The sequence below is a fragment of the Ochotona curzoniae genome, unplaced genomic scaffold (assembly GCF_017591425.1).
Source record: "Ochotona curzoniae isolate NIBS_2020 unplaced genomic scaffold, NIBS_Ocur_1.0 contig_4877, whole genome shotgun sequence".
In the NCBI taxonomy this organism is placed as follows: domain Eukaryota; kingdom Metazoa; phylum Chordata; class Mammalia; order Lagomorpha; family Ochotonidae; genus Ochotona; species Ochotona curzoniae.
In genome coordinates, this window is record NW_024466409.1 from 1,374,750 (window position 1) to 1,446,838 (window position 72,089).

Below are 72,089 nucleotides of genomic sequence, written 5' to 3' on the forward strand. Positions count from 1 at the left end.
GACCCATGGACATAATTCCAAGAAGACAACCACACTTTTCCCACACTTCCTCATTATCCCTTCATACTTCTCTTTTCATCATTACTTGCCTTCATAATTTCCATTAACTCTATACTCACAAGCATAATTTTCCATTAATCATAATAGTAAGATCATTAATCATAACATTCAACAAGTAAAAAGAACACATATTCACTGGGTTATAAGAATCCCAACACAAAGTTATCATTTCTTTCCTACTCTTTATTGTGTGTCCCATATTAGCTGTCACAATCAGCAAAAAGATATAATTTATAACTCTCTGAGACTGGCATAATTTGCTAAGCATAATAGTTGTTAAATATGCATACTATATTTTGATTATTTTAATACAATTTGCATAACTTAGTCCTGATGGGGCTCTGAATGTCCCTGAAGAAAATATATTGCATATTGACAAGTTATTGAGACTCTTCAGTGAGGATAATTTAGTCCCCAATTTCTCCCCACATCATTTCTGAGCAACCGGGGCTGTCCCTTGTAAAGAGTGCATGCTGGACATGGACATTCCCAGATGCCTTTCTGCAACTCCATCGAGAATGAGTCATCCTTTCACCTGATTCCTTTGATTTTCTGGTTGTCTTTGTGTGAGAGAAAAGTGCCCTAGGATTCTGTTAGCTGTTCCTAGTTTACGTCAAATTACATCTCTTTATTTCTTACTTTGCTCTATTCAAATTCTTTTTCTTGCTGAGTTTCTTAATGCAAGACTATATTTTCCCCAAATTTTAGCTGCTGTCTTGAGTGGAAGTTGAAAATTATCATGTTGCTTTTTTCCTGTTTCCCAGAATAATCAACATAAATATGAATGGTTCTCAATGGCTGATCATAAGGATGGATCTTGAGACACCTGCTGAAATAAATCCACATGGTGTGAGCAAGAACTAATCACTCATATTTTCTGTGCTCTAATTCTATAGTTTGTTAAATGGGGAAAATTTAGTTATTACCTCAAAAGCTCTTTATCAGATGAAAATAAGACAATATCTGGTAAAGTCCCACTTTTATCTTCTACTCAAACAGATATGAACAGTTCCTCTTTCTCCAGTTATAATCTGCAAGAGCATCTTGTGTAATATTTTACACCCTGCATTTTAACTTTCTCTTTTCACAAAAGCATACATCAGCAAAGGAACCACTGCCAAAGATTTCCTGGGAGATAGAATAGAAGAGGTATGTATCCACAGCACACCATTTATTAGCCCTTTCATACTTCCAAAACCATACTTCCAAAAACTTTCCTCCTGTGTATTGCTGTGTCAAGGCTTGTATGTAAAGAATTGTCTGTAAGCAACTGCTTTGTTTTCAGAACTCTTTAGCTTTAATAGGTTATTTTATCTCTACAAGCATGTTTCCCTCCCCTGTAATGCCAAGAAAATAATTCTCACCTGTGAGGATGACCTTGAGAACCCATGATCATAAAGAACATAAGTCATGTTTGCATGAACACAACAGGTGAGTTTGTAAGCATGAATGCAACTTTCCAGTCTGAATAGGCCCTTGCTCCGACTTGTCACAAAAAGATGCTTCTCTTGTGCCTTCTTCCCACATCTTTGTCCTATTAGTGTTGTCGTAAGCTTGGCTGTGCTGTAGTTCCTGGATTTGTGCATTCAAAGGAATGTAATCTCTGTTTTCCTAGCCTGCTCTTGACCCAATTTCTATCCATTTGCAAGCACAGTGTCATTACCTACCTGATTTTATGTGTGAATTGATCTTTCACCATCTCCATCCCCAGCTTCTTTACCAGTAGGATGATATTTTCCTGAATCACAGATCTTAGCATGCTCATTGTCATTAGCACTGGAGCACTGCCTAGCCATCCTAGGATCTGTCTAATACCACTGTCATGACCACAGGCACGGGATTTTGTTCATGTGTGTACTGCTGTCAGTCCTATCATTATGGTGTGGAAAGAGCAATGAAGATTGTGATCTCTGCTTTTCTCACAATTAAAATTTCCATGCAGACTAAATCAGGATCAGTTAAATCATAAACCTCTTGTTATCAACAGAGACTCTTCAAGAGAGCAAGACTTCAGAAACATTTATAGTGCTTTAAGCACAATTTGAAAGAGCAGAATGACAGAGAACAACTGATCACAGGGTAGAGAAATCTACCAGAGGCTGAGTTGTAATACTGTCCTACTTGCCCAAGATGAAACAGAAAGCTGTAAGAGTGAGACGGGTAATTATCAAGTTTTCTACTCTCCAGATAAAACTCAAGTTTCCTTGCTATTTTCATGATGAGACCGGAAACTCAGGCAAATGAGATTGGAATTCTTGTCTTACTCAAGGCAACATTTGGGGAGAAAGCAGCATTTTGTACACTCTTAAGGAGACTCTCCCTTTTTATTTTCATTAGGGACCTGATTTGAGGGCCTACTAGCACTAGCCCACCTAACTCTTCATGTTTCCCCCATGAGAATCTTGAATAGGTGCCACTGTGGTTGGCTGCACAACACATTGGAGAATGGTTAGATGGTCAGACACTTAATTTCTTCCTCAGCAAAATCTGGAATTGTTATGTTTCTCACTGGATTCAGCTTTACTCCGCTGGTAGCATTTCTGTGTGTTTCTTACTGAATTCTACTCTCAGGTTGTATGTGACCACCCTGCTCAGAGTGCTGGTCTTTGTCATCCAGTCTGCCTTCAGACACTCACTAGTTTCTCTTTATCTGGAAGCATAATCATCTTGATGCATCCCTGTCCTGTGTAACCCTGTATCAACTTCAACATTTACTTCCTTATCAATTCATTTAGAACAAAGTAGGAGCAGGCAAACCACGCAGGGGATTCTCCAGAGGACTCTGCAGGCCACTCCTAGGAGGATGAGGGAGACAGCTTTGCTCAGGGTTCCCAGAGCATGTCAGGAAATGATGAAGCGCCTCTACCCTGGTCAGTCACACAGAATTATTAACACTGCCATGATGCACTTGCCGATCACTTGCTCTTCTATCATTGTACACAAATGGAACACCTCAGTGATGCCACAGTGCCTTAAAATAGATTTAGTGTAATCTGGATTTTTATGTTTTCATTGGAGAACACTTTGCTAATATGACTTACATCCTTCTTGACATCACCATAAATTTCTTATCTTTTTATTGAATGCTTTCACTGCACAACTTTAATGATAATTGAAACCATAAACTCTTTATTTTTAATTATTTTCTGCATGATGATATATAAAACTAATATTCCTTTTTTTCCCTCATATCATGCTGCTCTAGGATTTGCCTGTTTTTGTGTTAATGGCATTGCTGCAGACAGAAATCTGGATTGTGAATGAGGACATTTTTCTATCTTCAAATCAATCTAGTTCTTTTGTTCTGGGGAACAAAATGGCTTTTCATTTGAAAGAGTAACATGATTTTACCTCTAGATTTTAAAAGGACATGTAGCTCATCTGTTCTAGCTGGCCCATAGGTTTCTATTGAAAAACATTCCTTGTTATCTTACAGACCTATACAGTCATAAAAGGACTCTGAATTCTTTAAGATTATATACAGAATATTCTGAATGTAACTTTTAATTATAAAATATATTATAAATAACAAGAAATCTAATAACATTAGAAAATTTGACTTTTCCATCATTATGTCTGTTATATGGATAATAAGTTAAGAATCCTGATACCTATTATAGCATTAATGAACTTTGAGAATATTCTGCTAAAAATAAAGAACTAAACATACAAGAAGAATATTGTGTGCTTCTAGTTTCATGAGGTGTATACTATGCAGACGTTTATCATACCCAATGATAGTGTACAAAAAAAAGCATAATTATTGCTCAATGGGCACAGATTTTTCTTTGGGATATGAGAAGTTCTTGAAATGAATGATGGCAACATTTACATCTCATTGTGACAGTATTGCAGGGAAATGTTGAAAATGAAAGCTATGCTGTTTCTTGCCTAACAAGAAAGAAGACTTTCCATGCACAGAAATTAGTGAGCAAGCCAATCTTTACATATGATAGAGGCTATCTGCTGTTGAGGGAAGCTGAGGGCTTCCAAAAAAGGAAAGATCTTGGCTAGATACAATGACTATATAGTCTAATCCATCACCTTGCAAATACTGGGATCCCATGTGGATGATGATGTTTTTGTTGCAGCTACTCCACAACCCATCCAGCTCCCAGATTATGATCTAGGAAATGAGCTGAAAGTGGCACAAAGCCTTGGGACCTTGTACTTGTGTGGAAGACCCAAAATAAGCTCTAGCTCCTGACTTCAGATGGATTTAACTCTGGACATTGTGGCCATTTGGGAAATGAGCCAGTGCATGGAAAATCTTTTTTCTCTCCTTCTATCTGTAAATTTTCTTCCTAATAAAAATAAATATTCAAAAAAGAAAGACCTAAAAATCTCATGTAGGACAAGTCTTTTAAGCACAAAAATGGAAGAAAATAGAAGCACTAATAGAAAATTAGAGGATAGGGACATACCTTAACCAAGGACTAGTAATGTAATCCAGTCTAGCTTGCTCAGAACAAAAGCCACAGCAAGGATCTAATTAGTCACTTTTATTGAGGAATGGAATCAGCACTTTGTCTTTGCATTGGCAGCTTCTGGGGAGAAGCAAGCATCTTGTACACTTTCAAAGGGACTCTCCCCTTATTCCATCAGTAACCTAGCCCTAGTGACTCATCTAACAGTCATAGAAGTACTAAATGTCACCGGATTGCACACCGAATTTGGCTAAGATGTAATTTTTGTGCTATATAAATTTTATAACATTTAAAAGATATTTTAATGAAAAAATATGGTCACATAGGACAAATGTATCATAGATAAGAATTGTTAACAGTAGGACAAGCAGGGTGTGAGTATTCATGAATTACTAGAACTACTATTCCACAATCTTTGCTTTGTAAATTTAAACGATCTTCTGAAATAATTTTTAAGATTTTATTAATATAAAGTGAACAGATTTTATGTATGCATACAGGCAATTTTAAGAGCAAAATGATACAGCAACAGTTGCCATGCCATCTACAATGGCATATGTTCAATTTACTTTGTAACTATAATCTTAATAGACAAAAGCTATAAACAAAAGTCAAATGTCAAATACCAATTTGTCTCATATATATTGCATTTCTTCTACTCTTTATATTAGTTACCACTAATCACAGAAAGCATACAGTATTTGTCATTTTGGATACTCTCTTATTCCATTAAGTAAAATGGTCTCCAATCACATCCATTTTTATGTGAAAGCATTTTGTGCTTTTTTGTGGCTCTGTTATACGTACACCAAAATGTTTTTATCCAGCCCTCTGTTGATGGGTCATAAAGTAGATCTGTATTCAGATTTCTGAGAAATCTCTGCACCGTTTTACAGTTTTTTTGTTTGTTTGTTTTATTAATGATCACAACAGAGTTGGGAGTTGATTGTGCCAGTGCTTACTCTTTACAGAAACTGATCAAACGAAAGAAACCAAAATGGGAGACATTACACAAAACCAAACCTCAACAGCTTGCTAGTGGTGAGGATGTTCATGAGATTTATTCTCAGAAAGTAGTCTTACAAAACTGGAGCGACGAACAATTTGCTCAACTTCATGCAGAGTCAACAAGATCAACATAGTAGAATGAATCAAAAAGGCATCATCTTCTTCTCACACTCCACTCATGTTCAGCTCTACAGGTCACAAGTTACACATTAAAAAACAGCAAAATGGAACAAGAGCAAGTGTGGGAGAGAAAAGAATCAGAAGTGGTGTGATACGCTGCCTTCTCCAATAAATCATTTTTAATTGAATTATTTTGTTATTTTAAGATACAGTTCCATTTTTCTCTGGTATTTCCCTTCCCTCTTCCAAAGTCCTTCCCCTATTAATTTCCCCTATATTATCAGAACAATTTAGTCCTTCATAAACCGTCCAAAATCTATTATTCTACTATTTAATCTTATCCTGACATAGTAGGTATGGACAATGGCAGAGAGCCCAGGATCCTATTGTTAACATGGAATGTTATTAAAAAGTGAATGTTGACACTGATGAATGTGATTATCTATACAACTGATATTTGGATTTCATTAGCTTTTGCAAATCCAGGTTTTCTCTGGCAATGTGACATGCCTCTATGCATGATTCTATGGCAAAGTTATTTCTCTTGTGTATGCCAACTCATGATAGGAGATCACCACAAACATGCTTCTCTGGACTATCCAGTAATAGTCACTTTAGTGATTTGCCACCAATCTGATTTAGATTTCTGTAATCTAGTCATGTGAGAATATTACACAAATTAATCTTTGTTACCTAATGTTTTTGTTTAGTATTTTATTCATGCAAAATAATGCCTTCACAATCCACGTGAATTGTTACATCTATTAATATTTGACTGCTGATTTTTAAAAATTATTTATTTATTTGAAAGAGTTACAGAGAGAGCTTGAGAAAGAAAGATCTTCCATCTACTGCTTCACTTTCCAAATTATTGCACTGGCTATGGATGGACAGGCTAAGCCAGGAACCAGGGTTACCATCCATTGCTTTAACAGCCTCATTATTTGGAAGTGGGATTAGGAGTAGAGAAGCCAGGACTCAAAAATGCACCCATATGGGATACTGGCAACACAATAGAATGTGGCTTTCTTTACCTGCAACACAGCAATGTGTAAACTATGAGATAAATGGACTAAGAAAATGTAGCATGTGTACAAAATGGAATATAAATCAGCTCTAAAATATAATGAAATTTTATAAATTCAGAACAGTGGTTGGAACTGGCAGTTATCATGTTGACTGAAATACATAAAGTTAAATGTTGTACGTTCTCCCTTAAATGTTAAAGCTAATGTTTTTTAAAAAGAAATGCTTTGTTGATTTTCCTAAAATTACTATGTTTTGCCAAACTACATTATTTTTAGAAATATATAATAAAAAGTGAATATTTGAGGAATCAAGATGGAAAAACAAGGACACATTTAAACAACCAAAGAAATATTAGCTAGTATGAAGCAGAGAGGGCACATTTCAGGAAATAGGAGCGGATAGAACCAAAGCAGAGGGGTGCCTGGAGACTGACAGACACAGGAAAGCAATGAAAACAATGATGTGGTGTTGCAGTGACTGATGCCACAGTGGCATTCAACAAATGGCGATCTGAGCTCTACCAGCAGCCGGAACTCCACCAAATACAGGGTGGGAAGGGATGTTCACCAAGAGCTCAGGAGGTGAACCCAAAGAATTGATCGTCCTCCTGGTCTGTTTCATTTAATCAGGAGCAGATGCAGAGCAGAAGATCCCAGATGGGCAGTGCTGGAACAGGATGGATTTCACAGCCTAGTCCTCCTCATAGAGCCCTATGGAGTGTCATTTTCTTTAAGGAGACAAAGGCTATGGACAGTGCTGCACATGCACCGAGCTGGGAATGATCTCATTTCTGGCTCAGCAAACTGCGACAACATGACATCCTACAGGTTCTACTCAAGTTAGGTCTGGGTAGCCCTCAGACGTGATGGGCAGAAGATCAAGAACTCTAGTAGTGGCACATCAGGCGCCATTTGGTACAGTGTGGAAAAACTTTAAGACTGCAAGGACAACAGTGAACTGCGCATGCGCTAAGCTTGACAAGAACTCACTGAACTCAATGGTTTGCACTGGTCCCATTGGGAAAATAATACTGACTTTGGTACTGTACAGGTCAAAATAGCGGTGTGTGGCCCTCAGACCTAATGGCCAACAGGTTCCAGCAACATCACCACCACCAACAACCTAGCTATATAGGATACCTGGTGTCTCCCTAATCCTGGGACCTGCTTCAACCAGAAGTGGGAGAAAGTTTGTAGACAACAGTGCAGCCTCAGCATGGTAGCACAGGAAGTGGAAACTGGTGAGCCAAAAACTGGGGCTACGGAGACCATGGTGGAAATCTAACACAAGAACCCAGACCTGGAATTGCTGGAGGGAGTGGCACAACTAATGCAAACACAGAGCCATGTACCAACTGCAATAAGTAAAATCAAACTATAGACGTGTAGGTGACACAGCTTAGAAACCTACCCCAAGGAAAAGAATCTACCAACCAGAAGTACAATGACCACAAGCAAAAGAAGAAACAGAGGCACAGTGAATATTACTGAAGACTCCCCTTCAAAGGAGCAGAATCATTTGCTGACTTCAGAGGTCACTGAGGAAGACATCTTGAAAATGGGGGATACAGATTTCAAAACACTGGTTATAAATCTTCTTATCAACAATGAGAAGTACATAAAGCAGGCATTGAAGGAATTTGAGGAATATGTCACAGTGGAAATGAATCAAATGAAAGCTGATACATCAGAAATGAAGAATGCAGTGGAACAAATTAAAAGTACAGTAGAGAGTCTCCAATATAGAATGAAACAGGCAGAAGAAAGAATCTCAAAATTAGAAGATATTTCCTGTCGCCATGGGGAAACAAAAACCTTGAAGCAGAGCTGGATCAGGCCAAAAACAGTATTCAAGAATGGAAAGATACTTTTAAATGGTCAAATATAAGAGTTATGGGAGTCCCAGAAAGTGCAGAGAGAAGCTAGGTTTACAAATGTATTTAAGGAAATAATAAGGGAAGATTTTCCTAATCTGGAGAAAGACTTAGAAAACAACATCCAGGAGGGTCACAGTTCTCCCAAAAGGGTTGACCAAAAGCAATCTTCACCATGATACATGATCATCAAGCTCTCTTCAATTGAACATAAGGAAAAGATCCTTAACTGTACATGTGAAAAAAATCAACTGACATATAAAGGAATACCAATTAAACTCACAGGGGATCTCTCACAGGAAACTCTACAGGATAACATACCCAGCAAAACTTTACTTTGGGGACCCAGTGCAGTTGCATAGCAATTAAAGCCCTCTCTTTGAACAGGCCAGGATCCCATATGGGCACTGGTTCTAATCCCAGCAGCTCCACTTCACATCCAGCTCCCTGCTTGTGGCCTGTGAAAGCAGTCGAGGATGGCTCAAAACCTTGGGACCCTGCACCGTGTGGGAGACCTGGATCAAGTTCCCAGTTCCTGGCTTCAGATCGGTGCAGCAATGACTGTTCTGGTCACTTGGGGAGTGAATCAACAAATGGAAGATCTTCCTCTTTTGTCTTTGAAAATGAAATAAAATTCTTAACGATATAAGGGAACTCAGTGAGGGAGAAGGAATTGGGGAGGGGATAAGGTAAATCTCAGGGCCTATGCAACTGTATCTTAAAATGATAATAATAGAAGTAAAATTAAATATATTACATATCAATTAATTACATATTAATGAATATTATATAATCAATCAATATTATATTAACATTAATAACATATCAATCTTGATGATATAGAATTAATATCCTATTATCAATATTGATATGATTATATTATCAGATTATATTAATATAATAACAATTATATTTTAGTTAATATTAATATAACATTAATTATATATTAATATACACATAAAATAAGAAAGAAAATATTTCAGACGTTTCCAGGCAGCAACCACTTCCAAGAAAATAATCTATTTTTCTTTGTATCTTACCCACTTGTCTTTCCTCTGTTATTTTTCCCTTTAATTTTTACATTATCATGCCTTTGCTTTACTCCACAATCACAGACTTAGGGCAACACTAGCCGTAATTATTAACATGTAAAAGGTAGGATGTTCAACAGGAATATAGTCAAGGATCACAAGCAATAAATAAGCCACGACATGACAGTTGAGTTCTTATACTTCTTAATCCTGTATTAACTACCACATATCATAGAGAAGAAATATTTTGGTGGCAAGGGCGGGGTCAATTCACTAAGCTTAATGATTACCAACTGCATCAATTTTCATGCAAAAGACAAGATTTTATTCTTTTTATGCTTGAACAGCTCTCCATAACTATACATACCTCATTTTTTTATGCAGTTGATGGACAAACATGGAGTACAAATAACTCTTCATATGCTGATTTCATCTCCTTTGAACAAATTGCCAGATGTAAGTATCTGAGTCATAATTCTTGTGCTGGTTTAAATTCCCACAAACAATGTAGGGTAGCATGTTCTCCACATCCTTACTAGAATTTATGTATTTTTATTTTTGGATGCTAGCCATTTCAGTTGGGATCAGGTCAAACTTCAAAGTGGTTTTGCTTTGTATTACCATGATGGCCAGCAATCATGAGCATTTTGTTGTTGTGTCTGTTGGCCATTTGTATTTTATTCATTGAAGGGCTTGCTCATTTCCTTTGTTAATTCCTTAATTGGGATGTTTTTGTTATAGACTTTTGTAATCTCATTATATGCCCTGGATATTATATCCTTGTTAGATGAATAGTTTGAAAACAGTTTGTCTCATTTTATCAATCGATTCTTCATTTTGTTGAATGTTCCTTTGACAATTCATAAGCTTAGTGGTTTGATGCAAAACCATTTGTCTATCTTGCTTTTATTACTTGTGTTTCAGAGTCTATCTGAAAAATCTTTACTCTAGACAATATCTTGCACTATTCCTCCAGTGTTTTCCTCTACTAATCTGTTGATAGCAGGTAATCAGTTTAGATGTTGACTCAAGGTACAAAGTAGGGATTTTGCATCATATTTCGGCATGTGGAGATTCATTTTTTGAAGCACCATTTTTTAAAAGAGGTTGTTTTCTCTAAGGATTGATTTTAGCACATGTGTCAAAGATTATTTGTCAATGTGTGGATTAATTTCTGTGGCTTCTAATTTGCTCTGTTGATCTATATGTTTATTTCGGTATCAGTATCAGGTTGTTTTGATTATAGTATCCCAAGGTATGTCTTGAAATCCAGTACTGTTATTTCTTTGGTTTATGTGTGTTATTTAAAAGCATTTTAAGTATTTCCTTTCACTTGTGTTTCCATATGAATTTTAATATAGATTTTTCTGGATCCCAGAAGAGTGTCCTTGCAGGGCCCAGCACAGTCCATCACCCGGTCAGCTGGTAGTTGCAAGTGCTAGGTTGCTTCTGTTTTCAGCCCCGCCTTCTACTGGAACCAATGGGTGTTGCAGTCCAGCCTGGTTCTGCACAGCACATACTTGGTCTTCACCTAAACCAGTGGGAGCTGCATCCTGATGAGAGCGGCCCACAATAACCCCCACCAGGCCAACCCCCTACCCTGGTTTGCCAATATGTGTGGCAGACCAGTCCAATCTGACCCACATCCCCCTGGTTGTCGTACATGGCAAATGGCATTGAAGCTTGGATCCATCTACCCAGCTCAACAGTCCAGCCTTCACGGGTGTGGTTGGGTGCCTCTCTGTCTAGCTACCCCAGCCCCTGTCCTAGTTCTCGTGCCTTCCCGTGGCAGTGGTAACCCAAGAGGGGGGAACCCACTATTTCCCTCCCAGGTCTCTCACTCCCGGATTGTGCACTTTCCAGGTGGTTCTGCAGTTTAACTTGACAGGATTAGCCCTCAGTGCCAGTTTCTGCCAGCTGATGCTACGGCTATAACCAAACAGCCCTCTCCCATTCTAATTGTAGGTTGCACCCAAGGAACAATCAACCCATCCTGGCTTTTCCCTGGTCTAGTCCACATGAGGCGCACAGGTGTTGTAGCCCTGCTTAGTCTGGTCTGCCCCCATCCCAGTTCACGCTCTCCAGTGGGAGTAGCTGTCCAGCAGGGGAACCTCCCCTTATTCCCCCGCTGGCTCTGTCACCTCCCCTCCTGTTTCTCACATGTGCTGGATGGGCACTGCAGTCACATCCGGCACAGTCAACCTCCTCCTGGCATTCTGTAGTGTGGACTGGTTTTTATCGCAACCAAACCTGGCTTGACCCTTACTCTGTTCTGGTGCTCGGATTTGCCAGTGATGATGTTAACTGATTAGCCTGGTCTGCCCCCAATCCATGCCTAATGTTTGCCAGTGGGGAACTTCTTGTGGCCTGCTCTGGGCTGTTTCCATTCATGCTTCTTGCGCATACCAGTGGGGTCTGTGTCCTGCCAGAGGAGTTGCCCAGGCTCCTCCATCAGAACCTCTCCCAGTGCCGGCTTTTGCGCATGCCAGTGGGTCCATGAGCCAGCCCTAGCCAGGTTCATGACTAGCTTTTGACCCAAGCTGGTTCTTGTTGTTGGATATTTCAGCCCAGCCATGGCTCGTCCAGTCCATTCCCACATACGGCTCACACATGGTTCAGTAGGGGTTGCAACCTAGCATAATCCATCCCACTTCTATCCTGGTCCTCCAGGAGCACCAAACAGTACTGGGGTCTGGTCCAGCCTGGTGCATCCAATCCCAGTCCACACTTGTGCCAAGGGGGATTTCACTGTTACCGGATCAGAACACAGCCCCCATTCCAGCCCATGTGCTACTTGGCGGTAGCCATAATCCAGTTAGTGTGTCTACTGGACAAGACACATGCCAAAGCTTTAGCATGAACTGGTATTTGGTGGTCAGCATTGCTAAGTGGTACACTTTTGTTATTTTCAATGATATCACATTGAAACTTTAAATTCCTTTAAGTAATATGGATACTTAAAAATTCTTCTTATTTATTTATTTTTTTGTTTAAAATCAGGATTACAAGGTGAAGGAAAGTCAGAGTGGGGGGGGAGAGAGAGAGATTTTTCCACCTGTTGTTCACTCTCCAAATCACCACAATGGCCAGAGCTGAGATGATCCAATCCTCGAAGCCAGGAGCTTCCTCCAGGGCTCCCAGTGACTGCAGTGAACCAAGGACTCCAGCAAGCCTCTGCTGTTTCCACGGTCAACATCAGGGAGCTGCACTGGAATGGGAACAGCTGGGACGACAGTGATTCATTCATATGCTTAACCTGCTGTTGCACGGTGATAGTTCCAATATGGGCATTTTGTTCATATTAGTTATTGCAATTGATCAGCCTAGAAGACTGTTCTATGCTTTTATATGTTCATATGTCTTTATAAGTTCATATGTCCTTATACCTTTCCTTAATATTTTATAATGCTCATTATAGTATTTTTTCACATCCTTGGTTCAATTTATTCTAAAGTATCTGAATTTTTGTCCCTATAAAATGACACTGATCACAGAAGCTGTTTGGTCACTGTGGCATTGTACTGTATATGTGGGTACTGATTTTTGTGTTGTTTTATATCCCGTAACTCCACCAAACTCTTTCATGAGTTCCAATTGTCTCTTAGTGGAATCCCTTTATCCCCTGTTTTTTTGTATCATATCAAATGAAAACAGAGATAATTTAGCTTCATCCTTTCTAAATGTATTCCTGTGAGTTTGTTTTTGCTGCCCAATAGTTATGGCTAAAACTTCCAGAGCTATATTGAAGAGTTGAGAGTGAGCATCCCTAACTGGTTCAGAATCTTAGTGGACACGCTTTCAGCTTTTCCCCATTCAATATGTTGCTGTGTAAGTGTAATAAATGCATCTTCCTTTGCACCCCCTTTCATACATATACATTTACAGAGATTGTACAAAAATTACTATTCTACACTCTGGCCTCTTACCTAGAAAAACCATTAAAATACATGCACAAATATAATTTATGGTTTTAAGGCTTATATTGAATATAAGGAAATCACAGACATGCATAGGCCATGTTCCGGAACATATTAGGGTAGGAAGAGAGAAGACAGGGCTCGAAAGCTCATTCCAGTTTCTAGCTTTTTTATGTTGCAGGAAGCTTGAGAGAAAGAGCCTTTCCCAAGTTGTAGGCTCTTGTGAAAACTGAAATGAAAGTGGTTACATGCTACCTGCCATACTTAAAACAGGTACAGCACAGAGAAGGGATAATTTGACAGATAGGCAGATAGGATTGTATTGGGTAGGGCATGTGTGGCTTTCAGATTTGGGCCTTAGTCTAGTTGCCTGCCTTATCCTGAATTATCTATACCAATTTATTGTCCTAAAGAGATGTATGCAAGAACTGTGTTCTCCAAATATTTGTCAAAACTTATGCCAGTTTCTTAACTTATTATTTTTGCCAGTCTTAAAGGATACGTGAGTGTATCTTGTCTTATTTTGGTTTTTGGAAGGCAGAGTTAAGAGAAGGAAAGAGAGATTTTAGATTCGCAAGTTCATTCCTAGGTGACAACCAGGGCCAAGCTAAGCCAAAGCCAGGGGGCAGGAACTTCCCCCACGTCTCCTATGTGCTTAATAGGGGCCCAACCACATGGGACATCTCTTACTGCTTTACCAGGCGCATTGGCAGGGAGCTGGATCAGAAGTGGAGGAGCTTGGACTTGATCCTGCGCCAAAGGGAAGCTTTACCCACAGTACCAAAATGGTGTTAATTTTAAAATTATTTTCTCTGACAGTCAATGACACTTAAAATTATCATGTGTCATTTGATGACTATTCTTACTGATGAGAATGTGTTAATTCTTTTGTCCCAAAAGAATTCAGATCTCCATTCACTCCATGCAGAATGAAGTGTAGCTATAGCACACAAAAATTTTCAAATGTTTTACTATAATTTAAGGAGGTGGATCCCAGTGTCCCCCTATTATGAAGCACTATATATATTTCCATAATTAGCCTCTCTGTCACCAAGAGAAACATCTCATTCCTGCATCTCTCTTGACTTACTACCCTCACGTGATAGTTTACACCAAACCTACCAACCAGTATGCCCTAGAGTGGTTTCCTCTGCACTTCATTGCATTCATGGAAATGCAACTATCTGCTCCTCTCCTTAGCCATCATTTCTTCTGTGTGCTAGTCCCCATCACTTCTGCAACAGAAAAACCCTTTATAAGTTATGACCTGTCATATAACTTCAATGTTCCCTTGTCATTGGACCAAAGCAGTGCATGTGAACGAACTGTCCAATCTCCCAGCTTAAATTTTCACCCAAGAAGCTTATGTTGTGGTGAATCAGGTTAGGACACTGCTTGCAAGCACAATATCGCCTATCCAAGTGCTAGCTCAAGCCCTGGTTGGTCAGCTTCCTGTCCTGCTCCCTCTTGACTCACCTGAGAACATTGCAGATGACAATTCAAGTCATTGGGCCTGTCATACACATGGAAGACTCAGATGCAGTTCCTATTAGATCCTGACTTTGGCCTGTCTTGATCCTAACTGCTGTGGCCATTTAGGAAATGCACCAAGAGATGGAAGATTTCCCACTCCTACCCCTGTCGTGTGTGTGTGCATGTGTGTGTGTGTGTGTGTTGATCTCTTCTCTCTTTCAGAGGAGTGAATCATCTTTAAACCATCTCCGAATTATTCATTCCCATTTGTCCACATTCGAATTTGTCCTCTTCCTGCAAGAGTAAATAAATTGAACACAATTTTCTATACACATCATTCTAATTTCCTCAAGTTTACCACAATCTTTTTCCCTCAATCCCTTGTTGCTTCTACTCATATCTTCTAATTTTAGGTTCTGCTCTTAGCTATATCATTAACTTTATTTTCCTTTGGTTAAGGTTTATTTTTCAAACTTTGAGACATGATAAATTCAAAATGCGTCTGTAATATATTTTTATATATTGATATTTAGCATGCTTAATTCAAGTTTAATCATTTACAGGTGTTCTCTTTAAAATCAGAACATTGAAGAACTTCATTGAATATTTAAATCAGGTGCATGTAGCCCAACTTTACTATATCTTGAGATATAATAAGAAAATCAGGAAAAATAAACCCAAAATATTTAACTGTGTGACAAATAAAAACTAATAACAGCATGTAGGAAATAGGGGAAGGAAAAATAATACTGCATTTGAACTATGTACGTTTGGTAAGTAGGTTAAGTTACTGTACATGTTAATATTAACAACTTAAAAGCATGACTATAACTTTACTACTTAGCATAATAGAATAGGAACAAAAAGGTTATTGTCTCACTTGAAGCATGAGATTTCAGTCTTAAAATTTACATATACACTTCAGAAGCAATTTAAACTTGCATGCACTTCTCTGGCACTTGTAACAAAAAATATTATACACATTCATTGCTGCTTTGAAAAAAAAAAAGAAGAAGAAGAAGAAACGGAAAGAAATATGATAGTCATGACACAATGAACCTGGAATGGCCTTCCAGAATACTTCACTTTTTTCTACAAAGTACAATACAATGTTGTGCTATTTGACATCAGTAAATTTCAAAGCAAAAAATTACCTAAAGGGATTTTTTAAAGCAACTGAGGCAATTAAAGGTTCTCATGGTGTTATTACTCTTAGAGAGATTCACCAAATGGGTCAGAATGGGATGGGAGAGGCCAATATGTAAGCGGAAATGGAGCAGAGTCAGAAACACCATCTCCATGTGGGATTGTGTTCAAAGGGCTCTGGTCCCTTGAGTTTCCTGCAGCTTCTACAGAGGAAATAACAGGAGCCCTCCAGCATTTAGCTGAGTCTCCTGGAGCCATTTCCCAAATGAGAGGCCAGAGAATTATCTTGTGGAGTGGCTCATTCTCAGAAAGCTCTTTGTCAGCAGAATTTGTTTTTCTGCATTGCTGTGCTGCATCCAAGAGATGATGGAGCTATCCTCAGGAAAAGGAAGGAGATATGACATGTGAGAGCTGGAAGCCCTCTGATGCTGGATTTCTGATAGGCATCCACCTGACATTTCTCCCCTCTGATCTGTCTCCTCCTAGTTTCAAAAGTCTTTGACCTAATCATTTCAACCAGGTGTCATCAGGAGAATGCTTCCTTTTATATTTCTTTGGAAGCAGGATGATATGTAGGCATTGCTGCCCAGGGCCGGGTTTCTGAGAATCCGGATTTCCTTGTTCATTTGGTTTGAGCTTAATCCTATTTTATATGCCTGGCAATGTCACAGTGGGAAATTGTTGTCCCAAATCTTGAAACCTCGAGCATCACTATGTAATGCAACAATGTACCAGTATGTTCAACATTCCCACTCCTGGGTTTAACAGATTGTGAAGGTAACACTAAGAGTAGCACAGATACAAGCCAAACTTGTACATACAGAAAGCATGCTCAGATGGATGAAGAGACCCTATTCCTAATATTCACAGTTAAGACAAAATAACCCAGTGTGAGATTCGGGGAGTAGAAATTAGCATAAAAACTAAGAAATCCACTGGTCTCTTCCCCTTTAATAATATGTGGGGTCATTTATTTTACAAATAGGCCCGATGCCAAAATAAAAGTATTTAGAATTGAAGGATCTAGAAGTCACCTCTTGAGATATTAAATGATTAGAGAAAGATGAAATGCCAATTATTATGGCCAATGAGACTATGCACTATCATTTCACATACCCACACATCCCAGAATTTTTCTCTATGTATCATTAAATCTCTTCTCACCTTCATCAGTGTGTTCTTTCCGTGCTTGTAACTCGCTTGATTCTTGTCACTGTTTTTTGAAGAAAGATTTATTTTATTTTAATTGGGAAGTCAGATGGACATAGAAGAAGATATTTAGTCTGCTGAATCACTCTCCAAGTGGCCACAACAGCCAGCACCGTGCCAATCCGAAGCCAGGAGCCCAGAGCCTCTTCTGGGTCTCCCACGTGGGTGAAGGGCCACAAGGCTTTGGGTTGTCCTCAACTGCCTTCCAAGGCCACAGGCAGAGAACTGGATGGGAAGCAGGGCCATCGGGATTAGAACTGGCACCCATACAGGATTACAGTGCATTCAAGGCAAGGACTTTAGCTTTTAGCCTACTGCACCAGCCCTTTTCTTGTCACTTTTAAGAAGCAATAACCCACATTGAGCCAAAAGGTTTCAAAGCAGAACACAATTTTCAAAGGCAAGACCTATTCCTTTTGGTCACAATTTATTTCAATGCTCCAAATAAAGACCTGATAGAGCAATAACCTTAAGAACAGGTGTACTGGACGTAAAGTCCTGAGTGAAAAGTCAGCAGCCATCCACAACAGGAAACTACAGGCCTATAAGGTTTTACTGGTAATTATCCTAAATATTGAAAAAGGAAATGACACCTTTATCCACAGACTTTCCCAGAAATTATAGCAGCAGGAACACTTGTGATCCCATTTAATGTAGTCTGCATTACCCCAATGCTAGCACAAGGCAAAATGCTAGGAAAAAACTCAACTATCCACCAGTACATACAATAGTAATTATTTTGTGGTCATTATTTTTCCTGTACTCTGTGATGCTTTGGAATCTTGACATCTTGCTTATCTTACCTATAGCAACATAAATACCTATATACATGTGAACTGTGATACAAAAACAGGCTAGTGGAGCTCTCACATATCAAACAAATATCCCTTAAGCCCTATGTCCTCTACATGATAAAACAACTCTGGGAAACCTGTTTAAACTAAAAATTATGCCCTGAAAAAATGCACAATTTAAGAACAACAAATGAACAAAAGAAACTCAACAAACAAACAAACAAACAAAATCGTAAAAGTAGCCCATGGAATAGGAGAAAACACTTGCAAAATATATTAGATATGAAGCACTAGTGCTGACCACACACACACACACACACACACCAATAAAACTCAATAATAATTAAAAAAAAGAAGAAAGACCAGTTCCATTCCCAATGGATCCATTTTCTCCAAATAATCTTCAGCTAATTGATATTCAGATATCTATTACACAGAATAATAGACATAAAAACAGTTTTGAAAGCCAAACTAGGGCAGGCTCCCAATCCTGTAAGGCTAATCCACAGCTTGCAATGTAATGCCAGCATTGCATGCCGTGGATATGCCTGGGACATCGGTAGAGGACAGCACAAGTTCCTGGGCCCTATTCTCATAAGAGACACATGGAGTATTAAGACAGCAGATGGAATAATCTCTCTCTCTTTATCCCTGTGTTTCTGTTTCTCTTATTCACTCTGTATGCATGCCTCACAAATGGAAATAAACAATTTCTTTTTTAAAAACTAAACTGTGAGTGAGTGGAGAAACGGTCCCATGCTACTACACCAGGGTTCTCCCTGGCATCACCTGGGTTGCCTGAGGCAAGCTACTTTCACTGTTACCCGCCTCAGGAGTGTCCTGCAGAGCTCTCTGGAGAACCTGCTTGAAGGACTGTCCTCGTAGCTGCTGCCTAAAGGAGCCCACAAAGAAATAAATGATGGGGTTGGCACTGCTGTTAACACAGGACAAGGAGATTGTTATCACGTGATAATGGGGAATGTAACTGTTTGCAAGAAATTCATTTCCCAATACATATATCCATGTAATACCACAGGGCAGACCACAGAGCACAAAGACCAGCACTGTGAGGAGAATGGTCACATACAGCCGAGTCATGGGCAACCTCTGAGAGCTACGGACCCTGAGCAGCAGAGCGAGAGTGCATCCACAGAGAATCAAAAATAAAAGCACCAGCCATGCTGCAGCAAAGGAGTTAAATATCTGACACCAAGTATTTTCACTATAATCAACATTAGAGAGACAACTGGTTACTTCCAGTATGCCCAGGGGCAGGGACAGGGCCCAGATGAGGGCACACATGATAGCTGACAGGCGTTTGTGTCTATGGCAGCGATACCAGATGGGCCAAAGGACAGATATGCAGCGCTCAGCACTAATGGTGCTGAGGATGCTCAGGCTCACCATGTAGAGAAGGGCTTCTGCAGTAATTAAGAGGTTGTTATCAGGAGTGTTGATGGACAAAGGATGGAAGACTCTGGTTAGAACCAGAAGTGAATCAATAACTTGGCAACAGAGGAAGAGGAAGTCGGCCAGAGCCAGGTGGAGAATGTAGGTGTAGAAAGCATTTTTGTGCATGCGGAAGCCAAGAAACCAGAGCACAGTCCCATTTCCTGGTAGTCCAACCAGAGCAATGCCAAGTATCAGCCAGTACAGGATGAGGATCTCCTTTTGAAGTTTTGGTGCAGGAGTTGTGATGTTGTTGAGGCTGACTGGGATGCTTGAATTCATGCTCAGAAATCCACCAGTGGTGTCCCTGGGAACACAAATAATTATTGCATAGCTTTGATTCTCATTTCAGCAGACAATGTGAGGATTATTATTCTTTATCCACTGAGTAGGAAATATGAATTCAGAGAGTAAATAATTCACATGAAGAACAATGTCCAGGAGCGTGAATTTCAACATAGTTTTCAGTGACAGCCTATTCAGGTTTACTTTATGACACAGAGCTTCAAGTGCAATAGGAATATTCCACAGTGTGATAAAATATATTTTGTCATGTTTCTGGGCAGGAAAAAGACGGGAGAAACCTGGTGACCTTGAAGTTAATTTTCTTTTGTCCTTAATCTGAAACTTGATCGAAAGAGCAGACATTTGGAGGCCCAGGTATGATCATGGACACCACAGTAACTCACCAGGGAGCTCTCACCAGGGAGAGAGCAGACCATGATCTGAGGTCATGATGGAATGTGAAAACTTGCTAGGAAGGCAGTGAGAATGGCCAGACCTCTTGCTGAAACAAAACACTGATTGGTCAGCTTTGTGTGGACAAAGAGTGGTTTTCTACTATCCACTGTTTGTTTCTCTTTGGTCTATTCCACTTAGGAGAATACAGAAGATACTCGAGGAATCTGTAACCAAAATGAATGAATAAGAAGGTTATGTGTATTGGCCATGCAAAATGCCACACAATTTTGCTGGATATAGCTAGAACTAAGACACTTCTGCACTGTGAAGGAGACCCTCCACAAAATGAAGGGGCAACCAGCACACGAAAGAAAACTTTTGCAAGCCAAGCAACTGGTAAAGCATCAATATCCATCCTATAAATAATTCCTATAAGTTGACTACAACAAAAACACAATCCAGTCTAGAAATGAGCAAGGACATGAACAGGCTTTTTTTCTTTCAAAAAATAAAATTCAAATGGCTAAAAGACAGGTGAAGAAATGTTGAGGTTCACTAGCCTAGGGAAATGCAAATAAAAACCACTACAAGGTCTCACCAAAATGAATATCATCAAAAAAAAAAAAAGAAAAGAAAAGAAAGATAATGGAAAAGGAAAGAAGAAACAATAAGTGCTGGCAAGGATATGTATGAGTAGAGAACCTAATCAACTTTTGGTAGGAATATAACTAGTGCAATCAGATAGTATGTAGATTCCTCAGAAGTCAGATAAACCATATGATCCAGCCAATCCACTCCTGAGTGGGATTTACCCGAAAAAAAATGAAAATAGCCAAACTAGAGAATTTGAATCAACTAGATGTGCATTAACTGGCACCTGAATTTGTAAACAGTGGTATATGTACAGTAGGAAATTTTTGATTTGCTCCTGATTTCATAGTGTGCCTGTGAAGTCACCAAGGCTGCCCAAGTGTCCACAATTTCAATCATCATACGAGTGATTGATAAGTTAAACTGAAACTTACAACTTAAAATGTCAATAGAAATAAAATCTAGGGGAAGATACTTCAGAGACATAGGATCAGAGAAGCCTAACAAACCAGTTACAAAAGAGAGGCAGGCAATTAGAATCTACCTAGAAACAAAGCACTCCCCAGACACTTTGCCTCTCTCACAAAGGCAGCTGTGACTGTGGGATCCAGAAGACTCAACAGCAGAGGAGGCACCTGCTGGAAAGGGGATGCATCTCCTCAGCAGGCTCAGAGCAGCATCCAGGAGTCCATGTGTCCATCATCAGCTCCTTGAGAGAGACAGATGTCTCCAGTTGTGTGTGCCTGAAAAAGAAGAGAATGGAAAACCAGAGCTTCTGATGTGTCCAATAAAAGACACTTCAGTGTGTACCTCTCTTTCTAGTGTGTGAGGTATTTGTTTTCTTCATCAAAACGGAAGCTCTGTAAGGACTAAAGATTTCCACTTTTGTTTACCATCATGCCCCCAGTGCTTTTCTTGTTCTCTAGGTCACCCAGACCACACTAGAAAAATCTGCAGATAAAATAAAGGATCTTCCTGTGATCATGTCTCAAGAACATGACCACTAGAAGAGGGCATTCTGAGTTGGTCAGCTCTTTCAGCCCCCATTCTTTCTTTTTTATTTTTTAATTTCTGAGGAGATTCCAAATAATCTTCCTGTGACCACAGAACCTGAGAAACCAAAGAAGGCTACAAAAATTCCTGCTTGCTCCAATATATTCATTCCTTTCTGATTTCTGATGCTTCAGAGCTTCAAGCACAGTTTTCATTTACTTATTAGCATGATTGTTGGATTTCTATTAAGGCAGCCAAGTTTACCTTTGCACAATAATATAGTGTTTCTTCTTTTTAGTTGACTTCAATTATCAATGAATTTTATATTTACATGGATATTATAACTCCATAAACGTGGTATTTGATTAGGAAGATAGAGGCAAAGAATTCTGTAATATTCAAACAAAGAAAGGAGGAGCTTCAACATGTGAGGGGTAATCTCACTTGCAACAAAGACTTTCTTACATCTCTGCTATACTTTCTATCACAAGGTAGTGACTTCTATGGGGTTCTTTGTCTTTTGGTTTCTGTTTGAAATGAACCCTTTGGAGAGATACACCTGCATGAGGCTGGAGGCAAGAAGAAACAGTTGGGTTTTCAAGATTTCTTTGCTGTCGTCCAGTGAGGTGCAGATTGGCAATGGCAGTCCTTCTTTACCTGGTTGTTTGTCCTGCCCTGTTTCTCCAGCTCCAGAAATGCTGTTCTTTCCCTAGTAACTCTAGAACTGCTCTTTTAATAAACCTTATGGTTAAGGATGAGAATAATGTTTCACTCTGGCTAGCCTTAGTGTACCTGACAATACCACTCTCTTAATCTTCCCAGCTCTATCAATAGTCCTCTCATGAAGTGTTCCTCAGTTACCACAAATTGAATCATTTATTAACTTCAGGGACCTTGCAGGATGCACAAAGGAGGATAACAACTTTGAACAACAAGTTGAACATTGAATCCTGGGTTGATGGTAGCTCAGCTCTCAGACTCACTGCCTGCAAGGCATCTTTTCCAGAAATGAGTAGCAGAAATGGTCTTCTCTCCAAAACTGCAGATTTGGATAGTTGACATTTAAGGAAGAATCTGGGAAGATGGATCAGAATGGAGAAAAGTGGCCTTAACTTCAATTGAAGCTGCAATAATTGCACTTTCCAGCATTCACTTTTCAAAGTCAGGATTCTATCTTTTTGCATGAACCCTGTTTATAGCCCCTCAAAAAGGAAATCAGGGTTAGAAAGTTTGAGCAAAACGTTCACCTGGAAGTCAGACATTTTTCATAAGTAGTCTTACCTTTTTTTTTTTTTCGTTCTTCTCTTCTCAGGTGAAGAATTCCAGAGATGATGTCACAGGAATCTTCTCTGTTCTCTAAATCAGGAGATTCCCACAAGTACTGTCATTAAAAGCAGTAACCAAGTGAAGCTTTTTGAGCAGTGAAAATCTTCATTTCCTGTACAGCAACTGAGAGCAAATTAGAGACTCAATGAGACCACATTGAGTCTTCTCAACATCATCCTTTTTTCAACTCACATATAAACCTGGCCCCTCCCACTCCATTCCATTCCATTTGATACACTTACTGAGAATTAATTGCTGATCTCGGCCTTAACTGCCATCAAAGCCAGATATCAATTTCCAGAAAAATGAGTGCTGATTGCATTATGGGGAGCAATAAGCATGCAATGAGGTAGGCAAAAGAAGGGCTGTATAATGGCTCAGTTGATTAATCCTCCACTTTGAAGATCCAGTACTCATATGGGTACAGGTTCACCACCCAGCTGTTGCATTTCCCATCCAGTTCCATGCGTGTGGCCTGGAAAAGAAATGAGGATGGCCCACAGCCTTGGAACTCTATATCCACATTATCCACTTGGCAGATCTGTCAGAGGTTCTGGTCTGGCTTCGGATCAGTTCAGTGCTGTCTGTTACTGCTGTTTGGGAAGTGAACCAGCAGATGGGAGATCTTTCCATCCATTTCTTCTTCTCTCTGAAAATCTACTTTTCAAATAAATAAATCTGTTGAAAAAAAAAGAAAGAATTTCAAGACTTACCAAGAACTGACATCCCTTTTGGTTTTTGGTTTACCCGATCTTCCTTACAGTATAGAAATGCATTTCTGTGTAGACTTCCATTCCAAATGAGAAAGTTGTGTCTCTGGTGTGAAAGTCTCCATCAATCCCATTCTTCAGAAGCCACCACTTTTATCTTCCATTCTTTTATCTTTTGTTAGCTGAATGGAGATATAAACTTTACTGCATATAATCTAGGATACCTCCTCTCTACTCCAAATACTATACATATTGTTTCAATATTCAAAGCACAGAATCTTATGTTTCATGAATTGCCTTTATGTACCTCAGGATAAACTCATATTGGAATACTTTTTGTTTTGTAATAAATGTCATCTGAGCTGTAAATATTTAACTCTTTGAGCATCTGGTAAGGATGCTTTTCTGGACTAAATTGTCTTTCTGCCATAGCCACATATTCACCTAAAACCCATTATTCTAAAATTCGATGGTGGTTGGATATGGAGGTTTTAGAGAACAGTTAACTTGAAATGGGTTCAGGATGGTGGACTTTAATCCAATGTGACTTTTATCTGTATCAGAAGAGGAAATTAAACACACAGAGGAAAGATCAAATAAAGACACAAATAAGAAGACAGATGCCACAAATATCAATAAGAGGTTTAAACATAACTTCTCCAAGAATGGTGAGATAAAATTAATTCTCAGCTTAAATATTCATCAACAGTTGAACTTTCTTTTATTGACAGTTATAGAGAAAGATGACACCACTACTCTGGAAGGCATTGCATTTTCTGAAGAAGGTCAATATGCCGTTAGCCATAGCAGTTTACAAATCCATCCTGTCTTGGATCCAAGACGGCAGAAAATGATGTTCACCTCCAACTTCATACATTTTTTACATCTGCTTTATGTGTTTGGCTAGGTTGGAAACCAACAAAATGTGTTTTTCTTCTATTCCATGAAACAAATCTCAGCACTTCCCTGTGGAGGAATACTACCAGACAATGTAATAATAAACAAACAAACAAAAGAAAAGATTCCTACGCGCTTTGGTTTGGGTGGTTCTTGATTTAAGTTACTGAGTGAGGAGAGTCAAACTAAAATCTTTAAGGAGTAGCCCAATACAGTTTTTTTTTTTTTACAGTGAAGGAACAGTTCCATGTGTTTAAAAATGTCATGATTATATGAATCATGTTTATATAATAAAATAAGATTGAATTACCAACGCATACATATCACATTCTAAAATTGAATGCATAAAAATGTGGCAAAGTATTAGTATGATCTGCAGTGTAGGTCTTGTGTTCATTAATGTTGATCTCCTGATTATTTAACACATTACATTTACATGCTCTATCAAGGTAATGATGCTCAGTGAAGGACATGTTAAAACTCCATACTGCATTTCCAGTTTATTTCATTTTATTTGAAAGGCAGAAGAGCTTGTGTGTACACACATACACACACACACACATAATTTTTAGGGATTACTTCATGAAAAGCAGGCACAATGTTTGCCCCTGCTCTCCTTTAATCCACATGCTACCTCTTGTGCTGTGCAATATTGTTTGTTATCTCAAATGAACCCCCAATAAAGACGTATGTGAGCCAAGTATGTGAGAGACCACCAGGGATTGAAGATGCTGCTTTCAGCCCATCACCACTTGCCTTATGTTATATAACAGCACTGAGAAATTTATATTTAAAAAAATCCCAAATATTGCATGGTCCTGGAAGGCACAATATTTTGAGTATTGAATAATGACAATGGTGAAGTGATGTAATCAATACGAGGTGTTGAGAATATCAGAAATATAGCTGTCTCTTTTCTTCTTCACCTCATGCTGAAGAAGCGTGTGCATGGGCAATGTCATGGACACCAAGTTGGAGCAGATGGGTGAGGTCACATTTCTAGCAATTAGGAAGCATTAATATTTGCAGTTGTGGCTTTTAAAGCTTTAGAGCTTCCAGCCCAGGTCTTGCAAACCCTCTCCTGAAGGATATTGCACTATCAAGTCTCTATTTGGAACATTGAGATATAGTGTGACCAAAAGGAATGTATCTTGCCTCTTGATATTATGGTCTTCTTTGAAATCCTGTTGCTGAACATGGGTGATTGCTTCTTAAAAGTGGCAAGAGAAAAGCAATTTACAAGCAGGACAAAAACACTGATGAAGATGACAGGAGAAGTGATTCAATGATACTTGGAGAAAAATGCCAGGATATGTGGGGATGAAAGCAGATGGTGTAGTTAGTCTCACTTGCCATAATAATTGTCATTTCATCCTTTTCTAACCACTTAATATTTCAAGAGATGACATCTAGATCCTTCATTTGTAGAGTACATTTACTTTTGCTTCTGATCGACTAGGACGACAAATGCCCCACATGTTACTAAAAGGGAAGAAAAGAGTGGATTTCTTGGTTTTATATTTATTTCTGCACCCTGAATTACACACTGGGATGTTGTATGTTAACAATGATAGTAGAAATAGTGTCTCTTCCTCCATCTGAGCATGTTTCTATATATGCAAATGTGGTTTGTCTCTGTGCAACTATTACTGTCATGTACACAGTCTGTTAAATCCAGGAGTGGAAAAAGGGTTTTACTATGCATGGGCATGTTCCCTCAAGTCTGGACATATTGTTAGATTGTTGCATTGCATAGTACTACTCATGTCTTCAAGTTTGGAGGCAATAATTTCCCACTGTGACCTTGCCAGGCATACAAAAGAAGATAATATTGAAACCAAATGAAAAAGGAGACCCAATCCTGGGTAACAATGTCTATATTTCATCCTGTTTCCTAGAAGAATGTTAGAGGCAACCTTCTCTTCCTTTGGGAGTTTCCTGACCTGCTTGCCCCCATGACCACTAAGTGGATGAGATCAGAGCACCAACCACCACAGTCTGATGGATCATGTCCATTATTGTAGTGCAAGCCAAAACTTAGAGAAAATAAAAAAGGACAAAGCAGGGGGGCATCTTCCATGACTCCTACCACCCCACAATGGCACTCTCTTTGGCTAAAAGACACTTCTATTTCTCTAGACCTTCCTCCAATCATGCCACAGGTCATACAAAACATTCACAGCTGGCACGTCGCCTGGGCTTATGTATAACAGGTAGGCGGGCAGGTGAAGTGGACTGCACCTGATTTCTCACAGTTGATATCAAGAGAGTCCCAGAACAGCTCATCCAGATACAGAGAAGAGAGACTGGGGTGCAGCCTACCACTCTATGACCCATGGACAGGTTGCATTTAGGTCTCCATTAGCTGAATTTTTGTCAGGGTGTTCCCTTGGGACACAATGTGCCATGTGTCTATGACCTTCCACATACCCAGACAGACAGGGATCCAGGGGCCATCTCCCACACGCTCCTCTGTAGCTCATTTGAATGATTAGGACAAAGACTTTTGAAACTAGGAGGAGATAGATGAGAGAGGAGAAATGTCAGGTGGATGCCTATCAGAAATCCAGCATCAGAGGGCTTCCGGCTCTCACATGTCATATCTCCTTCCTTTTCCTGAGGATAGCTCCATCATCTCTTGGATGCAGCACAGCAATGGAGAAAAACAAATTCTGCTGACAAAGAGCTTTCTGAGAATGAGTCACTCCACAGGATAATTCTCTGGCCTCTCATTTGGGAAATGGCTCCAGGAGACTCAGCTAAATGCTGGAGGGCTCCTGTTATTTCCTCTGTAGAAGCTGCAGGAAACTCAAGGGACCAGAGCCCTTTGAACACAATCCCACATGGAGATGGTGTTTCTGACTCTGCTCCATTTCCGCTTACATATTTGCCTCTCCCATCCCATTCTGACCCATTTGATGCACCACTCTAACAGTAATTTTCTTGAGGGAGTCCTTAATTACAGTTAGTGACACTAATAATTGCTTTAAGTAATCACTTTTAGTATTTTTTGTTTTGAGAATAAGATAGTGATGTCAAATGTTAGAGCCTTTCATTGTGGTACTTTGCAGAAAGTGTGAAATATTGTGTAAGGCCATTCCAGGTTCATCCTGTCATGACTATCATATTTTATTTTTCTTTTTTCCACAAAGCAGTAATGCATGTGCATGTATCCTATTATTGCCAGAGAAATGCGTGTAAATTTAAATAGTCTCTGAGGAGTGTCTGCAAGTTTTAAGACTCAAATCTCATCCAGATGAGACAGTAACCTTTTTATTGCTATTTCTTCTATTATTATTAGTTCTTAATAGTAAAATTATAGTTATCCTTTTAATTTGTTAATATTAATGTGCAATAAATTAAACATCACTTATCAAAGGTGCATAGAAAAAGCTATATTACTTTTCCTTCCTCCACTCCATGAAGTTGTTATTAATTTTTATTTTTCACACAGATTATATAGTTTTGGTTTATTTTTCCTGAATTTTTTATTACTCTTTATGGCATAGCCATTTTAGATACTTTGTCCTAATTGAAGTATCATTTATGTAAAGATCTTTCAAATATTCAATGGAATTCTTCAGCATTTTGTTTTTAAGTAGAATATATCTAAGTAATTTAACTTGAAGTAGCATGCTAAATATCGATGTCATTAGATGTATTACAGAATCGTTATAAATTTATCATATATTACAGTTTATAAACCTTAACACAAGAAAAATAATTTAATGATATAGCTGAAAAAGGAGGACTTATCTGAGTAGCTATGAGTAGAAGGAGGAGAGGATTGATGAAAAGAGGTTGTGGTAAAATTGAGGAAAATATGTTGATGACTAGAGAAAATTATTCAAGATAATTTCTCTCACTGAAAGGAAACTAAGTAGAATGTGGACAAACAGAAATGAATGGGTTTAAAAATTATCTATGATTTTGAAAGAGAGAAGGGTTCAACACTCACATACACACAAACTCACAAACACACACACGGCAGGGATTTGAGTAGGAAATCTTCCATCTCCTGGTGCATTCCCTAATTGACCACAGCAGTTAGGATCAAGACAGGCTAAAGTCAGGATCTAATAGGAACTGCATCTGAGTCTTCCGTGTGTATGACAGGCCAACCTAATTGAGTCATCATCTGTAATGTTCTCAGGTGAGTCAAGAGGGAGCAGGACAGGAAGCTGACCAACCAGGGCTTGAGCTAGCACTTGGATAGGCGATATTGTGCTTGCAAGCAGTGTCCTAACCTGATTCACCACAACACAAGCTTCTTGGGTGAATTTTTCAGCTTTTTATTAAAGCTTTATTTTTATTTTTATTTTTATTGGAAAGTCAGATATACAGAGAGGATGGGAGACAGAGAGGAAGATCTTCTGTCCGTGCATTCACTCCTGAAGTGGCTGCAACTGTCTGAGCTGTTCTTATCCAAAGCTAGGAGCCTGGAGCCTCTTTCCAGGTCCCCCACATGGGGGAGAGGATCTCAAGGCTTTAGGCCATCCTCAAGTACATTCCCTGGGAGCTGGATGAGAAGTTGGGCTGTAAGGTTAGAATCAGTAGTCATTTTTGATCCCGGCACTTGCTAGGTGGGGAGTTTAGCTGCCAGGCGTCCGCACCAAGCCCTTGGGTAAGATTTTAAATTGGGGATTGAACAGTACATTCACATGCACTGGGATGGTCCAATAAGAAAGAAGCATTTAAGTTATAATGAGAGGTCATAACTTGCAAAGTGTTTTTTGTTGCTGAGGCATGAGGACCAGCACACAAGTAGTAATGATGGTTAAAGAGAGGAGCAGACAGTTGCATTTCTGTGAATGCAATGAAGGGCAGAGGAAACCACTCTAGGGAAACCTGGTTGGTGGATTGTTGTGAAGAAGGTGAGAAAACTCTGCAAACCTACGTGAGGGTAGTAAGTGAGACAAGGTGGTTTCAAAAGAGATGTGGGAATGAGAGATGCTGCTCTTGGTGACAAAGTGGGTATTTATGAAAATATAATGTAAGCACATGAAAATCTAAGAACATCATCAGCTATAGAAAAAATAATTTCAAAATAACAATGAGGATTCTATTCCTTATCCCTGGCAAGTACTTTGAGAACAGAGATCTTGTATACATCCCTTGTAGGAAAGTAAATTGGTTTAGGTGGTATGAAATAAGACAGGTAGCTAATGTTTTCAACCTCAAAACCTACACATGACTATTTTATTCAAGTTAGCCATACTGTCAAACTTTTAAGGAAGCCAAAATATTTTTCAGTATATATGTAGATAAAATAGGAGACATAAAAAATTAAACTGCATTTATCAGTAAAAGTGATGAGCTGTCAAGTTGTTATGGATAGGAGGTCAAAAAATCATGTGACACGCATGACTTAAGAGAAATGCCACTTTTATTTACACATTGACTAGACTGGGCAAGCATGCAAAGTGTCAAGTGCTAATCTTTGGTCTTACCCTACAGTTATACCTAAAACTGGCAGTGTCATGCTTGCAAGGGACACTCACAATAAACCTACGGTATGCAGGTTGTTTACAAGGCCAGTTCAGGATACAGGAGACTTACAATGAGCAATAAATCACAATAATGGACAGTTCTAAGAGCTCTCAGTTATTGTTCATATGTGCAGCCAGCTGGGTCTTGAGTACAATAGCAAGTAGGAATGGGATTTCTATGGTGGGAGCAGGTTTCTAAGTTTCAGAGTTTAGTGCACTTGGGTTTATAGCAAAGCTTTGGAAAGACCTAGAAGAATCTTAAATGTAAACCGCAAACTAAAATAAGCCTTCCTACACAAAAGAAGCTTACTGAATGATTCCAAAGTAATGAAATATGGTAAAGCTCAAAACCCTAGAGACAGCAAAATGATCCAAGTTTTTCTCTTGTTTGGGGAAAGGGTGGAATTGGTGGAGTCTGAGAAATGTCCTGGAAAATACTCCGCGTGGTACATTGTTGGTGGATGCACATCAGTCTACATTTGTCACACACATTAGATTGTTCAGCACAAGAGTGAACCACAATGTCAACCATGCCAATTAGTTTGTGATGATGATATGTTGCCTTTAATAAATGTATCACAGTGATGCAAAATAATAGGAGATGCTGTCAATAGATGTAGGGGTGACAGGAGATATACTGAGACTTCATGCAGTACTTGGACTAATTTTCTAGAACTATAAAAGTACTATAAAGTTCTTTATTAAAAGTTACATAGGAAAATAATCAACTGCATTAGTATGTATGATACATTTAACTAAGAACGTCACTTCATGATTTATAAACCTCATACAAAATAAAAATGAGAAATGTTGTTACACATAAGCATATCATCTAAAAATTTTTAAGTAACTAACAAACATAGAAAGTGCATAATTTCCTGTAAATACAAATATGACAATCAAAACCATAATGACATACTGTTTCACACTGACAGCCATGTCTAAAACAGAAAAGACAGCAATACTACCTTTGTCAGGCACATTCATCACAGCCATAATTCTAACACCTTGCTAGTGATAATATGAAATATTAAAAAAATCTGGAAAATGTTCAAGCAATTTCTTTTAATATAAAAATCTTAAAGAATCAGTCATTTTATTTCACACCTGTTATGCAAAATACAAAGCAAGGAAATGTATAGGCCAACAAACATACCCATATATTCTCATAGAACAAGTGTGTAATGGAGATTAGTGTACTAGGAACTGTAAACATGTTGTAGTTATGTGTCTCTACTCCCAAATAAAATGACTTCCAATTAAAATGTTAAATATTCCTGGACAATATGACACTAGATTTTCGACCTTTGTCTGTGCCTATGATGCCATGATGCAGTCAAATAACAGACTATGAAACCTGTAACAGAAAATAAGAGCTACGCTGCTGTAATACTTTGGGGGAAATGGTAGAGGGGAAAAACTGGGAAGAAAAAAGAGAAAGGGAGGACAGAAACCTCAAATGTACGGAGTTGTATCATGAAAAATAATAACACAAAGAACTTTAAAAAAAGTCTAAACATAAAAAAACAAAATGATGGAGAATTTTAAATTAATGTCATTTTTGCTTTTTTATTTCAATAAATGGAACAAATTTCAAGCATTTCATGTATATGCTTTTAGGAGCACAATGATGCAACCCATCCTATCCTTACTCATTCCCACCGTTACTCTTTCTTATGTTCTCACAGTTTTTGCAAGGGCATAATTTCAACTCATATATCTTCATAAACTTCATAAACTAAATAAAGAATTCAGTGACTACAAAGTACAAAATGCTTGTTTATCAAAAATATAGACATGAACAATAAACCATATCCATCATATTATATATATATATATAAGCATGTGTTATAAAATTAATACAATAAATGCTATTAGATCTGAGCAATAGAAGTTAAACTGGAAGGCTTCTCTATGTGGTTCAAATGGAGCGGCTAGATCCCATTTGGAAATCTGCCATGAGGAAAAGAAAGTTCATTCTTGGATGAAATAGGGGAAGAACTGAGGGGAATAGAGAGCAGAGAAGCTGGGAGAATTCTGATGGAAGGAAACCATCCAAAGCTATCTATTCACAGTGTTTACTTATTTGACTATAAAACTTAACATCACCCTCACAAAGGCTGAAAACGGCAAAATCAATACATTTAAGATGGTGTCTTAAATCTGGCAAATGGGAACTTCTAACAGCCTTCATTTTAAAACTGGTGTTACAGTCACCATCAAGCTGTTCATTATGTTGCTGAGTTACTAAGCTAGAAGAATATCCTACAGTCCATGAAAATGAAAGAAAACTATAGAAATGGAATAGTTTTAATTATATGAAGACAAATTATAGGAGAGAGAAAAAGGACACTTGCATGAAATATCATGATATCTCTGTTCCCATGAGATGCAATGGCCAGCAGTTCAGATCTTGTTGCACTGTTTCAATCATTGCACTGAGAGTGAAGATTTTATGAAAGTGGGGTCTTGAGTTCAGGCAGCTCCAATGGGAATGGCTGAAGCCTCAGTGGAAGCCAGTCACACATACAAAATACCTGTATCAAGTTAACAAAGTACTATGTCAATTAACATCTGTGTCACAAGGATTATTAGCCCAACAATTTGATTATCAAATCTGACAATGACAAAAGAGAAATAGATTCCAACAAATAGTGCAACAAATAGTTTGTGCTTTGTTTTAACAAAAAAATTATTTATCTTTATTGGAAAGTAAGATACACAGGAGGAGGGATGACAGAAAGGTAGATCTTCTGTCTGCTGATTCAAACCAAGAGGCCACAACAGCTGGAGATGAGCCAATCTAAAGCCAGGAGCCTGGAGCTTCTTCCAGGCTCCCACACGGGTCCATTGTCTTAAGGCTTTGGGTTGTCCTCAACTGCTTGCCCACGCCACACTCAGGGAGCTAGAGGGAAAACAGGGCCGCTAGGACATGAGCTGGGGCCCATATGGGATCCTGGAGCATGCAAGGCAAGGTTTAGCCCCTAGGCTATGAGATCAGACCCAGAACAATTAGTTTTGAAAGCCAAATAGGGACCGGCATTTTGGCTAATCCTGTAAGGCTAATCCACAGCTTGCAATGTAATGCCAGCATTGCATAAAGGTTTGGGCTGCTCCATTTCCAATCAAGCTCCCTAGATATGCCTAGGACATCAGTAGAGGACAGCTCAAGTTCCCGGGCCCTATTCTCACAAGAGACACATGGAAAAATCTCTCTCTTTATTTCTATTTCTCCTTCTTACTCTGTATGCATGCCTCTCAAATTGAAATAAACAATTTTTAAAGCAAAAAATGTAAACTATGTGTGGGTACAGAAAGGATCCCACCCTACTACAACAGGCTTCTCCCTGGCATCACCTGGGTTGCCTGGGGCAAGCTACTTTCACTGTTACCCGCCTCAGGAGTGTCCTGCAGAGCTCTCTGGAGAACCTGCTTGAAGGACTGTCCTCGTAGCTGCTGCCTAAAGGAGCCCACAAAGAAATAAATGATGGGGTTGGCACTGCTGTTAACACAGGACAAGAAGATTGTTATCACGTGATAATGGGGAATGTAATTGTTTGCAAGAAATTCATTTCCCAATACGTATATCCATGTAATACCACAGGGCAGACCACAGAGCACAAAGACTAGCACTGTGAGGAGAATGGTCACATACAGCCGAGTCATGGGCAACCGCTGTGAGCTACGGACCCTGAGCAGCAGAGCCAGGCTGGATCCACAGAGAATCAAAAATAAAAGCACCAGCCAGACTGCAGCAACAGAGGTAAATATCTGACACCAAATATTTTCACTATAATCAACATTAGAGAGACAACTGGTTATTTTCACTATGCTTAGGGTGAGGGACAGGGCCCAGATGAGGGCACAAAATATAACTGACAGGCGTTTGTGTCTGTGGCAGCGATACCAGATGGGCCACAGGACAGATATGCAGCGCTCAGCACTAATGGTGCTGAGGATGCTCAGGCTCACAATGTAGAGAAAGACTTTTGCAATAATTAAGAAGTTGTGGTAAGGATTGTTAAAGGAGAAAGGATGGCGAAATCTGGTTAATATCAAAAGTGAATCAATAACTTGGCAGCAGAGGAAGAGGAAGTCGGCCAGAGCCAGGTGGAGAATGTAGGTGTAGAACGCATTTTTGTGCATGCGGAAGCCAAGAAACCAGAGCACAGTCCCATTTCCTGGCAGTCCAACCAGAGCAATGCCAAGTATCAGCCAGTGCAGGATCAGGATCTCCTTTTGAGGTTTTGGTGCAGGAGTTGTGATGTTGTTGAGGCTGACTGGGATGCTTGAATTCATGCTCAGATATCCACCATGAGTGGTGTCCCTGGGAACACAAATAATTATTGCCTAGCTTTGATTCTCATTTGACCTGAGTATTCCTTATATACTGGGGAGGGGAGTAATATTACAGAGCATAAATAATTTCTAGGAATCTGAAAATTGAATTTGAATCCAGTTTTCAGTCACTCAAAACTCAGGGCTTACTATATGACACAGGGCCTCAATTGCTCTAGGAATATTCCATAGTATCATAATCCATATTTATGATCCTCAACCATGTCTTGTCATTGGCCACCTTGTAGTACTGAAGTCAATTTTCTGCTATGTGGATCAATACTTCATTGTAAGTGCAGAGATTGGGAAGCCCAGGTATGACCATGCACACCACAATAACTGAGAGAGTAATACTCACCAGGGAGAGAGCAGACCATGATCTAAGGTCATGATGGAATGTGAAAACTTGCTAGGAAGGCAGTGGGAATGGCCAGACCTCTTGCTGAAACAAAATAGCGAGTGGTCAGCTTTGTGTGGACAAGGAGTGATTTTCTATTCTCCTTTGTTTGTTGCTCTGTGCGCTGTTCCATTTTGGAGGATAGCTTAGATACTCATGGGATCTGTAAATAAAAAAAATGAATGAATAAGGGGGCTATGTGTATTGGCCATGCAAATTGTCACACAATTTCGCTGAATATTGCTAGGACTAAGACATTTTTGCACTGTGAAGGAGACCCTCCACAAAATGAAGGGGCAACCAACACATGAAAGAAAACTTTTGCAAGCCAAGCAACTGGCAAAGGATCAATATTCAGCATGTGTAAAGATCTCATGAAACTCAACAACAGCAGAACACACAATCCAGTTAAGAAATGGGCAAAGAACATAAGTAGGATTTCTTCAAGAAATGGAATTTGAATGCCTAAAAGATACATGAAGGAATGTTGAGGATCTCTAGCCACTAGGAAAATGCAAATAAAAACCACAACAAGACTTCACTAAAAAGACTATCATCAAAAAAAGGAAAGGGAAAGAACGAACAATAAGCATTACTAAGAATGTGTATGAGTAGGTATTGTAATCAACTTTTGGTATGAATGTATGCTGGTAGGATCACGATAGAGGGCAACGTGGAGATTCCTCAGAAGTCGGAATCTACCACAGCCATCCACTTTTGGGTGGGATTTACCCACAAGAAATGAAATCAGCCAAAGAAAAGATGTCCAATCTCCATCAACTGATGACTGGTTAAAGAAACTCCGCTGTAAATATAGTGGAAAAATAATACTCAGCCTTAAAAAGGCATAAAATGCTGAGTTTTTCATAAGAAGGATCTAATTGACCATTATTCCAGAAACATTGTATATTTTCTGAGTGTTGCAATTAATATAGATTATTAAATTATTTAGTAGTGAAAGGAACATATTGTGATATAATGTTTGTTTTAGTCATTTTTCAACACTTTTATTAAATAGTTGTTATCTTTCAGGTAGTGGTTATGAAGGGTAGTGGTAGACTAATTCTTTGACTAGAGAGTGCCTTAAATTATGTATTTGTAAAAATTAAAGAAAAAAGAAAGTAAGGTATAAGAGAGGGTTAAGGATAATAGAAAATATGTTCAACTCCTAGATTTGTACGTATAATATACATAAAATCTATTCTCTTCATGACAAACACATAAATCATTTATTAACTAAATTAAAAGGAGGCTGAGGCAGTGATCTTACTTTTCATACTTTCAATGTCTGTGAGGTGCGAGTTAGTATTCTTTTGTTCTACCTTGCAGAATATGGAACTGTATCATGAAATGGTTGATTTGCTCCTGATTTCATAGTGTGCATGTGAAGTCACCAAAGCTGCCCAGGTATCCACATCATTCGTTGGACTCCCAATTCATGCATGAGAGTGACTCAGCAGATTTCTGAGGTTGGCAATTTAAAATGTTAATGTTAAAATGTTAATGGAAATAAAATCTAGGGAAAGATAACTTCAGAGACATAAGATAGGTGAAGTCTAAAAAACCAGGAACAGAAGAGAGACAGGCAATTAGAATCTAACTAGAAACAAAGCACTCCCCAGACACTGCCTCTCTCACAAAGGCAGCTGTGACTGTGGGATCCAGAAGACTCACCAGCAGAGGAGGCACCTGCTGGAAAGGAGATGCATTTCCTCAGCAGGCTCAGAGCAGCATCCAGGAGTCCATGTGTCCATCATCAGCTCCTTTAGAGAGACAGATATCTCCAGTTGTGTGTGCCTGAAAAGGAACAGAATGGAAAACCAGAGCTTCTGATGTGTCCAATAAAAGACATGCCAGTTCGTACTTCTCTCTAGTATGTGAGGTATTTGTTTTCTTCATCAAAACAGAAGCTCTGTAAGGACTAAAGATTTCCACTTTTGTTTACCATCATGCCCCAGTGCTTCTCTTGTTCTCTAGGTCACTCATTATCAAATATCTTGCCACACTAAAAATATGTGCAGATAAAACAGACAAAGGAATTTTCCTGAGATCACATCTCAAGAACAAGCCCATTACCAGCCCATTTTTTCTTGGAGTGCCTTCTGAAAGTGTGCATCTCGTTCTGCCCCCAGAATTTTCTTTTTTAATTGTGAGAAGCTCCTAAACAATCTTCTTGAGGCCACAGCACTTGAGAAACCAAAGAAGGCTATATATAAAGATTCCTACCTGGAAGTCAGACATTTTGGTAAGCAGTCTTAATCTTACTTTCGTTCTCCTCTCTGCAGATGAAGAACTATGGAGAGGATGTCAGAGAAACCGTCTCTTTCCTCTGAATTAGCAGATTCCTACGGGTAGCGGCATTAAAATCAGTGACCAAGTGAGGCTTTTTGAGCAGTGGGATGCTACTTGATTTCCTGTGCAGGAACTGAGAGGAAAACACGAGAATCAATTGAGACTCATCCCTCATCAAGACATTTTTCAGCCTCTATCCTGTTTACATGCAAGTAGAAGCCTGGCCCTTCCCAGCCTGTTCCATTTCATTTTGTTCCATTTTCTTAGAGCTAATTGCTCTTCTGGAACTTAATTGCCAATTACAAGCCCAAGTTTCAGTTCCAAGAAATGTGAGCACTGTTTGCATCTTGGGGAGCAATACATAAGTGATAACGTATTCAAGGTTTACCACAAGCTGACTCTTGTTTTCATTTTTGTTTTTCTCAAGATCCTTTACAGTGTAGTAATGCATTTGTGTGTAGATGTTCATTCCAAATGAGAAAAACATATCTCCAGTTCGAAAATCTCCCCAAAACCCCAATTCTTCAGAAATCATCACTTCATTTTTTTACTTCTTCTTTTATTAATTGAATAGAAATGTAAAGACTATATTGCATACCACAGAGTATACTCCTTCTTCACTCTAATTCATAGAATTCATATTTATCTGTTTCAATATTCAAGATATTGAGTATTATCTCTCATGACTTCCCTCGTGCACTTCAGACTATAGTCACACTAGAATACTTTTCACTTTTAATAAATGTCATATAACCTGTAAACTTGCTATGATATTTAGAGATATTTTGAGTGCTTAGTAAGAACATTGGTATGGAATAAATTGTGTCTTTGTTATGTTGCCACATAGAAGTCCTAATCCTCATTTTCCTAAAATATGATCATATTTGGAGATGGAGGTTTTTTAAGAGTGAATTAAGTTAAATAATGCAAACATGGTGGACTTTATTCAAGTATGGTTTCTATCTGTATCTGAAAAGGAAATTGAAATACAAACACACAAAGGAAAGGTCAAATGAAGATACAGGCAAGAAGACAAACAAGAAATCAGTAAGTGTCTCAATACACCTGTTGGAATGGTAAAGTTAAAAAATAAATTCATAGGGCCTGGCGCGGTGGCGCAAGTGGTTAAGGTCCTTGCCTTGCACACTTGGGATCCCATATGGGCGCCAGTTCTATCCCAGCAGCCCGACTTCCCTTCCAGCTCCCTGCCTGTGGCCCGGGAAAGCAGTCGAGGATGGCCCAAAGCTTTGGGACCCTGCTCCCACGTGGGAGACCTGGAAGAGGCTCCTGGCTTCGGCCATTGCGCTCACTTGGGGAGTGAATCATCAGACGGCAGATCTTCCTCTCTGTCTCTTCTCTCTGTATATCTGCCTTTCCAATAAAAAAATAATAAAAATAAATCTTTAAAAAAAATAAATTCATAGCTTATGTTTTCATTATGGATTTGAAGAAACTTGATCTTACTTATGTTGCTGTTTGGAGAAGCAAAGTGATACAGCTGAAAATTCTTTCTCATTTTCTGAAACATAGTGTCCATTTAGCCATATCAGCCAACAAATCCATCCGGGCTTAAATTCCAGAGGATGAAAATTGATGTACATCTTCAACTATGCACACAAGTTTTTATATCAGCTTTTTGTATAATGGCTGAGCTGGAACCATCCCAAATGTATTCTACCCTGTTTAATGAAACAATCGTTGGTAGTTTCATATAGTGCAGTACTATCAGGCAATTGCAATAATCAAAAACAAACAGTTGATACATGCTATAACTTGGATGAATCTTAGGGAATGATAGTGAGTGAGGAAAATCAAACTAAAAATTATAAAGAGTACCTCAATGAGGTCCTTTTAGAGTGAAGGAAGAGTTTCATATATTTAACATATGGTGATTATGTGAATTATTTGTATGATAAAATGTGGCAGAATTGTGACACATATTTAGGATGTTCTAAAAAAATGAATGCATGGAAAATGTGATAAAATGTGAATGTTTTCTGTAGTGTAGATAATTGTGTGCACCAGCAGATAAAAGTAAGATAAAGTGATACAGACTGCTCAAAAACCTTACAAATCCTGTGTCCTCATCAAATCTTATAGGGGTTAGGTTAAGACGTCTCATTATAGGGAGCATGTGAACAAGGACTGTATTTGGCTGAACATTCCCAGCATTATCCTTCATTACTTCTGCCGACTTTACAGCTTACAGAGCCTTTGGTGTTCTTCGGATCTTGAAGCCCTCCTTCCTTGGCTGATTTTCACTCATTGAGTCAGTGGTTTTACCTTTATCGTGAAAGATTTCTGTATGTTGCTGTATACTGTTTTTTTTTTCCTATTGGTTTTCATCCAACATTTTCTAGCTCAATCATCAATGGATTCTTTCCCTTCATATTTCTGAGCTTTACCATTTGATAGACTCAACAAATTCTTTTAGAGAGTGAACCAGCAGATGAAAGGTCCCTTCCTGTTTCTCCACTTGTGAATAAAGAAATCGTTTAAAATAGTAAATATGACCAGAGTAAATTTAAGATCCACCTCTAATCTATTTATATGAGACATACTTTAAGTACACCTAGCTAAATAATAAATAGTAGAAAAATATAACAAAAATTAAAGAAATTTATAATATGATATCAGATGCATTATAATTTAAGGTAAGGTGACACTTTTTATTCCTGGTTAAGATAAAAGCCAGTAAAGACTAATATTATGGTACAGAAGTTTAAGCCATGTTCTCCAGTGCTGGAATCTCATGTGAGAACTGGTTGAGAGTCTTTGCTGTTCTATTGCTGATCCAGTTCCCTGTTGTTGACCTGGGAAAACAATAAAATACAAGCCAAGTACTTGGGTTCCTTGTCTTATGTGCAATAAACAGAGTACCAGGTACCTGGCTTCAGCAAGGACAAGTCACAGCCATCGTGGCCATTGAAACAGTGAATCAGTGGATGGAAGAGCTCTTTCTTTGATCCTTGTTCTCCTCATTTCTCTAATTTTTATTTGAAAGGCAGATTGTGCAGAGAAAGATGGAGACATAGATGGGGAGGTCTTTCAGCTGCTGGAACACTCCCAAAATGGCTGTGACAGCCAGAGCTCAGCTGATCTGAAGCTGGGGTTTGAGAGATGGAATAAGTTTGGATCTGGTTCTAAAAGAGCACTCTATGGGAATTCATTGAGGTGAGGAAATAGTTGCATTTCTTAAATGTGGTGGTTGGATATATAAATGTATATGTGAGATAAGACATCACAGATTGTATACAAAGCCATTTCTTCCTATTCTTTACAAAATGAATACATGCAGTTTCATGAAATTCGAAAAAACTTCAGAGGGTGCATCATCAAGCACTTTCTAGTGTGCTTGTGCAGCTACTATCACTCAAGTTAGACATGGAATCTCCCAGTGTAATGAAATTTCAAAGAAAAACTACTCAATATGTAAGATTCAGAGGAAAGGTATGGATCTTAGTATCACAGAGTTGGGTAAATTTGTTTTGTTTCCATTCATTGGTGCATATTACCTTGCCTAAGCCAGATATATGGGCAGAAGTCCTTCACATATGTTTTTAGGAATACAAGCAAGACCTGATATGTACTATGGTCATTGATTCCAAGGATCTCTGTTATGTGAAAATTCTTGTCCCTTTGTTACAGGAAAGAAAAACGGATTCTTATGGATAATAATTTGTTGAGAGATGATGAGTTCTAGAATATGAATTCAAACTCAGACCATGTCACTCTAGGCCCTAGAATCTCTCCATGACAACTCAGTTCCTCTAATGCCATAAGAATACTCTATGATCCCAACAGTTCTACCCAAGTGACTCAGGTGTTATCCTGTCCTACTCTACAAATTCAAGTGCCAGAATTCATACAAACAGAAGCTGATCTTGTTACCCATCATGACCAGAAGTTTTGCATCTAATATGATAATTCTGCTTTAGGGACATGAGGGTAATGTGGCATCCTGCCAAACCAAGTATGAAGATAGTTGGATCATATGACCTACAAATCTCTCAATGGTTCTGTCACAGAACAGGAGCTTTTTTGTTTGTTTGTTTGTTTGTTTCTACCCCCACAGCCCAGCTTTGAGTGTAGCACAATGAGTTCTCAAAATTTATTACAGGGATGGATGCATAAATGACAATCCTAACAGAGGTTGAAGATCTAGATTAAATTGGTTTCTTTTTTTTTTTAAGGCATACTTACAGGAATTATAACACTCATGTGCGATGAAATGAGGAAAATTTTATCCATCATAATTCTTGTGTCTAAAATGTCTGTGTTGGGAAGAGCTGCTCCTGCGTGTCTGAATGGCTTTGAACACTGGTGTGCCTTTGAAATGATGAATCAATACGGCTCTGGAAGTATGTGGCACTATGTGAACGCAACATTGGTTGAATTGCTCAGCAATCTAGAAGATTAGGGAATAAGTAAGGAGGAAATCTGAAAGCCACTTGAAAGGTTTTTGAAACATTTATGAAGGACTATTAAATGACGTGTTATCACTCATACCAGAGAAACTTACTTTGTTTTGTCTCTCAGGAAATGTTCAATAGAGCTTTATGGATGAAAGCCTTTCTACCATGTGTGTGAGAGGGAGTAGAAAAGGCATAGTAAACTTTGATTTATGTTTTATTAATGCCTCAAAGCTTTATGACTTTGCACCCATGGAGAAGACTCAGGAGAAACTCCTGGCTCTAGATGAGCTCAGCTCTGGCCATTGCTGCTATCTGGGGAGTGAACCAGTAGATGGAAGATTTTTCTCTCTGTAAATCTTTCTTTCCAATGAAAAAATAATACATCAAAAAATTTTTTAACATAAAAATTCTTACTTTTGCCTAAATGCTGTCTTTAGAAACACAAAATACTGATCCTACTCCTGAATTTTCTAGTTGTATCATTATAGGAAGGAGGCAGTGATCACACCCCTTCAGATTTCTAGTATGATCATGATGACTGAAAGAAGTTACCAATTACACGCCTCTGATGGCTTTTCTGTTTTATCAAGAACCAGCTAGACAGAAATACCTTTCCAGCTTTTGCAGAAGTTTTGTTACGTCCCTCCAACTGATTGTTAGCTGTTTGGCTTACCTGCTGCCATCATTTGTACTTAAAAATTTCCACCTTTGGGCCAGCTCACATGCATCCCATATGGGCACCAGTTCTTATCCAGGCTGCTCATTTTCAATCCAGCTCTTTGTGGCCTGGGAAAGCAATAGAGGATGACCTAAAACCTTGGGAGCCTGCATTCATGTGAGAGACACAGAAAAAGCTCCTGGTTCCCAGCTTTGGATCGGCTCAGATCTAGCCATTGTGACTATTTTGGGGAGTGAACCAGTGGATGGAGGATCATTGTCTCTCTTTTGTAAATCTACCTTTTGAATAAAAACGAATAAATCTTAAAAAAAAAGAGAGAGACTCTGCCTTTAACTGTTTCTTGGGATTCGTCTCTTAGAGCCCTTCTTCTGACTTGTGTATAACTAGCTCAACTTAAATAAATTTTACTCTGCTCAATGTCTTGTTCATGTAATGTTTTAAAAATTATTTTTACATGAGACAATGAATCCTGATCCTGTTATGGATCAAGAGATGGAATTGTGAGAAGCGACTCGAGTACCAGCCCTGAAGATTGATAAGACCCACTCCATTTTGGACTTGGTGCTATTTCCGCGGCAACTGTGTTTTTCACCAATCTGCTGTAACTTGGTAACCCTGTTCCCATGAACCCACTGTAACCTCATGGCACCATACCTGATGGCCCTATCTACCAATGTCCTGTTTCGCCACTCCCTTCTCCCTGCCTGCTACTGCATCTACCAGCCCTATGGACCACCCGTGATTCCTTTTTAACAACAAAAAAAAAAAAAAAAAAAAAAAAAAAGATTTATTTATTTCTTATTGGAAAGGTGGATATACAGAGAGGAGAGACAGAGAGGAAGATTTTCTGCCCGATTGTTCATATCCCATAGGGCTGCAACAGCTGGAGCTGAGCCAATCTGAAACCAGGAGCCTCTTCCGGGTCTTCCACTGGGGTGCAGGGTCCCAAAGTCTTGTGCCGTCCTCGACTGCATTCCCGGGCCACAGGCAGGGAGCTGGATGGGAAGCAGTGCCGCCAGGATTAGAACCAGAGCCCATGTGGGATCCTGGCGCATTCAAGGTGAGGACCTTAACTGCTACGCTATCACGCCAGGCTCCCACCCATGATTCTATCCATCAGTCCTTCACAGAACCATTTTACACTCTCCCTGGCCATAGAATGATCCTATGCGTGTGTGCCCCCCTGTGCCTCCCATCCCCGTTTTTGCTCTTTCCCCATCATGTGTGCTTGTGGCCCCCTCTCTTCCTTGCTGAGGTCCCTTCGAGCTCTGCCTCCCCCCCCCCCCCCCCGCCACTATGGCATGAGTCCCCTCTCTGCTGTCCTTGCTCTCGGCCCTCTGCTCACCGACTCAGAGCTCTCTGCCTTCTTGGTTCTCCGGCTGTGAACTCTCCCTGCTCTCTGCTCTTGGGTCTCCATGTGACCATCTCCCTCTGTGCAAATAAAGGCCCCCGGTCCTCGGCTATCGCCGCTGCCGGCTCTTGGCTCTTGTTGATTTGCTCTTCTGCTTGCCTCTCTCAGAAACCCCTCCTTTGATTATGGCAGGAAACCTCCTCTCTCTCTCTCTGCTCTCTCCCTTCCCGTGGCCATCTTCTCTGCCCTGTTGTCTCTCACTTCCCCATGGCCACCTTTCTTGCTGGAATAAGCACTTCCTGTGTGACTTGCTGCACCTGTTGTCTTGGTTTATTGGTGAAAGTTCCTAACCGGAATATTTCCCTATCTTTTTGTGTGTGTGTGCCTGTTTATCCCCATCTCTCTGATTTTTAAAAAATATTTTTTAAACCATCACTAAATTTTTCATTTCTCTTCATCCACATTGTAGTTTTCTTCAATTTCTTGCTCAAGACGTCTGCTCATACCTTCTCATATATATCCTTTGTTAGCTAGATAATTATGTTTATTTCCCTTGGGTCAAAATCTATTTGGGGATTGCAATAGATCATCCTCTACTGCTTTCCCAGGCCACAAGCAGGGAGCTGGATGGGAAGCAGAGCAGCCAGAACACAAACCAGCACCCATATGGGATCCCTGCAGATGCAAGGGGAGGATTTAGCCATTGAGCCATTGAGCCTTTGTGCTAGGCTTGAATCTTGAACATTTTTAAAAAGGATTACTCTTTCTCTCATCCCAAGGTGCCTGAGCCTAACTACCCTTTAGTTCATCTAACTTCTTCCATTATAAATAATAATCAAATGAAAAGATGTTTAACTTTATTTATATACATTTCAAATTTTAAACTTTTATACTCAAAAGGGTCATAGAATCAAATATAGAGCACAAAATTCCAATAATTTATGATAATAATCAATAGACAATGAATAAGCATTTGGTAAAATGCAGCATTCTTTCATGATAAAAACCTTAGGCTAATTTAATAAAGATGGAACATATCTCCACAGAATATTTTTAAAAATAGAGGACAAAAAAATGGAAAAATCATTCATGTTCATGAATTAGAATAATTAATATCATTAAAAACACCTCAGCTACCCAAAGCAATTTAGATTCATTGTGATCGCAATCAGAATATCTAGGACATTAACTTCAGAACTAGAAATATCAATCCTAATATTCATATGAAAACACAAAAGATCCTGAATAACTCAAACAAACTTGAACAACAAACAAAGCCAGAGATTTAACAATAAAAATTTCAAGATACACTATTGGATAATCACGATCAAAACATCCTTGTAGTAGAACAAAAATAAAAATATGGTTGAGCAAAACAGAACATAAATCATATTAATGCTCACATCTCTACCCAACCAATCTTTGGCAAATGAGCTAAAATTATGACTGAGAAAGGACACTCTTTAAAAACTGGTGTTGGGGAAACTGTATATCCACAGAACCAGTAGAAGGAGGGAAAATATACGACATACCGCAGCCATCCCACTTCTGGCAATTCAACAAAAGGAAAGAAAATCTGCTTATGAAACACTTCTTTGTATCTCCCTGGTTGTAGCAGTATAATTCACATAGCTAAGAAAAGTAATCAGCCCAGAAGTACATGAATTGATGACTGGATTTTAGAAAAATGTGGCAGATATATAAGATGGAATATCATTTGGCCATAAAAAAAAGGATGAAACACTCATTTGTAGCAAAATAGAGGCAGTTGTAAACATTATGCTTAGTGAAATAAGCCAGTCCAAAAAGACAAATATCCTATCTTCTATGATACATGCTAGTTAATACATGATACAAAAAACTGTATAAGAATGAAACTGACATCTTACAATATATTATTTATAACTATTGTGTACAGTTCAATGCAATAGCAGCCTTTCTGTATTTTCTAAGAAAAAAAATTGTTGTTATTATTTTCCAAGGGAGCTGTTTGTAGGTTTAGGGATTTCCCCTTACCCCTCTCCCTTTCTCCCTTCTAATTTTCTCCTTCTATCATTTGCCCAGGAGCATTACAGCAGCATAGGTCTTTATCAACAGTTACAAGTGTAACATTCGACTACTTTAGTGCATTATTGCATTGTAGGTATAGACAAAGGTAGACAATCTAGTATCATATTGTCAATATGGAGTCTTCCTTATATTTTAGATTAAAGGCAAAATATTTGTATGTTTCAAAGAGAAACTAGAATATTCCTATTGTATCTTTACCTCCTGGTATGCTAAATTCCATTATATAGTTCATATATGAGAATATATACATACACTTGTTCACTTATATACCTATTGTTTTTTATTTTGCATGAATGTTGCCCTATGTCGGGGAGAACATATGGTGTTTGTCCTTTTTGGACTGGCTTATTATTCATGGCCTCCAGATTGGACCATTTTATTGCAAAGAGCTATGTAATATTCCATGGTGCAGATGTTATCACAATTTCTTCATCAATTCCTCTTTCAACAAACACCTGGGTTGGTTCTGTTACTTTGCTATTTTAGATTGTGTTGTTACAAATATAGGATTGCAGGTTGCTTTCTTATATGCAGATATCACTTCTTATGGACGTATTTCCAAAAGTGGAATAGCTACTTCATACAGTAGATCAATTTTCAGTCTTGGCAATTTTTACTTATTGCAGTAAGTTCATCAAACCTGTGATTGTGGAGTGAATTGTGGTGTGCTTGAAAAATAAATGGTGAGTTGAGGCAGAGAGAGAAGTGTAATAGTCTTTTGGGAATTGATTATCTTCTTAAAAATACACAAAATCACTTCTCTTTCTATTAATAAAATTAAACAAAGCTAATGTTTTATATAATGTATTTGCAGGAAAACTGATAATAGTGTGTTCTTTTAACCAAAACAAAAAATAGCTTTTACATTTAAGGAGAACACACAGTATTAATGTTTTTGGCTTATTTTACCCAACTGATATTCTGCAGTTCCAATAACTTCTCTGCAATGAGAGTATTTCATTATTTTTATTGTGATAAAAATGATAAAGGGAGAGTTATCCCTGATATTCAAGACTGCTTCAACATACGAAAATCATTAGATTTGAATTATCATATTAACAGAAAAAGGGGAGATCCATTGGCAATACCTTGACACTTTGATGTGTTAATAGATTGTTCAAGCCATCTCCTTGTTGGAATTAGTAGTTTAAAATTACCCAGAATTCCAATAAACTCTGAAGAAGAATTTGACAAAATCCAATATATTTTCATGGTTATGAACTTTCAACAAATAAGCTAATAGAGAATAAAATGTTCTGCCATCTAATAAAAGTTTTATATGACAAGTCCACAGCAAAAATTATACTCAACCACGAAAACTTTAGGGTTTTCTCTCAGGAGTTCCTCTACTGGGGATCGGGACTTGAGGTGTAATGTCTGCACTAGAAGAATTGGGACACAGGGGATTCAGAGGTGAGATGAACCAATGTACACTTTATTGAATTATTCTGGGGGAACATACCAAATTTTTTCAGAGTAAGCAGGATGGTAAAGGTTACAAGTTAAGTAAACAATAGCGTACAAGCTGCTTCTAATGATAGATCACAAGGGATTAGGGGAGCAATCAACAGGTCTCAGGCAACAGGATAAGTAAACATGAATTACAGGGACCAATACCAATAAGCAGATCTAAATAGAAAAGGAATTTAGTAGAACTTTGTACTCAGACAGGTTTGGCCACAATAGGAAGAGGAAGATGATAGTTAAGACACCTCACAGGTATCCAAGCATGCTTTGTCAATAAGGTGACCTACAATCTCAGCAGCAAGTTAACTTCCTGCAAAATTCTCAGTCTGCCAAAAATATTTGAGATTCAGGGTCCTTGGACACTTAGTGGTCTGGCTGTTTGGGGGTTGACTGTCCTTCAACAGTTCCTGCAAATAAAAGGAGCAAGATGAGGATGTCCTTCAGTACTTCTTTCCATCACACTCTTGGAAGTCCTAGCCAGAGCAAATACACAGCAAAAAGAAATAAAAGGCATCCAAATAAATAAGAAAAAACAGTTCTGTTTGCTAATTGCATGATCTGCTGAATAGAAAATTCCTAACTAGTGAAGTGTTTCGATTAACAGCCACAGGAAACAAAATAAACACAAAAAGCAGAAGACAATTCCATATACAATAGAGTCAAACATAACTTAATAAGTGCATTAAAATATTATGATTAAGATCATGCCTTTATTCAGCTGAAAAGCATGATTTTCAGGAATCATTCAGACTCAGAAGGATTTTCACAAAAGTTATTTTTAGACAATACATGACCCATCCCCAAACCTCTCCTTGCAGGGGCCTCCGAGGGCTTCTTGGCCTGCACTTACTGTCCCCTGACATTCAGCTGAATGTAGAGAGGGCAAGGTGGTGCTAACAATTCTATACCTCCCAAGTTCTGCCACATGTGGTGGTTCCAGGGAGCCAGGAGTCTAAGAGGTGGGTGAAGGCACCAAGGATGGCAACGGCTATGTGTTATGGAAGCAGGCAAGAAGTAAAGCAGTAGGTCTTGTTATTCCCTTCCCAGACCCTAAGTAACACAGCATGGAGAAAGACGCCTCCCCTTATTAGAAGGCAGAAAGGAAAATTAAGTCTAAGCTTCAGGATTGAAACCCAGTACTAGAATTACTATGTCATGGGCATAGCCTCAAAACCCCTATCATCTGGTTAGTGTCTACTGACTGAACTCAAAACCTGTGTTAGCCAGAAAGCCAAGAGACTGCTTTTACTACAGAAAACCAATAATTAGTGACAGAAACTATCATAGTGGATTAAAAAAAAAAGCCACAAGTAACTGCATGCTGTCTACCACTTTTAAATAAAAAGAATAGATTCAAACAAACAGTTGTAGAAAATACATAACATTAATATAAGGAATTAGATGAACTAATGGACAGTTAGCTTGGATCCATTTTGGAAAGCAAAATGGGAGAGTGTAGTGCTAGGTTGGGCAGAGCAGAAGTGACTCTACCAGGCTGCTGAAGTCAACATTTCCACCAAGGAATATCTGTGCAAAAGGGCAACCACTGCCATGATGCGTACCCTGTGCTACATACAGGTCACTCCTCACATACATGGACTAAGGAGCTGCCACCTTCTCCTATCCCCTGTACTTAAGATGCCTTGTTTATAATCACCTGAGATGGTCAATGTCCCTTTTATCACTGTTATTGGTACTGCCCATAAACAACAAAGATCTAATCCTCATTGTACCTACATTAGGGCCCTGGGATACAATAATGAACCCACAATAAAATGACAGTCTCCTATATGGTTAGGAGACACCCTAGCAGCAGCCTGATGGACTTGAGGAAATTCACAAATGATACTAGAGGGGAGAACAGAAGGGAGGGGTGGGACCTTATGGAGGGGGAAGGGAGAGCCCAGCACCAACTAAACTGTTTCAAAAATTTTTTAAATGAAAAAATATATGTATAAAAGCCCAGTGCATCAGATTCTCTGACTTGACTAATAAAATTTGCCTGAACTAAAAGCCCCTCTCTTTTACCCTCAATCACCTCTGAGCCTAACATGTACAAGACATTTGTTTCTGTCCAGAATGTTCTTTTAGTAAGACGAAAGTATGATCTTATCCTTCTGTGTCTCTAGTTCTTGTGATAGCCCAAGGCAATAGAAAATTGCAGCAGTAAGGCTAGATCTCCTGAAACACTTCTGAGACATGTTCACAACTACAACCTTCGATTCTCAGAAAGTCTGAGGAATGTGACAGCCCAGACAATAAAATGGTGACAGTAAGGCTGGATCTGAAACAATTCCAGGACATGTCCATAAGTTAGCTTCTTGCAAAGTCCCAAAAAGGAAGTGAGAGTACTTACTGCAGAAAAAAATACCATTCTGGGATCAGATCTTGCTTATCTTTTACAGCTCAAATATGTTTCTGTACATGGAACTGGAAGGACCTGTTTGCCCGGTTCAGTTATTCATCACTAGACAGGATGAAGCTCTTATTGATTAGATAGTTTAAAGTGCATGATGCTTAAACTGCTTGGGTATCTCGGTTTCATGCGACTACAGTTGATTGGTTGGTTAGCAAGGTGTGCTGATATGATCTTGGCTGATTGAATCATTCATGTTGTGTAACAGTGCTGCTTAGTTGATTGGCTGGTTGCTGCTTAAAAACCCCTGGACAAGGCTGGACAGAGCTGCCGTTCTTTTCCACATGTGATGGAACAGGATAGTCCACCAGTTAGTGAACAAAGACTCTTGCGCTTCTAAGAGTCTGCCTGTACTCACATCCTTAGTCCCTTGCACCCACATGAGAAGCTCAGAGGAATTTCTTTGTTCCTGACTCCAAACTGGTTTATCCCTCTCCATTCTGGTCATCTCTGCCTCTCCTTGTCTTGGTAAATCTGCCTTTCACACAAAAATAAGTAAGCTCTGGCCATTTCGGCCAGTTGGACCATGAATCAGAGGACAGATGATCTTTCTCCTTGTCTCTCCTCCCTTCTGTATATCTGACTTTTCAACAAAATAAACAACTCTTTAAAAAAACAATAATAAGTTAATATTGCTTTTCTTATTGGCATGTTCATGTGGAAATGCTTCTATACTATCAGACAAGAAGAGAAATCAGAAACTGAAGAGAAATCAGAAACCACAATAAGAATAATTTGTGAATATTATTAACAAAATCAGCACAAGGTAAAAATAGATTAAAATTTATAATAGGGAGGGGGAAGGGGAGCTGTGGCATAGTAAGCTAATCCTCCACCTGCAAGTACCAATATTCTGTATGGGCACCAGTTACTCTCTCCTCCACCTCTTCTTTTTTTTTCAGATTGTCTTATTTTTAAGGAGTACTCAGTTAAAACCCATCTAAGGAGCTGGGTCTTGGGTGTGACAACAGGTGGGAATGGGATTTCTAAGAAGGGAGCAAATTTCTAAGTTTCAGGGTCAAATGCAACATGGCTTGCAACAAAGCCATGAAAAGAACTAGAACAATCTTAAATGTAAGTTACAAACTAAAACAAGTCTGAACAAAAGAAGCACACCGAATAATCCCAAAGTAATGAAATTATGGGAAAGATCATAACCTGGAGACACCAAAATGATCAGTACTTTCTGTCATTTGGAGAAAGGGTAAAATAGGTGGAGTCCAAGAAATGTTTAGGTCATGGAAAGTACCCTGTGTGGTGCTTTGATGGTGGATGCTCATCACTCTGCATTTGTCAAACCCATTGAATTGTTCATTACAAGAGTGAACCACAATGTCAACTATGCCACTTAGTTTGTGATGATGATATGTTGCTTTTAATAAATGTATCACAGTGATGCAAAAACAATAGAAGAAACTCTTTACGGAGGTGGATAAGGAGAGTAGAGGTATATTGGAACTCCTAATTGTGCTCCTTTCCTATAAATGTAAAAGCACTCTAAAATGGTTTGTTAAAAATTACAAGTCAAATAATCAACCTAGTAAATATTTATGGTAACACAACTGAGGACTTCATGATTTATAAAACCCACACACAGTAAAAATGAAAAATGTGATAATAAAACATCAGGAACCCACTTAAAACTTGAGTAGCTAACATCACCAAAAATGTACAACTTATTGTCGAAGTAACATGAGAACTTAAATATAATGGCAAAATATTTCAAACTGATAGGTATGGCTAAAACAGAAAAGACAACAATACCACCTTTGTTAGGAACATTCATAGTAGCTGGAAATCTTGTACATTGCTAGTGAGAATATGAATAACTACAGAGAGAATCAAGATGGCAAAATAGGGTAACGACACATTTAAACAGACAGAGAAATATTAGCCAGTGTGAAGCAGAGAAGGCACATAACAGGAAATAGTAGAAGACAGAACAACAGAATGGTACCCAGAGACTGAGAAAGGAAAGCAGTGAAAACAATAGTGTAGTGTTGCAGTGACTGATACCCCAGCAGCATTGAGCAAAGAGTGATCTGAACTCCATTGGCACTCAAAACTACACCAGCAACAAGGTGGGAAAAGACATTTACCGGGAGCTCCAGAGATGAACCCAAAGAACAGCTCATTCTTCTGGTTCGTTTGATTTGACCAGGAGCAGAGACAGAGTGGCAGGTCCCACACAGGCAGTGCTAGATTTCACTGCTCAGTCTGCCTGCCACTTAGAGCCATATGGGGCATCATTTTCTTTAAGGAGGCAGGGGCTATGGGCCAGCTGTGCATGCATGGAGTGGGGAGTGAATTTGTTTCTGACTCCGTGAACTGCAACAGCATAGTGTCCTGGTTCCACCCAAGAAACGTCTGGGTAGCCCTCAGAGCTAACGACAGCAGATCAAGAACTCTAGCAGTGGCACATCAGGTGCCATTTCTTACAGTGTGGCAAAGAATTTAAGACTACAGGTACAACAGTGAACCTCGCATGCACTGAGCTTGGCAATAACTCATTGAGCTCAGTGGATTGCACTGGTCCTGCAGGGAAATAATATCGACTGTGGCATCGTATGGGTCAAAACAGGTCCATGCGTCACTTAGACCTAACGGCCAACAGGTTCCAGCAAGAACAGCGCCACCAACAGCTTTCCTGGTATCTCCTTTACCTGGTATCTCCTTAATCCTGGGTCCTACTCAACTGGAAGTGGGGGAAAGGTTTTACAGACAATGGTGCAGCCTCAGCACAGTATCACAGGAGGTGGAGTGTGGTGAACCAGGAGCTTGGGCTACGGAGACCATGGTGTAAATCTAACATAGGAACCTAGACCTGGAATTGCTGGAGGAAGTGGCACAAGTGACTACAAAGAAAGAGCCGTGTAGCAACTGCAATATGCAAAATTGAATTGTAGGGCCTTGTGTGACAGCTTAGAAATCTGTCCCAAGGAGAAGAATCTGATAACCAGAAGTACAATGACCACGAACAAAAGAAGAGACAGAGACACAGTGAATATTGCTGAGGATTCCCCTGAGAAGGTGCAAAACCCTTTGCCAACCTAAGAGTTCACGAGGAAGACATCTTGTAAATTCAAAACACTTGTTATAAGGCTTCTTATCAACAATGAGAAGCATGACATAAAGCAGGCATTCCAGGAATTCAAGGAATATGTCACACTGGAAATCAATCAAATGAAAGCTGATATATCAGAAATGAAGAATACAATGGAGCAAATTAAAAGTACAGTGGAGAGTCTCTAAAACAGAATGAAACAGACAGAAGAAAACATCTCAAAATTAGAAGGTATTTCCTGTCACCAGTGAGAAACAAACAAAAAGCTGGAAGCAGAGCTGGATCAGGCCAAAAAAAAAAGTATTCAAGAATTGAAAGACACTATTAAAAGGCCTAATATGACTTATGAGAGTCCCAGAAGGTGTAGAAAAAGAGGTTGGGTTTAAAAATGTAATAATAAAGTAATAAGGGAAAATTTTCCTAATATACAGAAAGAATTGGTTAACAACATCCAGGAGGGGCACAGAACTCCCAACAGGCTTGACCAAAAGCGATCTTCACCATGACACATGATAATCAAGCTCTCTTCCATTGAACATAAGAAAAAGATCCTTAAATGTGCACCTAAAAAAATCAACTGACATAAAGGGATACTAATTAAACTCACGGATGACTTCTCCCAGGAAACTCTACAGGCCAGAAGAGAATGGAGCAACATATTCTAGATTCTAAATGCAAATAATTGTTGGCCCAGGATAGCGTATCTAGCAAAACTTTTTTTTGTCTTTGAAAATGAAATAAAAATCTTCCACAGTAAAGAAAAGTTAAAAGAATATGCCTCTTCCAACCTGCCCTACAAATGATACTTAAAGATGTTCTCTTGACAGAGAAAAGGAATAGAACTCACCAAAACAAAAGACAAATGTGAAGAACATCCCAGTAAAATAACAATGGAAGACTAAACCAATGAACAACCCATTGCTAAAATGACAGGACCAAATTACCACCTATTTATATTAACTTTGAATGTAAGTGGCTTAAAATCATCTATCAAATGTCATAGATTGGTAGACTGGATTTTAAAAAAACCCATCTATTTGTTGCCTGTTAATTTTTTTTTCTTCCTGTTGTTGATTTTGTCTGTGGCTTTTCATTTAAGGGGAAGTATAGTAAGTGTGTATGGAGACTATCATATCTAATAGCATGTTATTTAACCTCATGACATTGTAAATTTCTATTTTTCTTTCTGTTGTTGATTTTGTATTGTGGCTTTTCAATTAAGGGGATGTATGGTAACTGTGTAATGGAGACTGTCATATTCAGATATGAGGATATAGCACAATCTGCATCTCTACTTCCAGACAAAGATGGACTCCAAATGAAACTGTTTACTGTATCATGACAATAGGATTCTGGACTCTCTGCCATTGTCCATACTACAATAATGGGTATATGGCTATGTATGAGGAACTATGTTATAGTAATGATAAAGGGGAACTCAGTGATAGGGGACAAAATTGGGGAGGGGTTAAGGGAAATCCCAGAGCCCATGGAACTGTATCAGAAAATGATAATAACAAAAAGAAGAAAAAATTAAAAATAAAATCAATACATAATTTTGATTTTGCAAGGAGAAATATGGATAATCACAATGATTTTGAAAATACTTGAGCAACTTATTACAAATACACAACTTGCCAAGAATCAGTAATTTTATTTTAGACTTTCACACAAGAGAATAAAAACAGATGTCTGTAATAAATCTTCCAAAATAATGTTCACAGTGTTTTTATTTATTACATGCAAAAATTAAAGGAAATACATATTCATCACAGTGAAAATGGATAAAGCATGGCAGTTGTACATAATTAAATTGTACTCAACTATATAAATGTTGAAATATGTAATGAAAAGAAGTGAAAAAATTCCAAATATATGATGGTGAATTAAATAAGGTAGAGATGAAAAAGGCACACATTGCTTTAAGTATGTGATGTCAAAAGCAAACTAAAGTAGTCTTACTGATAGCAATAGTCACAAAAATTATTCCTAAGAACAAAATATGGGGGAAGCACTTGAAACTGCCAGTAACATGAAAATGTTTGTAATGTGATTGAGTATTGAGTCATATCAATATATTCCTTTGCCACAATTCAGCAACTATACACTTAGGATCATTGTTTACAACCCTGTCTTAATTAAGTCTCAATTAAAGGCAAGGAAAACAATTAAATGATGCAGAATTGAAAATTAATGTGTTTTTTTCTTTCATTAAAGGGGAAAATTTCAAATATTGTATATATAAAGTTATTTTACATAATAATCAAGAGTATAGATAGGGTTTATAAACTATATGCACCAAGTACTCCTCAATTATACATGTGTTATTAAGTGAACATAATGAAATCTATCAGATCTTTGTAATATGAATTAAATTGGAAGGATTTTGTCTTAAGGAACATGGAGCAGCTAAATCTAACTTGGAAATCTGCTGTGAGGATTCAGGTGGAAGGCAAGTGGAAAGAAACCACAGGAAAAAAAAAAAACATCTATTCATGGTGCTTATTTATTTAATTATAAAACAGCGTCACAAAAGACCAAAAATTGAAAAATCAATAGATTTAAAAACGGCAACTCAAATTTGGCAAATGCGGATTTCTAACTAGCTTTACATAAAATCGATATTACATTCATCCATTAAGTCATTCATTAACTCTGCTAGTGGAATATTCCAAGAGCCTGTGAAAATGATAGAAGACTGTTTATATGTCAAAATTGAATAATCTTAATTATATTGAGACAGAATTTAAAGGTGAAAGAAAATAGACACTTGTAAGAAATTATTTTGTTCCCATCAGGTTCAGGTACAGGTGGCCCAAGCAATTCCGATCTTTGCTGCACTGCTTTGAGCCTTCTGCTGAAAGTGAAGATTTCAAAGAGTTAGGAAATCCCTGGATTCTGAATTCACACAGTTCCTATTGGAATGAGTGAAGCCCATTGGAGGCCAAAGAAACAATACACCTGTAACTGGTCAAGAGGTGCCTTTTCACTTGATGTTCACGAAGAGGATTATTAGCTCAACAATCTGAAGATTGGATCTGACAATGACAAAAGATTTTCTGTGACAGTGGCACAACTGGTTTTGAAAGTCACTTTTGCATGAATGCTGAGGGGTCTTCTTCTATACCTGGCTGCTCCCCAACATCTCCAGAGTTCCCTGAGGCAGGCTGCCTCCACTGTCACTCACCTCAGGAGTGTCCTGCAGAGCCTGCTGAAGAACCTGCTTGAGGGTATGTCCCTGCCTCCACTGCCTAAAGGAGCCCACGAAGAAGTAAATGATGGGGTTGGCGCAGCTGTTAACACAGGACAAGACAACTGTAATGAGGTGAAGATAATCTGAGGAATAAAGTGGAAAATTCTTAATACAAATTAAGATGAACCAAATGATGCCATAAGGCAGGCCGCAAAGGAGGAAGACCAGCACTGTGAGCAGGAGGGTCACATACAGCCGGGTCATCGGCATCCGCCGTGAGCTACACAGGATCCTGAGCAGCAGGGCCAAGCTGGTCCCAGAGAGAATCAAAAACAAAAATATAAGCCATGTTGCAATGAAGAAGTCAAGTAGCTGACACTATTTACTGTCTCCACATGTAAACAGGACACGGCAGTCATTTTTTTCCAGGATGCTCAGCAGAAGGGACAGAACCCAGATCAGGATGCAGACAACATCAGACAGGCGTCTCGGACGGTAGCAGCGGTACCAGATGGGCCACAGGACAGACAGGCAGCGTTCTGTGCTAATGACACTGAGAATGCTCAAGTCTACGACGTAGGGAAAGAATGTCATAGCGAGTAAGAAGTGGTTTAATTGTGAAGGGATGGAAAAAGGATGGAAAAATTTAATCACAAAGTGTGAGGACCAAAACACTTGACAGCAGAGGAAGAGGAAGTCGGCACAGGCCAGGTTGAGGATGTACACTGAGAAGACGTTTCTGCGCATGCGGCAACCCAGGATCCAAAGCACTGTTGAATTTCCTGCCAGTCCAACCAGTGCCAGGACAAAGATCAACAATTCCAGAATCAGACGAGTCTTGTCACGTGCTGGAGTAGGGATTGCAACACTTGCATTCAGTGTTGTGATTTGCTTCTCCCAGGCTGGGATGGTTGAATTCAAATTCACAAACCCACGAGTGATGTCCCTGGGAACACAAACCAGACCTGAGAAACAGCTGCATGACTTTGAGTCCCAAGACCATCCAGCTGTAAGGAAATCATTATCCTTTGAACACAGGGGGAGGGAAACAGGGATTGCAGACTGTGGTTTATCAAAAGGTAGAGAATTCTGAATTGAAACCCACTCCTTACTGACGGTAAAGCCTAGGCTCTTTCCTCTCCCATACAGGGCCTCTACTGACATGGGAACAATTTATGATACCATTACCTATTTAGGGCCCTAGGCCATGTCCTGTATCCTGAGTGCAGAGCAACCACAACAACAAAGCCTGGGGCAACTGTGCAAAAAAGAGATCAGGCTCTAAATCCAGTTTCCTTTGTGTCCTGGGACAGAAATTTCCTGGACCAGACATTTGAAAGCCTAGACATAACTCTAGCCACTTGAGAAACAAAGAGTACCAATTACCAGTGAGAAAAATGTATGTGACCTCTTGCTAGGATAACTGTGGGGGGTAGCCAGACCCCTTGGTCTTCAACGGCATCAGTGTGTCAATTTTATGTGGACAAGGGATGCTTTTCTCTCCTGTCTGTTGTACCGAGCTTGATTTCGGGTTAGAGTAAGTACTCAAGTCATTTGTAACCAATGAGTGACTGAGGGGCCTATTTGTAGTCATTAAGTTAAATATCACATAAAACTTTTAGGCCAAAGTAGTGACCTGAATGTATAAACGTTCACCAATGAAAAGAAAAATCTTTTCCCTTCCCATGTGATGCATAAATATGGGGGGAAATTTCCTTATCCCTCACAGAAAGCTAAGTGGTGGCTGCCATCATGCCTCCGAGCCAGGAAAGGCCAGATCAAGTTTTGCAGAGCCCTTGGGTTAAGGAATATGTTCAGGGATGAACTGAATTTTCTACACACCAGGTAGTAAAAAGCAAGCTTGAGAAAGCAGACATGGCAAGGCAGAGAGAGAGAGAGCAACAGAACAGGCAGAGAGAAGAGAAATGAGAGTTGAATGGAGTAGGCAAGGCAAGGAACTACATAAAGGAGCAGGGTAAATCATTTTTCTGTGAGCTATCCACTATGAACCCACCCACTGTCTCCCCCAGATACATTTTGCTCTAGTATATTTTGCTCATCATAGTGTTTGTGAAGAGAATTCACAGGGAAGAATGTGAATTCACAGGGAAGAGACTTACAGTGAAAAGTGCCCTCATTTTTGCATTTTGTAAAGCGTGGGTAAAATGACAGGTTCAAAGGAATTCCACTGTGGAAAGCAGGATTCACTTACATTGAGTGGAGTAATAGCAGCTGATGGGCTCTTTGTCAGCCATAACCACTCTTAATGCTCCTCAAGTGATGAGGTGAGTCTTGGTCTTATTCTCACTTTATGATGTGTTCCAGGTGTCCAGCAAATACGTGGTAGAACCTGGTTTTGAAGCAACAGGTTTCTGTTGGAGCCAACCCCCAGGGCATATGCAAATCTGCATGCCCAGACCTTTATGAGCCTGTATGCCTATGCAGGCACATGATTGGCCAGAAGCCTCGGTGAAAAAAATGCTGGGTGGTCAGTTTTATGTGGACAAACATTGATTTTTTACGCTGCACTGCTTGGTAAGCTCTGGTCATTTATATTTGGATGATAGAATGAGTCCGCAAGAAATCAACAAATGAAGGAATAAGGACACTGTGCATTCCTAGTGTGCAATGTCACACAATGTTGATGGGTACTGCTAGGACTCAGACGTTTCTGCACTGTGAAGGAGACTATCAACAAAGTGAAGAGGCAACCAACACATGAAAGAAAAATTTGTGAGGTTATCAAATGCTCAATATCCAGCATCTGCAAAGAGTTTATGAATTCAACTACAGCAAAACACACAATCCAGTTAAGAAATGAGCAAAGGACATGCATAGGCATTGCTCAAATAAAATTCAAATGGCTAAAAAACACATGAAGAAATGTTGAGGATCTCTAGCTTAGGGAAATGCAAATAAAAAGGCCTCATCAGAAAGATACCATCGGGCCTGGTGTGATACCATAGTGGCTGAAGTCCTCACCTTTCATGCACTAGGATCCCATATGATCACCAGTTCTAAACCTGACGGCCCTACTTCCCATCCAGCTCCCTGCTTGTGGCCTGGGAAAGCAATGGAAAATGGCCCAAAGCCTTGGGACCCTGTACCCTTGTGGGAGTCCTAGAGGAGGTTCCTGGATCCTGGCTTCGGATCAGCACAGCACTGGCCATTATGGTCACTTGGGGAATGAATCATCGGACGGAAGATCTTCCTCTCTGACTCTCCTCATCCCTGTATATCTGACTTGGCAATAAAAATAAATAAATCTTTTCATCAAAAAAGAAAGATAATGGAAAAGGAAAGAACAAATGATAAGTTCTGACAAGGATATGTATGAATAGATAACATAATCAAATTTTAATAGGAATGTAACTAATACAATCACTATGGAAGATAGTATGGAAATTCCTCACAAGACTGTATCTACCACATGGCCCTGCCATTCCACTCTTAAGTGGGATTTACACACAATAAATGAAATTAGCCAACTAAAGAATTTGAATCCACTAGATAGTTCAGTATAGTAACTGAAAACTGGATTTATAAACTGTGATATAAGTACAGTAGGAAATACTACTCAGCCTTAAAGAACAAAATGCTGTTTGCAATAAAATGGATCTAATTGACCATTGTTCTTAGTAAAATGAACAGGTCCCCCCAAATAAATAATCATATTTTTATAGATTATAAAAATTGTTTATGAATGAAATGAACATTTGTGATATAATGGTCGTTTTTAGTGATTTTTTTTTTACACTCATATGATGATTGTCTCTGTCTTTCAATATGAAGGGTAGTGGTTGACTAAGCCTTTGTCCAGACAGTGGTCCAAAATTATGTCTTTGCAAAAATTAAAGGAAAAAATAAGGACGAAAGAAGATTTAGGGGCAGATAGAAATTGGTCAACATCTTAGAACTGTACCTATAACATACATAAACCATATGATCTTCATGAAAAATATATTATCTATATAAATTTATTAAAGAAATTGAAAAGGATAACAGGGAGAGTAATCTTGCTTTTTTATTCTTTCAGTGCCTGTGAGGTGACAGTTAATATCCTTTTTTTTTTCTATTTCGTAGAATATGGAACTATAGTATAAAATGGTTGATTTGCTCCTGATTTCATAGTGTGCCTGTGAAGTCACCAAGACTGCCCAAGTGTCCACAATTTCAATGAGACTTCCAACTCACATCATACATGTGATTTATAAGTTAAGCTGAAACTTACAACTTAAAATGTCAATAGAAATTAAAAAAACTAGGGAAAGAAAACTTCAGAGACATAAGATAAGTGAAGTCTAAAAAACCAGGAACAGAGGAGAGGCAGGCAATTAGAATCTACCTAGAAATAAAGCACTCCCCAGACACTTTGCCTCTCTCACAAAGGCAGCTGTGACTGTGGGATCCAGAAGACTCACCAGCAGAGGAGGCACCTGCTGGAAAGGGGATGCATCTCCTCAGCAGGCTCAGAGCAGCATCCAGGAGTCCATGTGTCCATCATCAGCTCCTTTAGAGAGACAGATGTCTCCAGTTGTGTGTGCCTGAAAAAGAAGAGAATGGAAAACCAGAGCTTCTGATGTGTCCAATAAAAGACACTTCAGTGTGTACCTCTCTTTCTAGTGTGTGAGGTATTTGTTTTCTTCATCAAAACGGAAGCTCTATAAGGACTAAAGATTTCCACTTTTGTTTACCATCATGCCCCAGTGCTTCTCTTGTTCTCTAGGTCACCCATACCACACTAGAAAAATCTACAGGTAAAATAAAGGATCTTCCTGTGATCATGTCTCAAGAACATGACCACTAGAAGAGGACATTTTGAGTTGGTCGGAGCTTTCAGCCCCCATTCTTTTTTTTTTTTTTTAAATTTCTGAGGAGATTCCAAATAATCTTCCTGTGACCACAGAACCTGAGAAACAACAGAGGCTACAAAAATTCCTGCTTGCTCCAATATATTCATTCCTTTCTGATTTCTGATGCTTCAGAACTTCAGCACAGTTTTCATTTACTTATTAGCATGATTGTTGGATTTCTATTAAGGCAGCCAAGTTTACGTTTGCACAATAACATAGTGTTTCTTCTTTTTAGTAGCTTTCAATTATCAATGAATTTTATATTTACATGGATATTATAACTCCATAAACGTGGTATTTGATTAGGAAGATAGAGACAAAGAATTCTGTAATATTCAAACAAAGAAAGGAGGAGCATCAACATGTGAGGGGTAATCTCACTTGCAACAAAGACTTTCTTACATCTCTGCTATACTTTCTATCACAAGGTAGTGACTTCTATGGGGTTCTTTGTCTTTTGGTTTCTGTTTGAAATGAACCCTTGGGAGAGATACACCTGCATGAGGCTGGAGGCAAGAAGAAACAGTTGGCTTTTCAAGAAGATTTCTTTGCTGTCGTCCAGTGAGGTGCAGATTGGCAATGGCAGTCCTTCTTTACCTGGTTGTTTGTCCTGTCCTGATTCTCCAGCTCCACATATGGTACTCTTTCCCTAGTAACTCTAGAACTGCTATTTTCATAAGCCTTATGGTTAAGGATGAGAATAATGTTTCACTCTGGCTAGCCTTAGTGTACTTGACAATGCCATTCTCTTTAATCTTCCCAGCTCTATCAATAGTCCTCTCATGAAGTGTTCCTCAGTTACCACAAATTGAATCATCTATTAACTTCAGGGACCTTGCAGGATGCACAAAGGAGGATAACAACTTTGAACAACAAGTTGAACATTGAATCCTGGGTTGATGGTAGCTCAGCTCTCAGACTCACTGCCTGCAAGGCATCTTTTCCAGAAATGAGTAGCAGAAATGGTCTTCTCTCCAAAACTGCAGATTTGGATAGTTGACATTTAAGGAAGAACCTGGGAAAATGGATCAAAATGGGGAAAGGTGGCCTTAACTCCATTTAGAGCTGCAATAATTGCACTTTCCCGCATTCACTTTTCAAAGACAGGGTTCTATCTTTTCCTGAGGAGAGTCCATGAACCCTGTTTATAGCCTCTCAAAATGGAAATCAGGGTTATAAAGTTTGAGCAAAACGTTCACTTGGAAGTCAGACATTTTTCATAAGTAGTCTTACCTTTTTTTTTTTTGTTTGTTCTTCTCTTCTCAGGTGAAGAATTCCAGAGATGATGTCACAGGAGTATTCTCTCATTAAGTGCAGTAACCAAGTGAAGCTTTTTGAGCAGTGGAAATCTTCATTTCCTGTACAGCAACTGAGAGCAAATCAGAGACTCATTGAGACCTCGAATCATCTCAGCATCTTCACTATTTAAACTCAGATATAAACCTGGCCCCTCCCACTCCATTCCATTCCATTTGATGCACTTACTGAGAATTAATGGCTGTTCTTGAACTTAACTGCCATCAAAGCCAGATATCAATTCCAATAGAAAAGAGTGCTGATTGCATTATGGGGAGCAATAAGCAAGCAATAAGGTATGCAAAGGGTGGGGCTGTATAATGAATGGCTCAATGGATTAATCCTCCACTTTGAAGAGCCCGTACTCATATGGGTACAGGTTCACCCAGCAGCTTTTGCATTTCCCATCCAGTTCCATGTGTGTGGCCTGGAAAAGCAATGAGGATGGCCCACAGCCTTGGAACTCTATATCCACATTATCCACATGGCAGATCTGTCAGAGGTTCTGGCATCTGGCTTTGGATCAGTTCAGTGCTGTCTGTTACTGCTGTTTGGGAAGTGAACCAGCAGATGGGAGATCTTTCCATCCATTTCTTCTTCTCTCTGAAAATCTACTTTTCAAATAAAAAGAAATAAATCTTTTTTAAAAAGAAAGAATTTCAAGGCTTACCAAGAACTGACATCCCTTTTGCTTTTTGGTTTACCCGATCTTCCTTACAGTATAGAAATGCATTTCTGTTTAGACTTTCATTCCAAATGAAAAAGTTGTGTCTCTGGTGTGAAAGCCTCCATCAATCCCATTCTTCAGAAGCCACCACTTTTATCTTCCATTCTTTTATCTTTTGTTAGCTGAATGGAGATATAAACTTTATTGTACATAATCTAGGATACCTCTTTCCTACTCCATTGACTTTATATATATTGTTTCAATATTCAAAGCACAGAATCTTACTTTTCAGGAGAGTCAAAATGGCAGAAGCTGGTAAGGACCTGTTTAAACAGACGAAAAAACATTTAATCAGGATGAAGCAGAGAGGATATATTTCAGAAAATAGGAAAGGACAGAGCAACAGCAGAAGGGGTACCTGGATACTGACAGACACAGGTAAGCAGCGAAAACAACAGTGTGGTGTTGCAGTGACTGATACTCCAACATGGCAATCTTAAACCCACCAGCACCTGGAACTCTATCTGCAACCATGTGGGAAGTGACTTTCATTGGGACTTGGGAGGTGAACCCAGACTTAGTACTGTCCGTCCTGCTGGTCTGTTTGATTTGATCAGGAGCAGAGACAGAGTGGCAAATCTCAGGCAGTGAGAGAACAGAGTGAATTTCATAGCCCAGTCAGCCCCCCAGAGCTGAATTGGGCGCCATTTTGCATAAGGAGAAAAGGGCAAGGGAAAGGATGGAACATGCACTGAGCTGGGAGTGAGCTCATTTCTGACTTGGCGAACTGCAACAATGTAGCATTGTATGGGTTTTACCTGGGGCAGGTCTGGTTAGCCCTTGGATTTGACAGCCAGCAGATCAAGATCTGTACTGGTGGTACGTCAGGTGCCATTTTGCGCACTGTTGCAATAGATATAGGACTGCAGGGGACAACAGTGAACTGCACATGTGCTGAGCTCTCGAGAACTCACTGAGCTCCATGGATTGCACTGGTCCCACAGGAAAATAATACTGACTGTGGCATCATAATGGTCACAATTGGTCCGTGTGGAACCCAGATCTAATGTCCAACAGGTTCCAAAAAAGATCAGTGCCACCAACGATCTAATTATATAGTATACCTGTTGTCTCTTTAAACCTGGGACCTGCTCCAACCAGAAGTGGAAGAAAGTTGCAGAGATGACGGTGCAGCTTTACCACGGTATCACACCGGGTGGACAGTGGTGAGCCAAGAGTTGAGGCTGTGGAGACCACTGTGGAAATCTGACATAAGAACCCAGACCTGGAACTCACTGGAGCTGTGGCACAAGTGGCTGCAAGCAAAAAGTTGTATACCAACTGCAATAAGTAAAATCGCATTGTAGACCTCTGGGTCACACAGCTTAGAAACGTACCCCCTCAAAAAAGACTCTGTTAACCAGAAGTACAATAACCAAGAGCAAGAGACAAAGGCACAACGAATATTATTGAAACTCCCCTGCAAGGGAGCAAAACCCTATGCCAATCTCAGAGTTAACTGAGGAAGACATTGAGAAAATGGGCACACAGAATCCATAAGACTCATTTTAAAGCTTCTGATCAAAAATGAGAAGCTCATGCAAGAGTTCAAAAAATTTAAGGAAGCAGTAAAGCAAATCAAGGCTGATATATCAGAAATTAAGAACACAGTAGAGCAAATTAAAAGTACAGTGGAGAGTCTCCAAAATAGAATGAAGCAAGTAGAAGAAAGAATCTCAGAATTGGAAGATATTTCCTGTCACCAGGGGGAAGCAAACAAAAAGCTGGAAGCAGAGCTGGATTATGCCAAAAAAAGTATTCGAGAATTGAAAGAAACTATTAAGAGGCCAAATATAAGAGTTATGGGAGTCCTGGAAGGTGCAGAAAGAGAAGCTGAGTTTACAAATGTATCTAATGAAATAATAAAGGAAAAATTTCTTAATCTGGAGAAAGACTTGGGAAACAAGATCCAGGAGGGGCACAGCACTCCCAAGAGTCTTGATCAAAAGAGATCTTCACCATGACATATGATCATCAAGCTCTCTTCAAGTGAACATAAGGAAAATATCCTTAAATGTGCACGTGAAAAAAAAATAAATTGACATATAAAGGAAGGCCAATTAAGCTCACAGAAGCTCTCTCACAGGAAACTCTACAGGGAAAAACAGAATATAGTGATATATTACAGATTCTAAAAGAAAAAAAATTGTTGCTCTAGGATAACATATCCCACAAAGCTTTCTTTCGTCTTTGAAAATGAAATAAAATTCTTCCACAGTAAAGAAAAGCTAAAAGAATTTGCCTCTTCCAAACTGGCCCTACAAATGACACTTCAAGATGTTCTCTTGAAACAGAAGAGGAATAGCACCCAACAAAACCAAAGGCAAATATGAAGAATATTCCAATAAAATGACAACAGAAAACTAAACCAATGAACAATCAATTCCTAAAATGACAGGACCAAAGTACCACCCATGTATATTAAACTCTGCATGTAAATGGCTTATACTCAATCAAATGTCTTAGAATAGTAGACTAGATTAAAAAACAAAACCCGAGCCGGGCGCAGTGGTGCAAGTGGTTAAGGTCCAAACCTTGTATGCCCGGGATCCCATATGGGCGCTGGTTCTATCCCAGCAGCCCCGCTTCCCTTCCAGCTCCCTGCCTGTGGCCCAGGAAAGCAGTTGAGGACGGCCCAAAGCTTTGGGACCCTGCACCCACGTGGGAGCCCCGGAAGAGGCTCCTGGCTTTGGATCGGCATAGCATCGGCTGTTACGCTCATTTGGGAAGTGAATCATCGGACGGAAGATCTTCCTCTCTGTCTCTCCTCTCTGTATATCTGCCTTTCCAATAAAATAATAATAATAATAAAAGTCTTTAAAAAAAAACCATCTGTATATTGTCTGGAGTAGACACACTTTAACAAAGATCAGCGGAAACTATATCACATGGCTTTTTTTGTTTTGTTAGTTTCATCTGTTCAAAAACAGTTTCTTCTGATTAAATCATTCAATCACTCATAGATCATGCAATGACATCATTTTCTTCAAGAAGGTTCTTGATTTTCATTTCTCAGCTACACGTTAGTCATTTAGTAGCATGTAATTTAACTTGTTAATGTTGTTAATTTCTTTTTTCTCCCTGATGTTGATTTTGTTTTGTGACTCTTCATTTAAGGGAATGTATATTAGCTATGTCATGGAGACTGTCATATCTATTAACATGTCATTTAACTTCATGGCATTGTAAATTTCTGTTTTTCTTTCTATTGTTGATTTTGTATCATGACTTTTCATTTAAGGGGATGTATAGTAGCTGTGAAATGGAGACTAACATCCAGATCAGAGGATGCATGGTGGTATGCACTTCTGCTTCTGGACAAAGATGCACTTAAAATGAAACTGTTTACTGTATCTTGACAATAGGATTCTGGACTTTCTGCCATTGTCCATGGCCACAATGATGGACATATGACTGAGTGTGAAGAACTATATGTTAGTAACGATAAAGAGGAACTAGGTGGGGAGAGGAGGGAATTAGGAAGGGAAGACAGGAATATGGAACTGTATCATAAAATGATAGCAATAGTAATAAAACGTAAAAAAAAAAAGATTCTTACATTTCATGATTTTCCTTTATGTACCTCAGGATAAACTCACATTGGACTACCTTTTTGTTTTGTAATAAATGTCATCTGAGCTGTAAATATTTAACTCTTTGAGCATCTGGTAAGAATGCTTTTATGGACTAAATTGTCTTTCTGCCATAGCCACATATCCACCTAAAACTCATTATTCTAAAATTCGATGGTGGTTGGATGTGGAGGTTTTAGAGAACAGTTAACTTGAAATGGGTTCAGGATGGTGGACTTTAATGCAGTGTGACTTTTATCTGTATCAGAAGAGGAAATTAAACACACAGAGGAAAGATCAAATAAAGACACAAATAAGAAGACAGATGCCACAAATATCAATAAGAGGTTTAAACATAACTCCTCCAAGAATGGTGAGATAAAATTAATTCTCAGCTTAAATATTCATCAAGATTTGATCTTTCTTTTATTGACAGCTATATAGAAAGATGACACCACTACTCTGGAAGGCACTTGCATTTTCTGAAGAAGTTCAATATGCCGTTAGCCATAGCAGTTTACAAATCCATCCTGTCTTGGATCCAAGACGGCAGAAAATGATGTTCACCTCCAACTTCATACATTCTTTACATCTGCTTTATGTGTTTGGCTAGGTTGGAAACCAACAAAATGTGTTTTTCTTCTATTCCATGAAACAAATCTCAGCACTTCCCTGTGGAGGAATACTACCAGACAATGTAATAACAAACAAACAAACAAAAAAATTCCTACATGCTTTGGTTTGGGTGGTTCTTGGTTTAAGTTGCTGAGTGAGGAGTGTCAAACTAAAATCTTTAAGGAGTAGCCCAATAGAGTTTTTTTTTTTTTTTTTACAGTGAAGGAACAGTTCCATGTGTTTAAAAATGTCATGATTATATGAATCACGTATATAATAAAATAAGATTGAATTGCCAACACATACATATCATATCCTTAGATTGAATGCATAAAATGTGGTGAAGTATTAGTATGATCTGCAGTGTAGGTCATTGTGTTCACTAATGCTGATCTCCTGGTTTTATAACACATATATATTTACATGCTCTATTAAGGCAGTGATGCTCAGTGAAGGACATGTTAAGGCTCCAAACTGTATTTTCCAGTTTATTTCATTTTATTTGAAAGGCAGAAGAGCTTGTGTACACACACACACACACACACACACACACACACACACACAAACACACACACAACTTTAGAGATTATATCATGAAAAGCAGGTACAATACTTGCCACTGCTCTCCTTTAATCCACACGCTTTCCTCTTGTGCTGTGCAATTGTGTTTGTTATCTCGAAGGAGCTCCCAATAAAAATGTATGTGAGCCAAATATGTGAGAGACCACCAGGGATTGAAGATGCTGCTTTCAGCCCATCACCTCTTGCCTTATGTTATATAACAGCACTGAGAAATTTTATCAAAAAATTCCAAAGCTTGCATGGTCCTGGAAGGCACAATAATTTGCGTATTGAATGATGACAAGGCTGAAGTGATGTAATCAATACTGAGGTGTTGAGAATAACAAAAATATAGTCTCCTCTTTTCTATTCTTCACCTCCTGCTGGAAGGCAATGCACATGGACACCAGGTTGGAGCAGATGGGTGAGTTCACCTTTCTAGCAATTAGGAAGCATTAATACCAAAACTTACCCCAGAGGCAACAAAAGACCTGAACAAACCTATAACTGAAGCAGAGATTGTATCATTGATTAAATATCTCCCAACAAAGAAAAGCCCAGGCCCAGATGCCTTTACCACAGAATTCTACAAAACATTCTGAACAGAACTAACCCCAATCCTCTACAAAGTCTTCAAAACAATAGAAAAAGAAGCAACCCTTCCAAACTCATTCTATGAAGCCAACATCACCTTAATCCCCAAACCAGATAGAGAATTAACAGAGAAGGAAAACTACAGATCAATCCCTGATGAACATTGATGCTAAGATTATCAACAAAATGCTAGCCAATAGAATTCGAAAATACATGAGACAGATCATTCATCCAGATCAAGTAGGATTCATGCCTGGAATGCAGGGATGGTTCAACATATGGAAATCCATAAATGTGATGCACCACATCCAGAAACTGAAAAATATGAATCACGTAATAGTATCAATAGACGCAGAAAAGCTCTAGACAAAATCCAACACCTCTTCATGCTAAAAACCCTAAGCAAGGTAGGCATAGATGAACAATCCACAACATAATCAAAGCAATATGTGAAAAACCCAATGCCAGCATCTGACTGAATGGAGAAAAAATGAAGACCCTTTCCACTGAGATCTGGAACAAGACAAGGATGTTCACTATCTCCACTGCTATTCAACACAGTCCTAGAGGTACTTGCTGAGACCATAAGACAAGAAAAAGAAATCAAAGGAATTCAAATGAGAAATGAAGTCAAGCTTTCAGTGTTCACAGATCATAGGATACTTTACATAGTATAGTATGTATACTAAAGTGCAATATAACTCAATCCTCACGGCAATTTGTCTTTCTCTTTTGAAAAACCCCTTTTCTGCAGTAAGAGGTTTTTCTGACTTAATGAATCCTACTTTTGCTCACTGATTTGTAAAAGTGAAAATTCTTTCAAGTGAGGCAAGAACTTAGGTGGCTTCATCCCTTGTGCTGATCTGCCTGTAACAATAAAGTGAAAAAAGAAACTTTAAATCATGGGAAAATTAAGGCTAATAATGACTTCATTTGGAGAAACTATACTTGCCTACTATGTTACTCCTTAAACTAAAGAAAAAATTAAACAGTTTCTTTTCAGTGTCAGATTTCAGTGCTTGAAACGATAATGTAGGAGAATATTAAGGACCTGGTTGATCTCATTCAGCTCTAATCATCTCTACTGCCAGCAATCAAGAATGATGGATATATTTCAAGACAATTCATGAGCATATAGAGTAAGAGACAAATACAAAACCCTGAACAAACTCCTATACTAGTATGATTCTTCCTACTAGAGGAGGGAGTTGAGAAGGAAGAGCTTTCCTGGGGTTGGCAAGCAACAGAGAACTCTTTTATCTGGATGAAGAGATGCCAATAGGAGCTGGAGAGAGCCCTGGTGACAAGTAAGACTTATCACAATATGAAACAACCCTGTGATTTCCTACACAAGATTCTGGCAAATGAGAATGTGAGACAAGAAAGATCACAATATTTTTCTCAGTATTAGCCTTCATGGCTGTCATATATCTTGGTCTCTTCATATCCTGTCCCATGTGAAATCTCAGTGATAAATATAGTGTATTTCATTACTCTTCCGAGCTTTTTCAAAAAGCACACCCATTAAGGAATGTAAGTGCTCACAGCTAAAGGAGACTGGTTTCCTCTATTTGATATTCAAAGTCTTGCAATACCTGTCTAATTTGATTTCATAAAAATTTAATCATGAAGTAATGAATGCAAATCAATATTGCTTGACCTCAAGTGTATAAAATTAAGTGCAATGTCTCTATTGACAACATTACCCAATACACAGTTTCCATGCCTGACTATTTGGAAAACTAATAATCTCTCCTTGCATAATAAAACGTTACAACCATTTTGATTGATCAATATTAACAACAGACATATTAAGTCTCCTTATAGAAGAAAGAGAATTTAATCCAACAGAAAAAAAAAAACCTTCCTTGTTCTTCCCTCTATATCAGACATGTTAACTGGGATTATTTTCATACTATCTAGATCCCAAACCTATTGTTCTTTTTTTTTTAATTAAATTTCATTTTGTGACACAGTTTCATAGGTTCTGGGGTTCCCCCAACCCCTCCCCATACCCTCCTCTCATGGTCGATTCCTCCACCTTGTTGTAGTATTACAGTTCAAATTCAGTCAAGATTCTTTCATTGAAAGCATAAATCAAGCACAGAGTCCAGCATTTTATTGTCCAGATAAATTCAACGGTTTCTTGGGCAGACTATCTCTGGTCTGAAGGCAGAGTTGGCAGAATATCATCCCAATCAATTAAAAGCCCCAACATATCAGCAGCAGCAATTTATAACCTTATGGAATTAATTGACATAGTTTTGAGTAACCAATATGTTAAAAAATGGAAGTTCTTAACCACATCCTGAAACTACTTCATTGACATTTCAAAAGTTCATGCACAACTGGCTTCTATACACCTTAAAATGGCCATAGGGTTCTATTCAGCTGTCTCGTGTCTATTTTCATTTTAGTATTTAGCATTTTATAGAGTTGAAGCATAATTTTTACTGAACTTAGCAGATTTTAGGATAGACTAACCTGGCTTATAACTATAACAAGACATATGTCAACAGTGGAGGTGCAGAACAGTTTCAGGAGGGATGTGCAGAGAAATCTTCAGTACCCTAGTCAGCAGAAACCAATCTTTGTGTCCCACCTAGTAAGGTATGTGTGAGTCCACGCTGACTGTTTCCTGTCTGGTTCGAAGCTTTTCTTGTTGTTCTCTGTCTATCTATTCAAATTATTTCGGGGTGGTGTGGGTGCTCCGGAGTTACCATGATGGTCATTGCTAGAGAGGGTGGGAACCCAAAGTTGGAACTAAGCGAGGACCAGAGAAAGCTCCTCTCCCTAATCCCAAAGGAACTTTGCTCTTCTTCTGATTCTGCAGACTGATCAGGGCTCCTGGCTGTAGTTCTGATGTCCTTGGATCCTGCAAGTGAGGATTTGGACTTCTTCCATCCCATGTGGTAGATCCAGATGGGGGTGGGTAACAGAGTTCTCAGCCTCTGAAGGCACTCCAATTCCCCGTGGTCTCCTTGACAGTTGGGATATAGTGCTTGGTGCCCATACTGATAGTCCTTGGTGAGGATCTGGGAGTCTTCAGGGTTGAGATATAAGCCTCCTCCTGTCCACCCACTCCACTCTGGGATCCCCCCTGCTCTGTGCATATGGCCTCCTGTTAAGACCAAACATTTTGTTCTTATCTCCTATGCTTTTCTTTCATGTGCCTTTAGTGATGCCAAATTGACTTAAAATTAGCTTAACCACAAGGAATTTTAAGCAATGAAAAATTGATTCATTAAACATTATTTGTGCACTTGCAATGAACGTGACCCAAGACTTCTGCCAAAAAGGCAACCTTCATCCTCAGATCCTAAGATGCTGAAACAGACATTGGAGAACAAAACAACACAAGAACATCATCTGTTGTCACATTGCACTGCAGGCAGAATGTCTATCACAACAATGTTAATTGTCCTTGATGTAAGTACAATTTCTGTTGAAGAGTCAGGATGGCTTGCCCGTTAGATGATTGGCCTAAATGCAAGCATGGATATGTCATTTACAGTTTTCACAGTCCGACTGTGTAAGATAAGGACAGTGCTGATATTCCAGTGGCAGCCATTGCAGTCACAAAGACAGCAGTGGAAATGATGAGACCAAGTGTGTGTTGGGTACAAGGTAGAGAGGATTTTGTCATGTGCTCGCTCCAGGGTCTCTTCTACTTGTCATTTGGCTAGACTGGAGTCCCCAGTACTGGCATCATTCATGTTACAAAGATTTTAAAAGACATGTTAAGTCACATATGATCACACAACACAAATCGTGAGGTGCAAGATGAAAATATCCCCAACATTAATAGGGGCCGTGATAATCCATATGTATGTGTGGTATCTACAAACCACATATGGGACTGAAGAGGCCACATACTGCAAAAAATAAAGTAACATTTCACAGTTTAGGGGCTGCAAGGGCACCCAAAAACAAAGGCAAGAAAGGATCTTATATAACACCCAATCT

The 72,089-nt window shown here is 38.9% G+C and overlaps 3 protein-coding genes across 3 annotated transcripts; all 3 read right to left on the reverse strand.

Annotated features, from left to right (window-relative positions):
• Nucleotides 1-18,849: 18,849 nt before the first annotated feature.
• On the reverse strand, nt 18,850-19,818 carry LOC121161823 (mas-related G-protein coupled receptor member X2-like). The gene has a single exon (XM_040988453.1). It carries the CDS (start codon nt 19,816-19,818, stop codon nt 18,850-18,852), a length of 969 nt encoding a protein of 322 aa, XP_040844387.1.
• A 13,735-nt stretch (nt 19,819-33,553) lies between these two features.
• Nucleotides 33,554-34,522, reverse strand: LOC121161824 (mas-related G-protein coupled receptor member X2-like). The gene is made up of 2 exons (XM_040988454.1): nt 34,104-34,522; nt 33,554-33,932 (listed from the first exon to the last, which is right to left on the reverse strand). The coding sequence occupies exons 1-2, from the start codon at nt 34,520-34,522 to the stop codon at nt 33,554-33,556; spliced, it is 798 nt and encodes a 265-aa protein (XP_040844388.1).
• A 21,311-nt stretch (nt 34,523-55,833) lies between these two features.
• LOC121161825 (mas-related G-protein coupled receptor member X2-like) lies at nt 55,834-57,069 on the reverse strand. The gene is given in 1 exon segment (XM_040988455.1): nt 55,834-57,069. A coding segment is annotated over 1 exon segment (1,236 nt).
• Between the last annotated feature and the right edge of the window lie 15,020 nt (nt 57,070-72,089).

What these genes read in the sequence shown, in the direction of transcription:
- LOC121161823 (XM_040988453.1), bottom strand. Translation starts at nt 19,818, where the DNA reads ATGAATTCAAGCATCCCAGTCAGCCTCAACAACATCACAACTCCTGCA.
- LOC121161824 (XM_040988454.1), bottom strand. Translation starts at nt 34,522, where the DNA reads ATGAATTCAAGCATCCCAGTCAGCCTCAACAACATCACAACTCCTGCA. An exon ending in TGCCACAGACACAAACGCCT is followed by an intron (nt 33,933 to 34,103) that starts GTCAGTTATATT and finishes CTGTGGATCCAG; the next exon opens with CCTGGCTCTGCTGCTCAGGG.